Here is a 72,089-nt window from a genome sequence, read left to right on the forward strand (position 1 = left end):
AAGTGGACTTTTTAGACAGAATTGCATTTTAATAGTTTTTTACCAACTGCTTTAGATAGTGTGTTTAATAAATTGTTTGCAATATTTTTCCTGCATCCTGGAATATTTTATAGCAACAACACCCTGAAAGACCGCAAAGGAGGAGCAGTTTGGAGTCTGATTTCCACGTGTATTCACCTATTATACGTCTAGTCTGAGCCAGCTTTTATTAAGTGGCTCAAGACCATGTGAGTGTAACCTTTACTCAATTAAGTTACACTGCTAATTTGTACGTTATTACCCTATGTTGTGGTTTTCTATGTTTTAATCTACAGGATTTTAAAGCATTTGTATACCCAAGTGTACAAAAAGGGTAAAGTGTCATTTTCATTAAGAGTTCTCTCACCATTTAAGTTTTCTCATTGTATGGTATATGAGTTAATTACATGAAGTCATGGGCTTTTGATGCTGGTAATCATACAGTTTTTGACAAATTGTTTCCAACTTTTTGAATAAAAGCCAAAAGGATTGTACCCACAGAGTCTGTATCTTGACTTCTACAAACAAAACCGTAGCTTTAAGGCTATAGTATCCCTTGGTACTCTAAGCACCATAACAACTACAGTTAGTTAAGGGGGCCAGGGAGAATCCAAGTGTTTGTCAAACTTCTCTAAATCAATAAAAAAAAATAAAAAATGAGATAGAGCCCATAGCTTCAATTTAGTAGGTATGGTGCTTAAGAAACATTTTTCTTTAATGAAAATCCAAATACCACAGGTGTTATTCAAGAGTATCTTTAAATGAATAATCTGTATTTTAAAGAGTTATTCTGTGGTGGAATCTCGGTAAAAATAAATTTAGTAGGCCGAGATTACCACGTGGCATGTGTACGTGCATATGCTGACGTATCGATCAGTTGGTTGCACGAGGCAAGATACGATCAGTAGTGTACGGAGCATGTGCAAGAATACAGGATATAGTATTCCCCCTCCTCCATTGTGCTGGACAAGCCATGCGGTCAAACAGGAAGTTAATTCTTATTTGTGTTGATTGGTTAAGAGAATGTGCGGGTGGAGCTTAATATGGGAGGAGTTATGTGCCTATATAAGGAGCCTGCACTATTGTCCTGGGCTCAGAACTTGCTGTATTTTGGTGACGTTAGTCCCTCTGAGTCCCGATCGGTGATCCAATAAAGAATCTCTTCCTTCCTGAAGAAACCTGTGTCCATCTCTCTGTGCTTGGCTTCCGTCAGTTTCTCCGGTATCATTTGGTGCATTGGCCGGGAAGCTCATCGTTCAACGGTAGCTGAGAGGCAGAGGCGTGAGACGGTCTATCTTTGCCCACGTTCTCTACGGCTGCACCCCTGAACTTCTGCGTGGACCTCCCTTCGTCTCGGCGCCACTGGTCTGTTGTCCAGGAGATCATCGGCCTCTACGTGAGAAGTGCTGGGGTGTCCCCGTCGATGAGTGTGAACTCAGGTTCAGGAACGAGGAGGTAAGACAACTGCTGTTTTAGACAGCAGGACCCACTAGGGGTATACCGATTGTGCGGTAGGCCCAAAGGGGTTTTGAATCTGTGTATCTGCCCCCTCTGTCGGAGGGAAGGAGCGAAGGCGCACCGCTCGATCGAACGCTCTTTAGTCAGACCGTTTGATTCTGTTAGTCAGGCGGGGCTCTGGTGTAAATAGCCCTAGCCGGACACCGGTGTCTTGTCTAGACTAGCGTTCTAGGGTGTACATTTTGTTCGCTAGGTCGGAGGGACCGGGAGACTAAGCGGCGTCTGTGTAAATTCGGTTCGCTAGTTCTCATCCTATCTGGGCTAAGTGGGAAGGCGTGTAAATTTGGAACCCACTAGACTTTTGATAGTGCGACTAAGAGGCGTCTGTGTAAATTCGGTCCTCTAGCTCGCTATATATGTGGTGATTGGGCAGTGTGGCTAACCAAAACGTATGTAGATTGTTTTTAGGTAGTCCATTCAAGGTACTGGCCAATAGTTTAGTTGGGAATTGTAAATGTGTTAACGATTGTTTAGTAAAGTGTATATCTTGTTAGATAGCGCGAGCTCAGCCGTCTAGCGAGAGTGTTCATAGTGTGTTGCTGTATTATAGTGCACGGTACCATAATCCTGTATATTTACTGACACTGTATTTAAGTACTAATCATTGTCGTCCAGTGCATGTTTAACACCATAACCACTAATAATTGTATTGTGACCTTAACTTGTGCTTTGACCTATGCTAACCGTACTGTAACCGCTATTTGTAAAAGACGATGTTATTGGGGTGTGTTATAGACGGGTAATTCATATATAGAGAATTATAGCGTGGGTGACTGTATAGTTACGCCAAAGGGCATAATATTGATTATATAGTGACTGGTGTAGCAGCTGTGTGTGTACGGGAATTCCCTGAGTGTTTATTGTTATTGTGTACGTTTCACTTGGTAACCGTACCACGTGGTGCTGTTGCCAGAGGAAACGGGTGTGACTGTTGAATAGTACGCGTGTATAGTATTCGTTGTCGACGACGTTCCATTGTTAAGTATGGGTGCGTCGCAGTCAACGATCCCGGATCCCTTAGGTTGTATGGTGAAGAATTTTAAAAAGGGATTCAAAACTTGTGATTTTGGGGTTAAAATGTCTCCTGTACGTTTGGTCACTTTGTGTACTAGGGAGTGGCCTACTTTGGTTGCGGCATGGCCGCCACGTGGCAGTTTGGATCCAACTCTGGTACAGCGCTTACACGTGGCTGTATCAGGTAGGCCTGAACTTTACGGCCAGTTTCCTTATGTTGATTGTTGGAGACAGGCCGTAAATGACTCGCCAAAATGGCTCCGGACATGCCACGAGGAGCAATGTCGCCTCATGGTAGCTAGGACTTGTTCGTCCACTAGGACTGGTGTTAGGCCCATTTTGGACACGCCCCCTGAGTCCGAGATCCCTTTGCCGCCCCCTTACTTTCCGTTAAGAGGAAGTGACGCAAACGCAGGAAGTCCTGCAACCCTCCCCTCATTACCCCCATCCACTTCCGCTTCCTCCTCCAGTACAGGATCCACCCCCCCTCGTACTAAATCTCCCCTTCCGGAATCAGAACCAACCCCCATTAAAAACGAATATCCTGATTTGGCGCCACTTCAGACTTCCGGTCAAGCTTCATCTAGCTCGACTCGAAGTGTTTTATTTACCACCTTTTCCCAAAACCAAGCTCCCACATCCCCATACCCTATTTCTCCCCGACTGGAACCTATGACTGACGCCCCTCCACGTAGCCCCATACAGACCCGACAGTTGACCGGTGCCCAACAATTAAGACACTATCAGATGCCTCTTCGTCTGAATCCTGGGCCAGCCTATCTCGATGCCGCAGGCCAAATGGCACATGCTGACCCAGTCTTTGTATACGTCCCATTCACAACAACCGACCTTTTAAACTGGAAGACCCACAATTCCTCGTATACTGAGAAACCACAAGCTATGACTGATCTGTTCACCTCAATAGTACAGACACATAACCCGACATGGGCTGATTGCCAGCAGTTATTAATGACTTTATTTAACAATGAGGAAAGGACAAGAATAAATCAAGCAGCCATTAAAGCACTAGAGGATAAAGCCCGTACTTTAAACCAAGCCAATCCATCAGCATGGGCCGCAACACATTATCCCAACACTGATCCCGATTGGAACGTAAATGGTGCTGATATGGTTCAACTTAGAGCCTATAGAGACGCTATAATTGCTGGCATGAAAGCCGGAGGAAAGAAAGCTATTAACATGTCGAAGACAGTTGAGGTGATTCAGAAAAGCGATGAAGCGCCCAGTGTCTTTTATGACCGATTATTGGAGGCATACCGCTTGTATACCCCCTTTAATCCGGAAGACGCAGACAATTCCCGAATGGTGAACTCCGCCTTTGTCAGCCAAGCTTACGGAGATATTAAGCGCAAGCTACAAAAGTTAGAAGGGTTTGCAGGTATGTCAATCACCCAACTAATGGAGGTAGCGAACAAAGTTTATATGAATAGGGAAACAGAAAGCAAGAAAGAGGAAGAGCGCAAGATGCGTAAAAAGGCTGATATGCTAGCGGTAGCGATCGCAGGCGTAGATAGACGGGGCCCAGATAGAGGCGATAGTAGATGGAATGAGGAACCTCTAAGTAGAAATCAGTGCGCTTACTGTAAGGAAGAAGGGCATTGGAGAAATGAGTGTCCGCGAAGAGAACAGTCTGAGAGAGACAGACCTAGGACAGGTTATGTAAACTTTAGAGGCAGAGCGAGAGGTAGAGGAGGCCCCGGAGGGAGTAATGGTTATAGAGGGAGTAATGGGAACAGAGGAAGTGTTAGGGAAGACAGGTATATTCCAGCAGCGCAAAGGTCCCGCGATAGAGAAGGTAGGGACTTTGTAGGATTGGCTGACACGGTCATGGAGGACTATTGATACCGACCGGGCTCCATCCCCCTTGGTCGAGCGGAGCCTATGGTCGATGTATCAATAGGGGGGAAAAGGAGTGCGTTCATGATCGACACTGGTGCTGAACATTCAGTGGTGACTAATCTAGTTGCTCCTCCATCTGGAAGGACTATTACTGTGATAGGAGCAACTGGAAGAAGTGCTGAAAAACCGGTTCTTAAAAGTCGACTCTGTACATTGGGAGGCCACGTAATAAAACATCAATTCCTTTATATGCCTGAATGTCCAGTCCAATTGCTGGGACGTGATATGCTATCAAAATTACAAGCGCAGATTACGTTCCTACCAAATGGAACAACATCTTTAAAGTTTAATGGACCTTCAGGTATCATGACATTATCTGTACCAAAGGAAGAAGAGTGGCGACTTTATACAGCGTTGACTAGCCAAAACCCTAGGAGTGATGAGACATTATTTAACATACCAGGAGTTTGGGCAGAGAACAACCCACCAGGACTGGCCCGCAATATTCCACCTATAAAAATTGAACTGAAACTTGGGGTTTATCCAGTGAGCCTAAGACAATACCACATCCCGCAGAAGGCTAAGAAGAACATCCAATCCTATCTGGATAAGTTCATACGGTATGGTATCCTAAAATTCTGTACTTCCCCCTGGAACACCCCATTGCTGCCTGTTCAAAAGCCCGGTACAGATGAGTATCGACCTGTGCAGGACTTGAGAGCAGTCAATGATGCGGTTGTTAGTATACATCCAGTTGTACCCAATCCATATAACCTGCTTGCTTTAATTCCGGGCGGGGCTACTTACTTCACAGTCTTAGATCTCAAAGATGCCTTCTTTTGCCTCCGAATTGCCGCAGAAAGTCAATGTATTTTCGCTTTCCAATGGGAGAACGCTGTAACGGGCTCAAAACGCCAAATGACTTGGACAAGACTGCCCCAAGGGTTTAAAAATTCACCTACCCTATTTGGTTCAGCCCTAAGTCAAGATCTACTGGATTTTGAGTCCATCCCAGGAGAGTGTGTCTTGTTACAATATGTAGATGACTTGTTGATAGCAGCAGTTACAAAAGAGATCTGTCAGCAAGCAACGCACGATCTACTGCACATTCTCTGGAAGGCAGGATACAAGGTGTCTAGAAAGAAGGCTCAGTTGTGTTTGCCAACTGTCAAGTATCTGGGATTCCATATCTCTGAAGGTCAAAGAATTATGGGGCCAGAGAGAAAAGAGGCTGTCTGCCAAATACCAATACCCAAGAATAGAAGACAAGTGCGAGAATTCTTGGGGGCAGCAGGCTTCTGTAGGATATGGATTCCCAGCTATGCGATACTAGCAAAACCTCTGTACGCAGCTATCAAAGGTACAGAGCACGACCCCTTCTTATGGACCCAAGAACAGCAAACGGCATTTGAAGATGTGAAGAAGGCTTTGATGAGTGCCCCAGCATTAGGTCTACCTGATCACACACGACCATTCTACTTATATGTACACGAGCAAAGAAGAATGGCTGTGGGAGTATTGACACAGTACTTGGGATCATGGCAAAGACCTGTTGCCTACATGTCTAAGCAATTGGATGCAGTGGCCAGCGGACTTCCACCTTGTCTAAGAGCCGTAGCTGCAGCCGCCCTGCTAGTAGCTGAAGCCGATAAACTCACTCTGGGTCAAGAACTTTATGTACGAGTCCCACATGCAGTACAGACGTTGTTGGATTACAAAGGAAATCATTGGTTTAGTAACAGCCGTATGACCAAGTATCAAGCAATGTTGTGTGAAAACCCAAGAGTGCATTTAGAGACTGTAAACACCTTAAATCCAGCTACCCTTTTGCCACAACCTACTGAAAGTCAACATGATTGTTTGGAAGTAATGGATGAAGTATTCTCAAGTAGACCAGATCTTCGTGATTTTCCCATCCAGAACCCCGATGTTCAATATTATACCGACGGCAGTAGTTATGTGAAAGAAGGGATCCGCTATGCAGGATATGCAGTAACGACAATAGACAAGGTGATAGAAGCTCGGCCACTGGCGAAAGGAACATCAGCACAAAAGGCAGAATTAATAGCACTAACACGAGCGTTACAATTGGCTGAAGGTTTAAGAGTGAACATCTACACGGACTCCAAATATGCGTTTTTAACCACTCATGCCCACGGAGCTTTGTATAAAGAAAGAGGACTACTGAATTCAGAAGGAAAAGAAATCAAGTACGCAGCTGAAATCCTACAACTATTGGAAGCAGTGTGGGAGCCGAAAGAAGTCGGTATCATACATTGTCGAGCACATCTGAGAGGAGATGGTGATGTAACCAAGGGAAATCGGATGGCAGATAGTGCAGCTAAGCGTGCTGCTGAATCAGGAAGACAGGAGTATGTGGGGCATATAGCTGCTCTTATACCAACTCCACTGTCCCAATGGACTCCAGTTTATACAGCTCAAGAAGAGGAGTGGTTAAAGACTGAACCAGGAAAGTATTTGGAGAACAAGTGGTATCAGCTAGAAGATGGAAGAATAGTCATACCAGCATCACTAGCGGTAGAAATTGTCCAAAATTATCACAACGGGACACATTCTGGGAGAGACAGTACTGAAGAATCTCTCAGAAAACATTTCTACATACCAAGATTGTCCAACTTGACTCAGGCCATTGTACGCAGATGTGTAACGTGTGCTAAAAATAATGCAAGACAAGGACCAGTAAAGCCACCAGGAGTCCAGTTTATGGGGGGACTCCCCATGTCCGATCTACAAATAGACTTTACAGTGATGCCTAAATCGGGTGGACATCGTTACCTGCTGGTAATTGTGTGCACCTATTCAGGCTGGGTAGAAGCATGTCCTACTCGTACAGAGAAAGCAGGAGAAGTTGTAAGATTCCTGCTACGAGAAATAATACCCCGATATGGACTACCCTGTTCTATAGGATCGGACAATGGTCCAGCTTTTGTTCATCAGTGCCTACAACAACTGACTCATGTGCTTGGTATAAAGTGGAGGCTTCATACTGCATATAGACCCCAGAGTTCTGGTAAGGTAGAGAGAATGAATAGAACTATTAAGAACCAGTTGGCTAAAATGTGTCAGGAAACCCAACTTAAGTGGAACGTTCTCTTACCCATAGCTCTATTGCGAATCCGCAGTACCCCTACCAGAAGAATGGGCCTCTCTCCTTTTGAAATTATGTATGGGCGACCACCTCCCGTACTTGGTAACTTAAGGGGGGATTTGAGTCAGTTGGGAGAAGGAATTACCCGGCAGCAGGTTGTAGAGTTGGGTAAGACTATGGAGGAGGTACAGAAATGGGTACAAGATAGATTACCTGTGAATATTTATCCCCCTGTTCATAGTTATCATCCAGGAGATCAAGTGTGGATTAAAGAGTGGAATAATGTACCGTTAGGGCCCAAGTGGAGAGGTCCTTATGTTGTTCTTTTGTCTACCCCTACAGCGATAAAAGTAGCCGAAGTGACTCCGTGGATACATCACTCCAGGGTTAAGCCAGCAGCAGTCGATTCTTGGCAAGTTACAGCAGATCCAGAGAATCCCTGCAAGATCCGGTTAAAACGCACTACTCAGTCGGAGTAACGAGGAATCGTGTGGATTACAAATTTTATTGTTACAGGGATTTGGTGCGTGAGTGAGAAGGCCATAATAAAGCCTGTCCGCTTACCAACACATAGTATATAAGCCAGGAAAGTCTCGAAGGGACACCTGTGAAGACGAGCAGAACTCCATTCCCTGCAGCCCTCACATCCTGGAAGCTGAGGCGCCTTCGCACGGACGAAGACTGAGGATGACGGCGAAAGATGTGCTTTTGATAGTGTTTATTTATATGTGTTTTTATATTCAGGAAGGTAGAGGTACCGACACTCCTAGCTGTGAGGTATGCATTAAGACTACGAGAACAGGTAACCATATTTCCCAAACCCTAATTTGGCATTCACAATACGAGTGTAAAGGAGATGTATCGAGATGTAGATACTTAAATATAGACTATAGTGTGTGCCATTTAGGAGTAGGAGAACCTAAGTGCTTCAGTCCAGAGTATCAACCTCGTACAATTTGGTTGACTCTCAGGAATGGAGATCCTCAGGGGACCCTAATTAATAAGACGGTGTTAGAATCCGTACATTCTTCGGGTGTTCTGCTATTTGATGCGTGTAAAGCGATATCGAGTGGTAGAAAGCCGTGGAATGTATGTGGGGATCTTAGATGGGAGAGGACGTATGGGTCTAATGATAAATATATTTGTCCCAGTAGTAAAAATAAATATGTAAGTCCTAGATGCCCAAATAAAGACTATAACTTTTGCCCATATTGGTCTTGTGTGGGGTGGGCGACTTGGGGACAGACAGTAGACAAAGACATGATAGTGACTAAGTTGCCGACTAGCCCATATTGTAAGTCTATGGAATGTAATCCCATCCATATACTTATAAATAACCCCGATAAGTTCTTAGACAAATATGGCAATTTATTTGGGTTTCAGATATACGGGACGGGTTTAGATCCTGGGACATTATTGTTTATAGGGATAGAGACTGATACGGTATCCTCCCAAACTCATCAAGTATACCATTCCTTTTATGAAGAGATGAGTATAGATAATAAGATCCCCCATAATGCTAAAAACCTGTTCATCGATTTAGCTGAAAGTATTGCCGGTAGTCTTAATGTTACCAACTGCTATGTGTGTGGAGGTACTAACATGGGAGACCAATGGCCTTGGGAAGCAAAGGAGGTAATGTCCGGTTCTGAGGCAGTTGACCAATTGATATCTACACAAGCCGATTATCATATGAGTGTTAGAGGTAAATCTGAGTGGAGATTAAAGACCTCCATCATAGGTTATGTTTGCATAGCAAGGAAAGGAATAATGTATAATACTTCTGTAGGAGAATTAACTTGTCTAGGGCAAAAAGCTTATGATGATGATACAAAGAATACAACTTGGTGGTCGGCTTCAAATGTCTCAGAACCATCTAACCCGTTTGCTAGATACGCCAATTTAAAGGATGTGTGGTTTGATTCATCCATCACATCTACCTGGAGAGCCCCAGCAAATTTGTACTGGATCTGTGGTAAGAAAGCCTATTCGGAGCTGCCACAGGACTGGGAAGGGGCATGTGTGTTGGGTATGCTCAAACCATCCTTCTTCTTGTTACCGATTGAAACAGGTGAGACTTTAGGTGTTAAAGTGTATGATGTGAATCATAGGAAGAAAAGGGGACCCATAGAGATAGGCACCTGGGAAGATAATGAATGGCCTCCCCAGCGTATCATAGATTATTATGGGCCAGCCACGTGGGCTGAGGATGGTACCTTTGGTTACAGAACCCCTATTTATATGCTCAACCGTATTATAAGATTACAGGCGGTAGTTGAGATTATCACTAATGAGACATCACAAGCGCTCAATCTTCTAGCGAAGCATAACACCAGGATGAGGACAGCAGTCTACCAAAATAGATTAGCCTTGGATTACCTTTTGGCAGTAGAGGGAGGTGTATGTGGGAAGTTTAACCTGAGCAATTGCTGTCTTCAAATAGATGACGAAGGGCAAGCAATAGCTGAGCTTACTAGCCATATGGTTAAACTAGCGCATGTGCCTACTCAGGTATGGAAAGGGTATAATCCAAGTAGTTGGTTTGGTAGCTGGTATGAGTGGTTTGGAGGGCTTAAGGCAGTGGTAGGTGGAGTCCTACTGATTTTAATGTTGTGTCTAGTCCTGCCGTGTCTTATACCCCTAGTAGTTAGGTCTGTGCAAAGCCTAATAGAAAATATAGCAGAGAGGAAGGCTGCTGCACAGATCATGGCGATTTATAAGTATAAGGCTTTAGATCAGGGAGAACCAATGCAGGAAGATGAGTGTTAAAAGATTCACATCATAAGATAAGTCTGGTCTGGTTCAAGGTAACTTGCGGTGTATGCAAACCAAGGTTAAGTGATGCCTCAAGTAATTGTAAAATATCAAGAGGCATCAAAGGGGGGAATGTGGTGGAATCTCGGTAAAAATAAATTTAGTAGGCCGAGATTACCACGTGGCATGTGTACGTGCATATGCTGACGTATCGATCAGTTGGTTGCACGAGGCAAGATACGATCAGTAGTGTACGGAGCATGTGCAAGAATACAGGATATAGTATTCCCCCTCCTCCATTGTGCTGGACAAGCCATGCGGTCAAACAGGAAGTTAATTCTTATTTGTGTTGATTGGTTAAGAGAATGTGCGGGTGGAGCTTAATATGGGAGGAGTTATGTGCCTATATAAGGAGCCTGCACTATTGTCCTGGGCTCAGAACTTGCTGTATTTTGGTGACGTTAGTCCCTCTGAGTCCCGATCGGTGATCCAATAAAGAATCTCTTCCTTCCTGAAGAAACCTGTGTCCATCTCTCTGTGCTTGGCTTCCGTCAGTTTCTCCGGTATCAATTCCAAGTACCTTGACAATGTGTGTGTCAATCTTTCTTTATTGAGGCAGTTGAATCAGGTATTACAGAAAAAAGAAAATGAGTGATATCAGTTAAACACAAATCAAGCATAGTGTGGTTAACTCCGAGATATGGCAGCCCCCTTTTTTATGTTAACAACAAAACAGAGAAATACATGATAGGTAAACATGTCTTTATCAGAAGAATATTCAAACATTTAGATTAAGAACAGAGACAAGACATGACAAGCATTGCATATGGGAAATCATGCTGCGTTAATGCGTACAGGAGTGTGCTCAATGGATAAGATGAACAAGGACACCAGTGTAGTAAATAGATGGCAGGTATATGTAGGACCCATAGCTGTATACAAATTAGCACAGAACGAGAGAACCTGATCGTATAATAACTATTAACTGTGTTATGCCTGTGGATCTGCTGCTGTAATGTAGTGTAACGAACAGATCAGGATGTAGGCAAATTAAAATTAAACAAAACTGAAATTATAATGATATCACAATGGTGTTCCTATCAACATATGACTAGGGTAGGCATGCAACAAATGGAAACCAAGGTTATTAGTATGGTGTGAAGGAGGAGGCTTAGTGTGGACCACAACCCCCGTGTGTGCTGTTACGAATGCATTAATCCGGCACCCGTGCTTGCCTTCCAGGCCCCAGCCAGATAGTCCCAGTGAGCCAGAACCGACCTCTCCGCAAGCCCAGGGAGTAAGAAGGGCCCATGTGCGATCCCCACTGATCTAGTGGCTCTCAGCACTGCGAACAATGTCCTGAAAGAGAGGAGCAGATTGTAGCGTGGCATTGTGTTCGTTTCCTCGGGACATGTGGGTTAAGCATTGGGTTTGCACCAAGAGGTGAGTTATGCAATGGGTGAGGACGTGAGGTCTAATTCGTTCGTTTCCTCATGCCCGGTTATTCTGCTCTCCAGTCTCAGCTAGAAAGCTGCAAAGATCCGATCCAACGTCACTTCAAGTGATTGCAGCGGATCACGCAAGGCAGGGGTATTTGGTGTGTCCGCCATCTTGTTCAAAGCTGTATGACAGTCCTTATGCAGGACTCCGTTTTCGTTCGGAGCTCACACTATATGCGACCACTCAGCATTGCGTTCAGGCCCTGCCACCCCGCCTTGACAATTTCAAAGATTGTAAGTGGTCATGGTGCTTGAAGCCTGTATGGAGATGTGTCATTGGCTTAATGTAAGTTCTGTACAAAAAGCATAACTGTCGTCAGCAAGCATAACATGCTAGCAACAGACGACCAATGGCTGCATGCCCTTCTTCATCCATGCCACACAAATCCTCCTTTCAGGCCATCCTCTGAGAATTATCTCCCTCTGTAGTGATTAGAACTGAAGCCACTAGAAGAGGACTGAGCTGCAGGGACAACTTGGCCTTGGTATGGGATTGCAGATAAGTTTTTTGTTTTGAAATATATTATTAATCCTTTCAATAGGGGTTTGACCTACTATGTTTATTGTAAAGTGCTTCGGAATAAGCTGGCGCTATATAAATACCAATAATAATATTATACAGTAATACAATCACAGATTCTTCCATGATTGGGAATACATACATAATATAAACATTTACAGAGTGTGCATTTTTGCATGTTTCAAGTGCTATTGAATATACTTCGAATCTATGTAGCTAATGCAGTGCAACAAACTGTTTAGCTATCATTGATCCTGGTTTCATTTAATGATAATTTGGATGAAATAATATTTAACACAAATAAAATATTTTAAACACGAGGCCATGTATTAGACGTGTTAAATAAAGATCAAACCAATATATGAATAACGTTCAGCATGGGTAAACATTATTACAGGAAATGTCAGCATGCAGCTGATCGTCTGTCAGGAGAAAGGTTTTCCCCTTTTGTCAAATAAGGATTTAACTTCCGGATCAGGTTTGCCTCTCTCCCAGAGCTGCCCACACCCCCTGCCTTGCTCTGTTACATATTCAGCAAAGCATGTTCCACTGATACACTCAGGTTCTGTTACATGAAGGCAGTCAGGTGAGCTGGGGGAAATCCTAGGAAATACATTGATCAGCGAATTCTGCAGTGATATGCCACCTGGGAATACGAACCATTAGGAGTTTTTTTTTACTGATGTAAGTACTCTGTATGCAGTGTCATTGAAAGGAATATTGCTCTTTACGTGATCTCTTTTACTCACTCATTTGTTCTCATTGTAATCGAATTAAAGACTGATTGCTGCATTGTGCCTTTTACAATGTCATTGTCACAGTGCTGCAGCTAGATTTAAACCAGTGTGGTATTTAAATGGTTAATACTGCTGTTTGCAGGGACAAAGGCAAGCCCCTCCATCATACTGTGTATTAGAATTTAGAATTCCACGTTGTGTTTTATTTTGAAGGTCAGATGCACATGCTACCATTGTCTATTGTTGATTTTGGTCTCAGTCTATAAATATGCTGAATCATTCACTTTCATGCCCCCAAACCCTATACTCTGCTATCAACTTTCTCTCATTCTAAAGGATTACATTTGTAATCCACTGGGCTTTCTCAAACTCTTAACTGCACGGAGAGGTCGTTTTAATTTATACTAGTGTTTTTTTGTTTTGTTTTTTAAATTTGCAAATAAGTGTTTCTTTACATTGTGGGTCACTGGCTAACATATAATTAAAACTAACTTTATTAACAAAATTTTCGAGAACAGAATTGGCAGTAGATTTCCACATTAGTGGAACTCTACGCACCATAGCCACTACAGATAAGTGCAGTGATTATGGTGACAAAAGGAAGAGTGGGTGCCCTTCACCCTGGTTGGTGTCAAACTGTTCATAGCAATTTGACAAAGGTGAAGAACCTACAGAACAACTTCTTACCTGCTAAATATCCACAATAGGAAATCCAGCATTGTGGGGCGCAACACCATAACCACTACAACCTGGCAGACCATTTAAGAACGGTTTGACGTCTTACTTGGGTCTTCCGGGTACTAGTCACCGACTACTAAAGCTTTCTTTACTGTGCTAATCCTGGCAGTGCAGGGCTTAAATTTGGATGGTAGATCCCCAGGTGTTATAGAGCTGCAACTTACATGATGCTTTGCCTTTTTAGATTGTTGGTAAAGCTTCATGGCAGTTGATGGTAGATTCACAGACATTCTAGAACAGGGGTGCCCAAACGGTAGCTCCTCAGATGTTGTAGAACGAATGATGAGTTGCATGATGATTTCCATGCCTGTCTTTAGAATCACAAAGCATCATGGAAGTTGTCATTTTAAAACATCTGGGGATCTACCTTTTTTGGGCACCCCTGTTCTAGACCATTTGTCTAGCCCTGGCTTAGATTGTTGGTCGGAAACAATCAACTGATGCTCTCTGGCAATGAGATGACCCTGCATGACCATGCATATTCTGCTATATTTTTTTTGTGTTTTTATATATTTAATTCCCCATACATTGCATTTTTGTGGTAAAATTTCACTTGCTTACCTGGTCCTACTACGATTTGTATTTTCCTGTATACATTGTGCTACACATTAGATATAACTCTTGTTCTACTGATGACCTGCCCCTTGGCTGCCTCACAGTGTTGCTATTTGACGAAGTTACACTATTTGTGTCACCATAATGACCACCATTAAACTTTGACAAATGCATTATGGCCTCAGCAGAAGAAAAGGGAAAAAACTGCATTATCAATTACAGGAACCCGACCCCACCTACCAAATTCTCAAAACCACAAACAAACTAAACAAATGCAAATCTGATTCTTAGCCTAAATGTCACTTCAACCCGAAACCTAATTCTACAACCGTTACCCTGTTTCTAACCCTTACCCTAGATCAGGAATTTAGGGTGTGATCTCTGTGAGTGACACTCGTACCATTTGTATAGCTTTACCTGCCATTTAAGGGGGCACTCTAAGCACAATTACTACTATATCCCTCTGTAGTGGTTATGGTGCCAGGAGTCCCAGGCTCCAGCAGTACCTCGACACATGCCACAATTGCATAGTATGCCTCCAATGATACCTTATAGCAAAAAGCCTTCAACAGCTGTACCATGTGCTTTAGTGGCTTAAAGGAGTTCAGCAAACAGCTATCGCTCATTGAATCTAGCACCATCAGTATATGTCAAATGCTTACCCTTTGTTTAAACTTGGAAGTGGGCTTAAAGGGTTACTCCATCCAAAAAAAAAGGTTCCACTTTTAAAACACTGGTTTTGGTTAGAGTACTGCTTTCGGGGGGGGGTCTGCACTGCTGTACATGCTGGCATTAGTTGCCAATTTTGCGCAGGATTAACATTAGCCAGCCTGGAATTTTGTTCTGGGTCAGCTAATGAATCTGCTGGAGATGAAATTACACTTCCTGCAGCAAAGGGGTTAATCTCTGCATGTGCGGCACTTTAAGAGGCCATCGTGCTTGGAGTAACCCTTTAAGCATGCCTCCAAACATTTCAATCTGACAATGAGGGACACTTTAATTTTAGGGATGTGTGTGGGGATAAGGCAGTTCTGAGAAATGTTAGGTGACTTGCTAATAACAGTTTATGCAACTAAAATGTAATTTAGAACAAAAACAATATATCCTATTTACACAGACTGTTTTTTTTGTTTTTTTTATGAACACGTTTATTGCAGTTTAAAGACAAATTACTTTGAGTATTATTTCATTACTTTGAGTATTATTTCTGTATAGCTTTATTATACACTCCGTTACACAATCAGATGGGCATTGGGTTAGAAAAGGACAGAGGGATTAGTGCCCAAAATAAGGACTGTTTCTCCTAAATAGGCACTTGGTAGGCATACTTTAAGGATGGAGCAAATGAATTGCCATACAGGGTGACCACCGTTCGAATTAGACATGCCCAGCATGCTATCTAGTAAACAGACACCTATAGTATATTTGTTGGGTAACATTGTACATAGACTGAACACATCACAAAATGGTATATTTGAATATGGTATGTCAATAAAAACAATTATGAAGTCTAACATAGAACCCGAACTTTCTACAAAGTAAGCATGACATGAATACTCTCCATGGTATATTTATTAAAATAAATTTAAAAATGCATAAATAGAGTGTTCTAAAATAATAAATGCCAGAAACGCACTATACTAATCATAAAAATTGTGGTTCCAATTACAGTTTGCAGTTCTGTACTCCTGTCACTGTACACCAAGGTGTGTGATTCACTTCGAACTACTCCATACAGTGTCTGCTCTGATTGTCAAGAATGTCTTTTTATGTATTGTTAAAGGAACACTAAATCGTTAGGAATACAAACGTGTCTCCCTGCTGTGATGGCTTACAAGGTGAATTGTACTTACCTTTACTCCCTTGTAAAGGTAAGTACAGCTTACTTCCTTTTGGACTGAGGAGCCGCACGCATGCGCGCTGCCTCCAATGACGCGGGATCAGCTGAGCCACTGACATGAAGGGTGTACCGCGCATGCACATGGCACATCCATTAGATATAGAATGGTTGTTGGGGGGATAATGTTGTGACACACAGGGATGGGGGGAGGTTAATGTGGGTTATACACTGGGGATGGTGGGGTTAATGGTGTGACACACAGGGATGGGGGGGTTAATGATGGTGATCCCCTGACTGTTACTCCACCAGGACTCTGCAAATCATATATCACATGTTACCTAAAGAAACATCCCTTATTAATGGGATATACAGGTACACAGTGAAGACTACCTGTCTCTTCCAGCTAGGTATACTGTAAAGAGGCCAGGAGTGCCCTGCTACTGACCCTTTCCCATTTTAAGTAGGCAACCGTATGAAAACTTACCTGGGGTGCACCAGTGAAATCCTTCATTTAGAGCCAAAAGCTCTCTGCTTGTCAGGATACCTGTTTAGACAGCGTAGTTCTTTTATGTTAAACAAAACTGGGAACCATTTCTGCAGCAACATTGATGCAGGCACCCCAACATTCTAACAATGTTGCGCATCAATATTGACGCAGGATTTCTTGATCAATGATACGTTAAACGTGTGTGTACATATATACAAAATGTTCTTCTAGGAATCCAAATGATGATTTTTAGTCCATTGATTTAAAAATGACGTGGAGTGCTACACTTTGAACAAAACTTGTACTAAGAATGACCCAAGAATGTAATTTTAGCGCCACCATTTTGTTGCCATGGTGACTCATTCTAGAGGTCAGCGCCCTGTAGTTACCAGAGCATGTGTATTGATGATTTATCTGGTTTTAACCCTGGCTTGTATTTTGTACTTCATTGATCTTTCCTGGCCTTATCTACTTTGTACTTCTGTGACCTCCGCTTTGATACTGACTATTCTGTATCTATTCTATAGTTATGACTGGGCACCTTAAAGGGATACATAGTGCCAGCAATACAAAGTCGTATTTCTGGCACTATCGCTCCCACTGCCACGCCCCTCCCCTTTATTCCTGAACCCAGCTCTGTTGTCTCTCGGCGCTGGGTCGAAGCTGCTCCTCCTCTGTTTCGCTACGAGCGCTCGCTAATGCATCCCTCGCATTAGACCTACCCATAAGAAAGCATTGAATCAATGCTTTCCTTTGACGAAAAATCTGATGCAGGACATCCTCATGCAGAGCGAGAGGACGTCCAGCGTCCGATACTGGACCTAAGGTCCGTTTCAAACCAGAAAGCTCTCTAGTGGCTGTCTGGCATACCCCAGGTAAGCTTTCAAACCTGTAGAAAATGGTTTGATAACTTACATGAGGTGGAGCCAGGCCACTCCTGACACCATAACCACTATGAAGCGCTGTATGGGTGATAGTGCTAGGAGTGTTATTTTAAAGGAACACTGTACTCCCTAACAACTGCATCTAAATTAATCTAATTTTTGATAAAATTATTTTACTAAATAGAATGCTTGAAAACGTGGATTTAAAGTTAACCCTTAAAGTCCTCTGGGTATGAGAGCCGGGACTGTTACTTCTTGGCTTTCATACCCTAACATGTGCATGCGCAGTGCCATCAAAGTCTGCCATAGAGGATCATTGTATTCAGGGATACCCTATAACAGAATCATAGGCACATAGCAGCGAGCGCTACACATGCACCAACAATGCCCAATAAGATTGACTGTGACATGCCTACAGGATGACTTAATTCAAAGAGGAGGTTGTGGCAGCGCCAAAAGGGACTCCGCACTCAGGGAAAAAAAGTTGTTGTTTTTTTGGTTTTTTTTTTCTTCTCTATTAAGTCACTGGAGAGGGGGCTAAAACTAAGCAAGGGCATTAAGACTGTAGCAATAAGAATTCTGATATCTATTTTATAACGCTACAGTGTCACTTTTATTTGGGGATAGGACTGCTTCTTTCAAATATGTCTTGCACACAAGAAACTGTTTTTTAGATCAGTGTAAAACATTATTTATTTTTTTCCAGTGCTCCAACAAGAAAAACTGATTTATTTGCAAGTCTACTTTGACCTGGATTCCAGCAGCAGTCTGCCCTTGGGTGTAAAATCCCAGTGAAATATGTTTGGCAATCTGCCAGTCTATTTAAATGTTGTATTATTGTCACACCCTTATTTTAATTTATTTATCTGTCTGCAGAACAAATGCACATTATAACTCAGAAATCGTGTCATTTATTTTGTTCATTTACAAATCAGATTGTGACATGCTTGTCCTAACCCAGCTTCCATTGTAGTGTTGCAAACATGGCTTTTGTACTGGGATTTTTAAGATCATTACATAACTACATTACTTTTTTCCTCTGGGGTGTGTGAAATGTGTGCAACTGAACAAGGAAAATGTAACCCTTTAAAGACCAAGGCACTTTTGAGATCAGACGTGACCAATACCTTTCTGGCCCTTTTGCCATATTTTCATTCTACCACAATTTCTCCCTTTTCTGTTTACATGCACAAACACACATAAAGAGGATAAGTGGTGTGTGTTTATTTATTTTTGTCTGATACCCTATTTGTATACATCAGACAATATTAACGATGACTAAATAAAAGCAGAAGAGGTGTAAAGGTAGTAAAACGTCAGTGTGTTATACCAAAAAGTAAGGTACGGATAGCACAATGTACATATGAAGGTATGTGTCTTATGTCAAAACAGGGTGGATAGATAGAGGTGGAGAGTTTGCCAAACTAAGGCAGTCCAAAAATATACAGAGCAAGGTTAACATTTTTGATCAAAAGTATAAAGGAGTGCTGCTAAAGTGCATTATGGAAGGAGTCTCACCGTCGTAGACGTACCAGGTGCTGGCACAAAAGGCATTATAGTGCCAACATTCCAGTGGTGGTGCTCAGTCAGTGGCAGTAAGTCTGCAGGAAGACCTATTGTTTGCAGAAAAGTGGGAGCATTATAGATGAGATGATGTAGGTCTTGCCATTCCTGCTGGGGTCCATAGAACCGTTTGCCTGAAAAATCTCTGAAGATGGTAAGGTGTGACCCCTCAAACAAGGTGGGGGAGTTTCCTCCAGCCCCCATAAGCATTGCCTTGTCCATTTCCTATAGGAACTTAGCCAGCACATCTATGGGAGCCTCTTGTGGTGCCCTTGGTGTCTTGGGCATCCTGAAACCGCTGTCAAGGGTGAGCAACTTGGCTTGCTTGGGCAGTAACAGTGTAGAGAAGAGGTAGTCTGAGAGCTCCCCATTATTGATACTCTCTGGCACCCCCATGACGTGGATATTTCGCATTCTGGCCCTAACCTCCAGTACAGTGACTCAGGCAATCAGTGCAGCTTGAGTTTTCTGCATTGTAGAGAGAGCGGAATCTGTGGCCGTTTGAGACACTGGTAGCCCCGGTGTTTTCATCAACATCAGCTATGTGGACTGTAAGGGTTGTCGCCTCCTCCTTGATCACTGCTATTTCTTGATTAGAACATCGCTTATATGTCCTTTTAAGAGAGCCTTCATTTCAGCTTTTAGTGGAGGGTTCTTCATCACTTGGGGTGAGAAACTGTGGTGGGCTGACCTGTTTGCTAGAGAGAGCTGGCAGGCCCTCATCAGGACTGAAATCCTCAGAGGACTGACGAATATGTCATATCGGGCACCATCTTGATCGGGGTAGGCCTTTGAGTTTGGCTGAGCAGCGCTTCTATTTTGGGGGGCTGGGATCTGGTCAATGCATTTGTTTTTTCACCCCATGTTCTGTAGGTGAGGATTGCCCGCCTAATATGCCAAGAAACACACGATGCGGAACTTGAGGCAAACCTGTCCATCTCCGTCAGGCACTGGCTCCATCCCCTCTGCATTTGATTTCTCTACAACAAGTACAACTAAAGAGAACCTAGCTCCAAATAAATTTACTAATAAACCAATTATTCCGGATAAAGGACACATATTTCCCCCTTAATTTGCGGGTAAAAAAATGCCTGTGTCCTATATGCCCAATGCAACCTTTATTATATGTGTGACTCTGTCAACCTATCTCGGGTGGGGGAGGGGGGGGTTGATATACAGCCTCAATTAGACATGGTGAAGGAGATCAAAGATCTTTTTATCCCGTGCCATTTTAAGCTATTCCAGATGTAGAAGGATCCCAGCAGACTCTATCTGCGCTTGTGCCTGGTCCTCTCCCTCGCACAAGCATTGCTGCAGGTTACCAAGCCCGTGATAAAGTTTGCACCCATAGAGAAAAGAAAATGTGAAACTGCAGTCAGACCCTTTGTCTAGGGCAGGCCTGTCCAACCTGCGGCCCCCCAGATGTTGCTGAACTACAACTCCCATGATTCTTTCAATGAAACAGCCAGGGAATCATGGGAGTTGTAGTTCAGCAACATCTGGGGGCCCGCAGGTTGGACAGCCCTGGTCTAGGGTATCCTTGGGTGCTAACCGGATCATAGGTCCAAGCTGGATCTACAAAGTAGCACCGGACCACCAAGGCAGTTGATAGCAGGAACTTCTACCACCAGACCACCAGGAAATTTATAGTAGCAGCTTTTACAACCAGCAAGAATAATTATTTATGTTTAAATTAAAATCATGATTTTAATCATCCCACTGACTAGTAGTTTAAATCGACTTACTTTAAATCAAACCCACACTGGCACATCTCTTATGTTATTGCTAATCTTGGCTGTACATTATATCAAATATTGGAGTTTCCAGATTTTTCCACTGCCTATGCAGTTTGGGGGGGGGGAAAAAGTACACCACCCTAACAAAGCTCTTCAAATGTGATGTTCTAGGTGGGTTTTTTAAGACGTGATTACATGTTCAGAAAGGGTTTTTCAAAATCTTTTGCATAGTTAATAGAATAATGCTTTATTGGCCTGCTTCCAGTGATGATGCAGAGTATCTAGTGCCAAGTCCAGGGCATACAACAAGAAAATAGATGATATAGCACTCACATTTAATAGAGCTATAAAACGAGCTCTGAGGAAAACTGCATTCAGCGGTACAATCTGGATATGTAGCCTTAGAAGTCTGCCTCTCTGCATATAGATGAGTATAGAAAATCTAAAAGGCAGACAATAGAGCTCTCTCTAAAATATACAATGCTGAGTAAAAAAAAAAAATCTACTCCCATTTAGTGGAGCAGTAGACACTGCTCAGGTATTATCGCTTGAGTGGTATAATCCCCACCAGTGATATAATGTTGAGAAGATCCTTCCCAGGATGTTGGTAACAGTTGAGTACTTTGACAGTATTAGGATGCCTGGAGCAAATGCAATATTAAAAGGTACTAAACTTAAAGGAACACTATAGGCACCTAAATTACTTTAGCTAAATAAAGCAGTTTCAGTGTATAGATCATTCCCCTGCAATTTCAGTGCTCAATTCACTGTCATTTAGGAGTTAAATCACTTTGTTTCTGTTTATGCAGCCCTAGCCACACCTCCCCTGGCTATGATTGACAGAGCCTGCATGAAAAAAAAAAATGGTTTCACTTTCAAACAGATGTAATTTACCTTAAATAATTGTATCTCAATCTCTAAATTGAACTTTAATCACATACAGGAGGCTCTTGTAGGGTCTAGCAAGCTATTAACATAGCAGGGGATAAGAAAATCTTAATTAAACAGAACTTGCAATAAAGAAAGCCTAAATAGGGCTCTCTTTACAGGAAGTGTTTATGGAAGGCTGTGCAAGTCACATGCAGGGAGGTGTGACTAGGGTTCATAAACAAAGGGATTTAACTCCTAAATGGCAGAGGATTGAGCAGTGAGGCTGCAGGGGCATGTTCTATACACCAAAACTGCTTCATTAAGCTAAAGTTGTTCAGGTGACTATAGTGTCCCTTTAAGCATAAAAAGTGTAATAAATAAATGGTCAGACACATAGAGTGAGTGAATGCCAAATATACTTTAATACTTAAAATAATTATTAAAACACAACACATTTTGCCAGCTTGGGGGCTTTTTAAAGTGTAAAATTATTATTATTTTCTTTGTTAAAACTAGTTTTTTTTTTGTTTTTTTTTTTAAATTAGAAGTCATAAAGATTGGGTATCAAGACAGGACCACCAAATCTGTAATATATCTAGGTAGGTTGACCACATCTCCAACCAGAAGAGGACATACCCATATGGTTCATAGCAAATCTCATGGGGTCCCAATGCCCTCTGTTTAATTTATACAGTGTCTCTACTAAATTTAAGACATTGTATTGCTCTATTTCTATATTTCAAGGCTTTACATCTTTCTGAATCTGAGATCTTTATTTTTTTAAAACCCTTTTCCATTTGTCAATTGTTCTCAAATGAGTTGATAACAATTTACACTGAGTTTATAATCCTTTTCTTGTTTAAATCATTATCTTGGTTAACTATTAAACTTGTCTTTGTAAGGAGGATGATTTCTGTATTTAAAACAGAAGAAATTCTCCTAAAATTGAAATACAGTATATAAAACTTATTTTGCAGAACTTGAAAAGTTTTTTGCAATTATTACCTTCTATGAGATCAGACTTTAAAAAAAAATAAATTATACCACTGTCGATCCACGTTTCCCGCTTCGCATCCTCTAATTGTTTTTCTAGACATTGTAAAAGGGAGACAGACCTCTTCTTAGTCCCAATCTATACTTAAAGGACCACTATAGTGCCAGGAAAACATACTCGTTTTTCTGGCTCTATAGGGTCCTTGGGTCCCCCTTACCCTCTGGGTCCCCCTCCTGCCGGGCTCTAGGGTGAGGAAGGGGTTAATCCCTTACCTTTTTCCAGCGCCGGGCTCCCTCAGCGCTGGGGATTCTCCTCCTTCTTCTGCCGTCATCGGCTACGCGCCCTTCTCTTGCCGCGCATGCATTCAGCCAGTCTCATAGGAAAGCATTATCAATGCTTTCTTATGGACGGCAGCGTCTTCTCACTGTGAAAATCACAGTGAGAAGCGCCTCTAGCGTCTGTCAATGAGACAGCCACTAGAGGCTTGGTTAACAAATTTGTAAACATAGCAGTTTCTCTGAAACTGCTATGTTTACAGCAGGCAGGGTTAGTCCTAGATGGACCTGGCACCCAGCCCACTTCATTAAGCTAAAGTGGTTTGGGTGCCTATAGTGGTCCTTTAAATCAGTACCAACTTTAAAAATATATGTCCCAAATGTCCATTAACGGTCTTAATCCTTTTATAATATTTCACCCATTTAAAGTCATATTTATTTTCTTGGTTATCATTTCTAAATCCCTTAATTTTAGAGTTGTGAATTTCTCTTGGTAGGATTTCCATAGAGAGACTATATAGTATGAGTGAGAGCAGACCTCCCTGCTTTGTCCTATTCTCTATATTAAACCATCCTGATTTTAAAGGACCACTCTAGGCACCCAGACCACTTCAGCTTAATGAAGTGGTCTGGGTGCCAGGTCCCTCTAGGATTAACCCCTTTTTTTTTTTTTTATAAACATAGCAGTTTCAGAGAAACTGCTATGTTTATATTTGGGTTAATCCAGCCTCTAGTGGCTGTCTCATTGACGGCCGCTAGAGGCGCTTCCGCGCTTCTCACTGTGAAAATCACAGTGAGAGCATGCAAGCGTCCATGCGACCGGCTGAATGCGAGCGCGGCTCCTGTCGCGCATGCGCATTCAGCCGATGACGTCGCAAGGAAGAAGGAGAGGAGGAGGAAAGCTCCCCACCCGGCGCTGGAGAAAGAAGTAAGTTTAACCCCTTCCTCCCTCCAGAGCCCGGCGGGAGTGGGTCCCTGAGGGTGGGGGCACCCTCAGGGCACTAGAGTGGTCCTTTAATGACCACTCCCCGTTTTTTGTTTCTCTTTAACGGGTTATAATGACATCTTGAATTATACATCCAATTCCAAATTATACCAATGTTTCCTTCAGGAAACCCAAGCTTACCCTGCTAAATTCCATAAAACATTCCCTTACAGGGTTAAGATGGGAGTCCCATCAACTCTAACGTGTGTGTGTGTGTGTATAATGTATAATGTATTATATATATATATTATATGACATAAAATTTCCCATTTGGCTTATAGGTCAGCTGTTTGTAATAAAACCAGTCTGATTTATAGTTATCAAATGATAGTCAGGTAATCCTGTCTGCGATCATACGCGCATAAAGTTTAGAATCCACATTTAGCAGCAACATAGGTCTTTAACTACCGTAATTTTCTTTGGATTCCTGGTTTTAGGATTGGAATTGTATTACCTCTGAGCATCTTCTGTGAGATTTTGGAAACTATTTGATGTTCTCTATTAAGTGTGGAGCCAACTCAGATCTAAAGGTTAATTCTCTCTTACCAATATATCTTTTGGAAGCTATATACTTCTTTTATCTTTAGGGTGTGGGCTTTTTAATTTAATGTGTGTGTGTGTGTGTGGTTTTATTTATTTTTCCGATTGCCTTATTTTGGTAAGTTCTATAGAGAATAGTAATTATTAATGGGCCTTGCCATTTTTTTTTTTCAGGTGATAAACATTTATTATATACGATCTTTAAAATATTACTTTAGTTATTTATTTTTTTTGCCTTGTTACTTTTATAATGCCAATTACGTTTTAAAATCTCTGGCACCCCACTTATTAGTATTTTATTTATCTTCTGTTCTGTCTTTTATTTTGTTTTGATTTTATTTTTCTGATGTTACTTGTAATTTATTTTGATTTAACTCATACAATTTAATATAAAGCTCTGGCAAATTACATTCTGTTTTGTTTTTAATTATTTATTAACTTTGTTTCATGAATTGTCCTAACTTTGTTTTTGTAAAAAAAAATGTTTTTCTAATAATCTGATCCAACATAGATTATTTTTTGAGTCAGGCAAAAGGGATAGGTCTCGTGTAAAAAAAAAATTAAAAAAAAAATAAAAATATATATAATAGTTTTTTTTTTTCTTTACGAGACCTATCCCTTTTGCCTGACTCAAAAAATAATCTATTTTGGAGTAGGTTTCCTGTGATCTGGAATAACAGGTATAGTCTCTCTAATCTGTGTGTAATTACCCTGATATGAATCTTCTGGCTAGATATAATTACATTCTTATCTGATTGTTACCACTTTAAAAAATAAATATTATCTACAAATAATTTAAATCACATACCGTACCTATATTATTAGTTCATTTACATCTTTCAATCTTCTTAATTAATGTTGCCATTAAGCAATCCTGTGAGCAAATGAGTTGGTGCAAGACATTGTCAGTTGTGCATACCAGAATTATAACTCTGCTTTCTGGATCTTGCTCAATATATTTTTAATAACCAAGTCTTTAGAAATTAGGATCGACACTTTTTTATTTATTTGTTTTCCTTCTTCTTCATATTATCTAATAATGCCCCATAAATCTTAGTATATTTATTATGTAGATAAACATTATCAGAAGATCTCCAATGGTTTTCTTGAATGTTACAATTGTCTACTTGTTGATTTTCTTGATAATTATAACATCAGGGCTTGACAAATTTGTTTGGAATATAAGGGCCAGCTAAAAAAGTTAGGAGCCAGTCATTTTCAACAAAAAAATGCAATTCTTAAAGGGACACTATATAGTCACCAGAACCACTACAGCTTGATGTAGTTGTTCTGGTGTTTTATAGCCTGTCCTTGCAGGCTTTTCAGTGTAAACACTGCATTTTCTTCAAAAAGGTGGTGTTTACATTACTGCTTAGTAACGCCTCTGGTGACAGTCACTCAGCACCCACGTTCAGTGTCTCCAAGCTCTGCATGGAGGCGCTGAATATTCTTTATCGAGATTCGTTAATTTAATGCATCTCTATGAGGAGATGCGGATTGGTACTGCTGTGCATGCACAAAATCCTCCCAATGCTTTTCCATGGGAAAGCATTGGCTTGGCTAAGATCTGCCACGGAGGTAGTACCAGCCATGCCGAAACTGGCACAGCGTAGGTGAGTGGGGGGGGAAGGTGAGTAAAAACATCTTCTTCATGCGCTCTCACATGACGCGCGCTCTCACACACACTAACATGCTCACATACTTTCATTTTTGTTTTAATTGAACCCCATTCAGCTTCCCTACCTTTTTGCCAGAGCTGAGTGGGTCTTTCCCTGGGGTCCCGTGGGGCTGCTCTCTTCCGAAGTGCAAGGGAGCAGTACTCTGCCTGTAGCTGCTCTCTGTATTGATGCTGGGGCCGGAGTGACGTCATGCTTCCGGCATCATTACTCATTACTACAGGCAGAGTACTGCTCCCTCGCACACCGCCTACAATGCTCCCGCGTGCGGCCGTCTCCATCCTCCTCAGAGTGACCAGCCGCCCGCCTCAAATATTCTCCTGACTGCTGCCAACAAAGCTCCCTCGGCGGCCACACGAACTAGAGAGCTGGCAAATCCCAGGCGCCAGGGTGAAATTTCTAGTCGCCATGGCGACCTGGTGCCTGGGATTTGTCGAGCCCTGCTGACATGATAAACCTTTTTATGCTGCGAATTCAAACCTCTTGCGTTTATTGTGGCAAATGTTAACGGTTTGGTTATTATGTACAAATGTACTCATATTTATTTCTTTTGAATTCCGGATTTGAGGTGTATTAACAAACAACAACAATAAAATATCACATACAATTCCCTCAGCCATGAAACGTCAACATGATTCCGTGTTTGTACTCTTACGCCTTACCATCAACGATAGAATCTGATTATTAATCCTTCAGCTGGAAAATGTTGTGTCTTTGTTCACCTTGTGATTAGCCAAGGCTTTTAAAGGGGGGGAAAAAGGGGGTGGGGGATCTGCAAATAAAGCTCAACGAAGTGCTATTGTGTTGGTAATTTCCATAATATTCTTTCTCTTTACTTCATATCCCTTCTTTCTTCATTCCTTACCTTTTACCTAAACAACATTCAAAACCCATTATTCAATCAATATAATTAATTATAATAAGTGTTCTATCCTCTGGCAAATTGCTATAATCCATGACTCCATTTTACCCTAATTCAACCCCATTTAATATATGTGGCTTGAGGGTTCCTTCTTTCAAAATGCATGACTCCAAATCCCTCTGTAGAGAAATTGTATAATGTTTGGAATGTAGTATTCATTGAATTGATCAGTGAGATTTCAGGGGCATGATCTATACACTAAAACTACTTCATATAGCTAAAGTTGTTTTGGTGACTATAGGGTCCCTTTTAAAGGCAGTATGTGAGTGCACGTGTAAGGATGGGTGTGTCCAAACTTGCATGTATGTTTAGGGTAGTGTGTATATTGGCATATCCGTGCATTTTTAATAATGAAATGCCAGACGCACTAGAGTGAGAGAAAACCATTGCGAGATACACCTACTGTTATGCCTTTATCGACAGTTTATAAATGTCACATTTTGTACAGTAGAAACCCTTAAATTCTATGCAAATCCATGTGTTTATAATACATATATAATCATACACAAAAATGCTCTTGCACTCACGCTTTAGTGTCCCTTTGTAACCGGGTGCTAGCAAGCCAAGGCTGTATTATCCATTCTTCCAAATAGGTAGCTGCACTCACGGATTTTAATTGTATTTGATCCTGATGAAAGTCCTCTGTGCAGGACTGAAACGTTGATCGCCTTTTAAATATTTATTAATACATTTTGGACTTTTAAAATCCGTGAGTGCAGCTACCCATTTGGAAGAATATATATTTATATATTGTGTTTGCATTGTAGAGGATATCTTTCAGTTGTGTGCCTAGTCATCTAATTTCTCAATGTACTTGGCAGAGAATTCCCTCTTTGCATTGTATTACCGTATCTAGTTATGTGTCATGTGCAAACAATCACTTATGACTTTTGATACCAATTACAAGATTGTGAATAAACCAATTGATGGTGGAGCATAGCAAAGAAATTCCTGAGAATCTTCACTTATCACTATTACCTAACCTGAAAACAAGAAATGTATTTTCATCTAAATCAATTGTGCAGTAACCGTTTGTACGGCACTGCATCAAATAGCTTGGGAAAATTCAATTGATCACATCCACTGTGACACCCTGATCTGTGCTTCTACTGACTGCTTCATGGAACACAATTTAAAGGGATACTCCAAGCACCATAACCACTACAGTCCACTGAAGAGGTTATGTCAAAAGTGCCCTGGCACCTACCCATGGTAATTAGTCAAATAGCCTGGGGGGAGACACCCAGTGGGGCGGGGACACACAAAGAGACAACGAGGGGCTGGGCAAGGGGCAAAAGAGACAGCAAGGTTTTAACTAAACTCATTAGATTTTAGTCATGTCGACTGAAATCTACTGGAGATTTAATCGACTGAAGCATTACAGATGACTAAAATACGACTAAAACTTAAATGGCTTTTTAGTCAAAAGACTATGACTAAACCTAAATTAAATTTGCCATCAAAATTAAAAACCTCTCTTTACATGTAGTATATGATACCATCTGCCCATCTGCCTTAAATGCTTTTTCAGATTTTTCATTTAACTGACTTTCCGGCGAAGCCAGTTTACATTGTTTTTAGTTGGTTTCTCTTTCTCTATTTGTTTAATAGCATTGTGTTACTGGTATAATTTATTTTTACATGAGTAAGGAACTATTAATCTTGAACGATTGCAAGAAGGGAACATAATTTGACATTGGAAGAACCAATGTAAATCATTCTTGAGTTGGGATAAAGGTTCTTTCTATTTGTTTTGTTACTTGTCTGCATGTTGAGTTACACTACAATTGTTCGTCCCTTTCTTTGTTTACTATCCTTGAGTATCAATGCCACAGTACTCGCACAAAAAGAAGGGAAAGGTTGGCACCAAGGCCTGCACTTTGATCAGAATCATAAATCACTAATTTGTTTTTATTTTGTTAGTAGCACAACCTCTGAGACCAGAGGGCTTACTATGATTTTTTATTTTTTTTCTTCCTGTCATTTCCCTGCAAACAAATAAATGCACTTTTATTTGTAGTGGTTGTGGTGCTTGGAGTGTTCATAGAATGTGACAGCAGATAAGAACCATTCGTCCCATCTAGTCTGCACAGTTTTCTAACTACTTTCATTAGTCACTGGCCTTATCTTATAGTTAGGATAGCCTTATGCCTATCCCACGCATGCTTGACCCCTTAAGGACCAAACCTATTTTCTCTTCTGTCACATCTGCAGAGTACCACAGTGGTTTCTTAAATAAGTTTAAAACTCTCTCTTAAGGTGGCTTTGTCAATTAAAAAAGATAATTTCATAAAGATATATTTATGAAATGTTCATAAAGACCGTTTTGGAATGCCAGGCCCCTCCTACTTTGTGTTTCCCGTTTACAGTCCAAGGTCCAATCAAATGTTTCCAATTTAAAGGAACACTATAGTGTGAAGAATACAAATGTGTATTCCTGACACTATTGTTCTAAAAGTGCCATTCATGTCCCTGGCCCCCCTTATCACTGTTAAAATTGTATTTTACTCACCATTATTCCAGCGCGGTGCTGGTCTTTTCGCGACGCTGGAATAAAGATTGGCTGAGATCTTCACACTTGACTATATTAGCCGTTCCCATGTTTTCCCATAGGAAAGCATTGGGAGGCTATTGTGCATGTGCAGCAATACGCAGCTCTGCACCAATCTGCATCTCTTCCTATTAATGCATTGAATCCGTGCATCTCTATGAGAAACATTCAGCGCATCCATGCAGAGCGTAGAGACGCTGAACGTCCGTGCTGCACATTATGCATTTTATTCACATGTGCCTGAGATGTAGCTACACCTCGACACAAACATGCTAATTTCTTTATAGAGGCAGCGTTTCAAGCAGTAACTCTGCGCCTGCAGATTGCTTGCACCACGACTACTTCTAACGGCAGAACTGGTTATTATAACGGAAGTAAGATATTTAAGGCACGATTTACAGTGTACAATGTTCATGCCTATCTACTGCCAATATATTCACTGGTCCATGATCAATATCTTTAATATATGTATAATAAAGTTTTCAACAAATTATTTAAAGTGTCTCAAGTCTGCAACTACATACAATTTTTGTTCATGTTGAACCTGTAATCTGAGTAATGAGTAAGTATAGTGTTCATTGTTTTTTCTGACAAAGGCAAATTGGATTCCTGATATGAAACCAAATGCCTGATTATGACCACATATTAGTCTGCAGTAGTAGGAGCTGCAAGGGTAGTCCGTGACCTCTTCTTCTAATCTCCTTACCAGTCTATAAATTGAATGACACGTGAAAGCTTCCAAACATTTTAACTAAACCTGGAGTCATAGTTTCCCACACATGTTAGTTCAGTTATTTGCTGATGATCTTAGCAGAGCTTAAGAAATCCCAGGAGTCACTGCTCCTGAAAATGAGCGTAACTCTTTAAAGAGGCACTCCGAACACTAAGATCCTATATCTATGTCGCTGAAAGAGGGGCCATATTTGTCCAGTGATGTAGATTGATTAACATATTTATATTTGGCATAAAAAAATTATATTGAAAAATGTTTTATTTCATTTTTTATAAGCATTGAAACTTTCCTATTCTACTAAAGAGGGATCCACACACATTAAAGCAGGAAGATCCTGACCCCCTCATCTCAGAAATACTAACACATGTACAGATTTTAATTTAAGGCCTTTTATTTTTTTGGTCCCTCCCCTACCTGTCAATCAATTGTCAGCATTAGACCTGTATGGTGGCTGTGTGAGCAAAAGAACCCTCTCAAAAATGTTGCAACTCCAATGTGCTAGCAGTGAAGCCAAGGTGTCGGCATCAAGAGTGAAGATTGTCCTGCTTGGTGAAGTGTTCCCAAACAAGGTTACTAACAGTAGAAATGGGGTGAAAGTAGAGGGTACGTGTTGCATAGTGTATCACCCACAAACCCTTGGGGAACTGCAACTCTTGAGTGCGAGCAGCACGTAAAAAAACTAGCTCCCAAAGTTTGATAAATTCATATATGGAGCTGCTGTATGTTAAGGCTAACGTGTCATGACAATATATTTTTTAATCCATTCTGTGATTTGTAATTCATTAGGTGAGTGAAAAAAGATATCAATATTTTTTAGATATTCTGACTGGTACAAAAACTAATAGCTCATGTCGTTTGTTTTTCTTTTCTTTGTTTTCAGAGATGTCTCTCTTGCCTGATTTTGAATTCATCACTATGGGATTTTGGTCCTTCGGCATCGGAGCAGCGGTGGTCGGAATATTAATAGCCAACACAGACTATTTTCTTTCAAAAACAGACAAGGCAACACTAGAATATTTAGAGCAGATAGAGCTGAAAACTATTGGAGATGGTAAGCACTGTCTGAGTGGGAAGGCGTCTGGGATTTTCAGTAATCTGAATAAAATGTGGTTCACCTGGTAGAAGGTACTGTAGAAACTAACCCAAATGTATATAGTTAGAACCATGTTCTCTATTGGTTTCTCCCACTCACTTCTACTTCTTTAACTCCTTCTCTCCTCTCTCCCTTCTCCCCTTCTCTCCCCCATCTCTCCTCTCCCCCATCTCTCCTCTCCCCCATCTCTCCTCTCCCCCATCTCTCCTCTCCCCCATCTCTCCTCTCCCCCATCTCTCCTCTCCCCCATCTCTCCTCTCCCCCATCTCTCCTCTCCCCCATCTCTCCTCTCCCCCATCTCTCCTCTCCCCCATCTCTCCTCTCCCCCATCTCTCCTCTCCCCCATCTCTCCTCTCCCCCATCTCTCCTCTCCCCCATCTCTCCTCTCCCCCATCTCTCCTCTCCCCCATCTCTCCTCTCCCCCATCTCTCCTCTCCCCCATCTCTCCTCTCCCCCATCTCTCCTCTCCCCCATCTCTCCTCTCCCCCATCTCTCCTCTCCCCCATCTCTCCTCTCCCCCATCTCTCCTCTCCCCTCCCCCATCTCTCCTCTCCTCTCCCCTCCCCCATCTCTCCTCTCCTCTCCCCCATCTCTCCTCTCATCTCTCCTCTCCCCCATCTCTCCTCTCCTCTCCCCCATCTCTCCTCTCCTCTCCCCCATCTCTCCTCTCCTCTCCTCTCCCCCATCTCTCCTCTCCCCCATCTCTCCTCTCCTCTCATCTCTCCTCTCCTCTCATCTCTCCTCTCCCCCATCTCTCCTCTCCTCTCATCTCTCCTCTCCCCCATCTCTCCTCTCCTCTCATCTCTCCTCTCCTCTCATCTCTCCTCTCCTCTCCTCTCCCCCATCTCTCCTCTCCTCTCCCCCATCTCTCCTCTCCTCTCCCCCATCTCTCCTCTCCTCTCCTCTCCCCCATCTCTCCTCTCCTCTCCTCTCCCCCATCTCTCCTCTCCTCTCCCCCATCTCTCCTCTCCTCTCCTCTCCCCCATCTCTCCTCTCCTCTCCCCCATCTCTCCTCTCCTCTCCTCTCCCCCATCTCTCCTCTCCCCCATCTCTCCTCTCCTCTCCCCCATCTCTCCTCTCCCCTCCCCCATCTCTCCTCTCCTCTCCCCCATCTCTCCTCTCCTCTCCCCCATCTCTCCTCTCATCTCTCCTCTCCCCCATCTCTCCTCTCCTCTCATCTCTCCTCTCCCCCATCTCTCCTCTCCTCTCATCTCTCCTCTCCTCTCATCTCTCCTCTCATCTCTCCTCTCCTCTCCTCTCCCCCATCTCTCCTCTCCTCTCCCCCATCTCTCCTCTCCTCTCCTCTCCTCTCCCCCATCTCTCCTCTCCTCTCCTCTCCTCTCCCCCATCTCTCCTCTCCTCTCCTCTCCTCTCCCCCATCTCTCCTCTCTCCTCTCCTCTCCCCCATCTCTCCTCTCTCCTCTCCTCTCCCCCATCTCTCCTCTCTCCTCTCCTCTCCCCCATCTCTCCTCTCTCCCCTCTCCCCCATCTCTCCTCTCTCCCCTCTCCCCCATCTCTCCTCTCTCCCCTCTCCCCCATCTCTCCTCTCCCCCATCTCCCCCATCTCTCCTCTCTCCCCTCTCCCCCATCTCTCCTCTCTCCCCTCTCCCCCATCTCTCCTCTCCCCCATCTCTCCTCTCCCCCATCTCTCTCTCTCCCCCATCTCTCTCTCTCCCCCTTCTCATAATACTGACGATACCTACAAAGGTAAGGTACATGGGTGTGGGATGCCCTACCGAGCACTGGAACTTAGGCCGGTAATGGTGAACTCACTTTAAGTCTTCATATCCTGATATAGATGACCTCATGACTCTAAGGGAACACCTGACTTACATGACAAACAACGTTAATTTAATAGAAGAGCATATAACCCTAAACAGATTTAGCCTTCCAAGGTGCATACGTTATAGAACTATTTTGATGGTATTGAAGATTGTTCCCTGTAACAAATCCTTGCAACAAACCAAAGTAACAAATGCCTTCGGATGATGTCTTTGTGATGTCCCCAAGCTATGTATCTGCTCCACAATAAAAACATCACATAGTTACATAGCAGAAAAGAGACTTGCATCCATAAAGTGCAGCCTTCATCACATATATTAAAAACCAAAGGAAAAAAGTTACCTGCGCTCTTTCCCAAATCCATATGTATATTTATTTAAACAAATGGAGGTTTTTAGTTACCTCCAATGGCCATGAGAGGGTATGCCCACCTGCCACATTAAGGAAGACCGCTTAAGTGGGTCCTAACTCTAACCATTCACCTTGCTTCCTTGTAACTAAAAACCTCCATTTGTTTACTTGTGTACGGCACATTCCGAGGACGTAAGGAAAACAGGGTTTAAAATAAGTAGTTCCTTAATAGCAAGTCAGTTGAGGTGTGCCGAAACTGACGTAAGGTTAGGCCTGTAAAAGAGGGCCCACCTAGGAAAATGATAAAATTGAGGGTGCGGTGGGAGGGGCACTTCCGAGATCGTCGAAGACAGGTAAGCAGGGGCTTACTGGGTTTAAATAGGGAAATTAAGTGCCTCCCACAATTACAGGCCAAGCCTTCTATTTGTGTACGGCACATTCCGAGGACGTAAGGAAAACAGGGTTTAAAATAAGTAGTTCCTTAATAGCAAGTCAGTTGAGGTGTGCCGAAACTGACGTAAGGTTAGGCCTGTAAAAGAGGGCAAAAATAATAACCATTTAAAACAAAATGCGTTTATTAAGCGGTACATCATTTAGTCATATCACAGAAAGCCATCCTTATCTCTTTCTCTGGATTGGGAATGTATCTGTTGTATGCGGATGATTTCCACCTCCCCATGTTTTTAATTATGTGTGTCGGTACATGATTACCTGAGGCAGCTGTGGCTGCTCCAATGCGAAAAGAATGGCCCGAGAATGACCGTGGGTTTTGTCCCAAACGGAGTAAAAGGGTGCGTATGTAAAGCATGAAAATTTTTGTGGTCAGGGGTTTCCCTAGAATATCTAGAAGTGGGCTATCGGGAGCGGAATTAGCTTGGGCTGCTACTAGCTTATCCAATACACGAACGGGACACCATTTGGTTGAAGTGGGATAAAAGTTAATTTCCACTGGTGGGCCTGATTGGCTTGTTTTGGTGCGGGTAACGGACAGAGTGTAGTGATCTAGATTTTTAACTAAGTGTTTCTTTTGGAGGCACGAGCTGAAATCAGAGGCTCTCTCTACGGTGAACTCTTTGGGTCTCAAGAAACCGTAAAAGGCTAGATAAGCCGCTGATTTGACAACGAGGTTTGTGATATGTTCGAAAGGGGACGTGTCGAGTACATCGGACAAATTCTTAAACAGCTTACTATCTATGGGAAGGCGTTTAGTGGGTATGTGTACTGACAAGTTATGAACGCCTTTGAGGACACTTTTAAGAGGGTAGGAAGATAGGAAAGGAGACTTGTTGGGAAAGGAGGTTAACATGTAGTGTTGGATTCCCGTTAAGTAGAGTTTGATTGTGTTGTAAGATAGATTAAGAGAAAAGTGGCAAAAAGTTGTGAAAGCAACCATGGTTTCAACAGAAAAAACATTTATTACACAGTAATTACGAATGAAACACATAAACAGTTCATATGCTCTGTAATAGGCTTTCCTCGTGTTGAGGGATAAACCCGCCTGAGCAAGCGTGCCGCTCAGATGTAGGAGAGAGCTTAATGCATTACCAGGTCTTCGAACTTTGGAGGTACCCTGGGTTGCTGGGAAGCTGTAGGATGTAGCCTGAAGAACTCCTGCAAATTGAAGCGTGACAGAGCATCAGCGGCAGTATTTTGTATACCTGGGACGTGAACACAGGATATGCAGAACTGGAGATTAGCTGCTAGCCAAGTGAGTCTCCTGACTAGGTTCATGATCGTGAGGGACTGAGAGCGGCCCTTGTTGATGATGTTACAGGTAGCTAAGTTGTCACAAAAACACCTGACTGACTGCCCCCTCCACTCTACCCCCCACGTGTAAGCTGCTGCTACGATAGGGTAGATCTCAAAAAGAGAGGAGGTGGTACTGAATCTCTCGAGTGACGTGGTTTCGACCGGCCAGGAGTCGTATAGCCACTCGTCTCCAAAAATGGCCGCATATCCTAAGGCACCTGAAGCGTCAGTCCAGAGTACTGGGGAATCGTCGGAAACGGGGGGAACAAACAGCGACCTGCCGTTCCACGAGGAAAGGAACAGCTGCCACATTCTCAGGTCAGCTGTAGCTGACTCGTCTAGGGTTGTAGTGGAGTCATCGTCAGGGAGACCGTGCAAAAGTGAAAGGATCCTGGAAATGAAAGACCTACCCTGTGGAATTATTCTCATGGCAAAATTAAGTGAGCCTAAAAGTGACTGTAGCTGTTTCCTGGTGCAAGTGCCTAGTGACATGCAGGTGCTAATGTAAGATAGAATACGGTCTACTTTCTCCTGGGGCAGGCTGGCGTGCATGGTGACAGAATTGAGTGTAATCCCCAGAAAAGTAATTTCGGTTTTGGGACCTTCAGTTTTGTCCTGGGCTACGGGGACACCTAAATCTTTGAAGAGCGTGAGCAAGAGATGAAGGCTGCGTGGAGGGCAGTGGTGAGGTTCTATGGCGAGGAAGTCATCTAAATAATGTATAACAACTGGGCATCTGCAGAAGTTAAGGAGAAGCCATGTCAAGGTTTCGGCGAATAGGTCGAATAACTTGGGGCTACTTTTGGAGCCGAAAGTAAGCCTGGTAGCGAAATAGTAGTTGTCTAGCCACTTAACTCCGTGCAGATGCCAGAGTGATTGATGGATGGGAAGTAACTTAAAGGCGTTGGTAATATCTGACTTACTTAACCAGGCTGCCTTCCCGGAGTTAATAATCGCCTGAATGGCATCATCGATTCTAGCGTACTGAAGAGAAAAATCTTCTGACGGGATTAGTGCATTCAGGCTAGGTGTGGGAGAGGCGTGTGGTGCAGAAAAATCAATAATAAGCCTCTTTTTGTTGTTAAACTTCCCAGTGGCGATACCTAGAGGGTTAGTCCTCCATGAGGAGAAAGGAGGAGTAGTGAAAGGGCCTATCATGAAGCCGTTATCCACTTCTTTCTGTAAGAGTACTTGTAGGGTATCGGGGTCTGTGAGAGCTGACTGAAGGTTGGGGCACTCCAGGATGCCTGAGGGGAGAGAGACAAAGCCTGTGTGAAACCCGTGAGTGAACCCTGACGTGAGAAATTCCACCAGATGTAAAGAAGGATGATTAGCCAGGTAACGTTGCAAACTCGGTATGTTTATTGGAGTAGAAGCCTTTTTAGGGTACAATTTGTTAGGGCACATCGTCTTGGCATGTGCCCTGAAACAAAGCGAGCACACATGCAGCAGCCTACAAGCACTGTAACTACAACCCCCAGCATTAAAATTATTGCAGACCTGAGCTTTTCCCAAGAACACTATTGGCCTGCCTAATTTATCTCTAATCTCCTTCTGGTTGGAAGTTGACTGAAAATCGGAGTTGGCGTTGCTGGTAGAGGGGATAGCTACATTCTCAGGACAGAAATTAATAGAGTGAGCTGCAGACGAGCAAATGGCACAGGAAGGGGTTTTGAGACCTGCAAAATGCATAAGAAACAATTCTGTATCTAACTGACCCCAGTCCGTGACTGTATTATACTGGGACAACGAAGCGGCTGACCTAGCGGAGAACGACTTGTGATAGTCGTAAAAGGCAAAGCCCCCGTACTTATAAGCCAGCTCTATCACCTTGTGAAGGTACAAATCTAGCTCCTCTCTGCGGAGGGGAAAAGCAGTACAGATAACGTCTCTGTATAGGCCAAATGCCAAGACAAACTCAGGGATGTTAAGTTTCCTATTCAACCTAGGGTCCCTGGCCCTCATCACTACTGATAGGTCCTCAAACGTGTATGCCCTGTTTTCAACCACGTCTTGAGCCGCTATCAGTAGCGAGGCCAAGTTAACATCCTTTCCCTCTATGATGTCACGTCTGAGAGACTGCGGTATCAGGTGAATAGGATTAATAAGGTTGGAAACTTTCCTAGCCGGTGGAGGGTCACTGTTACCTCCTAGAGCGGGCGTGGGTTGGACAACCGGCCCGGGAATCTCGGGGACTGAAGGAACGTTATTAGCTTCCAGGTTATCCAATCTGTTATTGATGGTGGCAACTGAGGACACTAGGGAGGCCATCATGGCGTGTAATTCAGCCAGGCTATTAAGTACGTTAACCTGTGAACTAGGGCCAGGCCTTTCGTTATCCTCAGTAGAGTTCAATAAACGAAACAGTTCATTCTTCCTAGCTGAAGCCGGATAAGGGATATTTCTCTTTTTAAGTTCAGCGGTAATCTTAGGGATAGTCCAGGAGCGATAGCTGGAAGCTGGACTTGGAGGGGTTGGTTGCGTTCTCTGCGTGCCCGACCTGAGCGGGGTGCTGGTAACCGACAGATTGTCTTCTAACACCGAAGCGTTGGACATTCTAAGGGGCAGAGAGGGCGAGTTTAGTGCTGAAAAATAAAAAGCTGGAGGGACCCCACTTACTAGGCTAGTGCCCATAGGCGAAATTGTATTAGCTTAGCTTTCGTTGGTGGCAGATGAGGCCCTAACTACTTGCCAAGTGGCTATGAGAGGCACTAACTATGATTTGGCGCGTGGGGCCTTGGTGCCACTGAGGTGGGTGGCGGGGAGTTGGCCTCTCGGTGACATGAAAAAGAAGCAATACGATTGGCCGTGACTGGTGAGGCCCTAACTAATTTTGAAGCAAGGCTATAGCTATGCGTTGGGACGATTGGCCTGAACCTCCGAACGTAAGGGCTGACCTATGCCTTGCGGGACCTCTAACCTTATAGGCAAAGAGCCCACGGGAACATACCTAAGTTGGCGGGAGAATTACAACTAGTCCTCGAACCCCCCCCCCCCCCGCCAGGACACACCAATAACATACCTGCTGAGGAAGGAAACTTTATTTGACCTAATAAAGTATAATCCTGCAGGGAACCAATGGAACTAAAGGAAAAGAAACGTGACCTATTTATGAAATGTACTATTTAACTACAACATACACACAAGAACTGGGTGACACCGAGGCCTACCTCTTTAACAAAGCTGCGAATACGTACACCCGCGAAGGGCCACTTGCGAGAAGTGTCAGTACTAGTAAGAACTACAACAAAAACAGGACAGGAACAGCCATTTAACACAATGGAACAACATACCCCCTATTTACACTATTTAGCTATTTATGACATTAAGGGGACCATATAACTACTTTAAACACAGAAGTTAAGAATACTGGGCACTACTAAAACCGCTTAAACCCCTTTCATATAAAACGTAACTACTAAGACATAGCTTAAAACGTGAACAAAACCCCAGAATACGGAACAGAATGAAGATATAGTACCCCCTGAACGAAAATGTATGGCAACCCGGTGTGGCTGAACGAGACTACGAGGTGTAAGTGTAACTGAACGTGTTACACTGACCGAGAAAAAGCAGGAGCGGATTGAATCCGAGCCCGTGAGCGACAGGGCTAAACTTACGATTCTGATGCCGTCCGTGTGAGGCAAAAGCGGAATACTCACGAATACAGCCGCAGGGCGTTTGAACCGGGCTGCCGGCGGGCGGGAATACTGACGTCACGGATCTGTAAACCGGAAGTACACTGAAGCACTTCCGAGATCGTCGAAGACAGGTAAGCAGGGGCTTACTGGGTTTAAATAGGGAAATTAAGTGCCTCCCACAATTACAGGCCAAGCCTTCTATATATACATAGAGATTTGGGAAAGAGCGCAGGTAACTTATTTCCTTTGGTTTTTACTGAATGTATTGGGGCTGATGTGTACTATGGTTGTTTCTGCCGCCCAGGAGTAATGGGAGTTTGAGTGCAGGACTTTTTTTTTTGGCATGTCATCACATGTTTTTGTTGATCCAAAAGATCATTGACAAAACATTGTAGGATGTATGTTTGTGTATCACCAAATGTACATTTCCCCCTACTGTACTCCCCCCTTTTTTTTTTTTTTTATCTCACTAAAGATTACATTATGTATTTATTTATTGGGGGGGGGGGGGGGGGGGAGAAACAAAAAACAAACCCAAAATAAAAACTTTCAAATTTGGAAGAAAATAAAAAAATATTTGCATACCCAAACGTAAAGTTTCTTCAAATTACATGACTACACGAGGATGGGTAACATTTTGGAGTTGTGTGGGACAGAGCACTTGGACCGTCACTACTATAAGCTGAAATGGTTACAGAGCTTGGAGTGTCCATTTAAGAACAATGAATTGTTTGTGTTTTCAAACTCTGTACTGCATGGAGGTTGATGCCAATCTTGCATTTTTCTCCATAATAAGTTTCCTTGAAATCTACAAGACCTACTTCCATGCTTGTCTGAAATTTGTGGGATTTGCACTCCTGGGCAGCAACTGCTTAATACAGCTGCCGCTATTTTAATTCCGCCCTTTCCCACTAATGATATACCAGCTAACAGCTGAAGAGACACCAACATCATGACCAGAAAAGGGCTGAATTAATGGCAACAACAGCTACAGTTCATGTAACTCCTACTAACCCAAGACAGACTGTTACATGTCCTGGTGCTGCAGTAAGAGTAAAGTAACTTTTGTGCAATTTTTTTTTAATTCCGCTATTTTATAATATGTTTAACACTGAAGTTTGTTAGAACCTTCAGATGTCTGGTTTGTTTGTGTTTTTTTTTTTTTTTGTTTTTTTAGCTTTTTTTGTTGTTGTTTTTCTGTATTGGGAAGTGCTAGATGGTATTATTTTCTAATAATGTATTGTTTACCATTATATACCCTATAATATAATACACTCCTCCTCTAAAGCTTATCTGTAATATAGAATATACACAACTGCTCCGAATTCTAGTTGACATTGGCGTTCTTGGTGCAATATGTAATCCATTCCAACAAGAGCCGTTTGTATCTTTAGATTTCTTGTTGGTACTTTGCTACAGTTCCAGGAAATCACAGTATAACAAAATACATAAATGTCAGACAACTCTTGCTTTGTCGTCCGCAGAGCCAAGGACTTTCAAAGCCAAGGAATTGTGGGAGAAGAATGGAGCTGTCATAATGGCTGTACGTAGGCCGGGATGTTTTCTCTGCAGAGAGGTAAAAATATCTGATCTAAGAAATCCAAGTGTACTTGAAATACCTTCCACCTTTTTTTTGTTTGTTTGTTTAAGCTATTTTAGTGATTTTTAGAGATTATGATGCAATTGCATAGATTTAAAAATGTACTTTGTACTATCGAGCTTATGTAAACAATAGTATTCAATTTGAGGATGAAAGAGATTTCAGGATTATTTTGTGAAAATGGCTCTTACAAGGATTTATCACCTGTGTTAAGATAAATTGCAGTTGTGAAATCACGGTTTTCACCTTTTAGTTTTCTCTTAAAGGGAACATGTCACTGGAAATTACAACATTAAACACTGGATATAACCTTATCCTCACGTTAACTTGTTTTTGTAATGTGATGGTCCATTTGCCTTTGAAATGTATATTAAATTAGCACCGCTCTAGTGTTTGTGGTTCCAGCATAGCCCTGTTACCATCTGGTTTAGAGGGGTGTGACACAAACCAAGGGCCCCTTGTGCACTCATGGCCCGGTCATTCACTAGGCATATTGCTATTGCAAAGCTTACACTTAACACATTAGCAATATCAATTCTGCCCAAATTTGGACAATATTGATATTGCTAATGTGGACCTGTAGCACCTTGGTACAACCGCAATGCACATTGTATTGGAGGAGACAAAGAAACATTTGGGGAGAATTAGCAATGTGTTGTCTAAAATATTAAGTGGGGCAGTCACCATGGGAACCAGTAGGCGCATTCCATTTTAATAAAACTCTGTTTTTGGTTAGAGTAACTTTTACTTGCATATTCTCCCCCCTTACGAGTTAAAAATTTGAATAATTAAAGAAAATTGACTTACAGAGGTTTCTCCCACTCCCTTCTACTTCCCATGATAAACTGTCCTCTGACTGCAGATGCCATATATGCACAGAATTGACATTAGCCAGCCTCTCGTTCTGGGCTATAGTTAAACCTCCGGCAAGAAAGGTCTTTAACTCTGTATGTGCACTGTTTACAACCGCTGAAGTGGTTAGGGTGTTTGCAGTAGTCCTTTACAGAATGAAAATTACCCAGGGAGAGCATAGGCTTTCCTGAAGACATGCATTATGAGGGATTTGTTAAAGGATTGACGCCTAAGGGAAACTCTGATGTGGGGAGGTAGGCTGTTACTTGATGAAGCTGCCCTTGATAAATTGTGTAGACAAAAATTAAAAGTATGGTGCGATGAAGGGATAGAAGAAATCACTGACCTAGTAGTCCATGGAGGGGTGTACCTGCGAATAAATGAAGAAATGCAGTGCGGGATATTGTTATTGGGAACTTTATATGAGGGCAATAGTATCTGAATTGAATCCTAAAGGGTAAAGAAAGCCAAATTAGTGATTAGCTAGGGGTTATGTTATGGGAGGAGTGAATAGAAAACACTACAATCAAGAAACTGGGCAGAAATTGGAGAGGCAGAACATTTTTGCACAATTTAAACAATTTTGAACTTTGAACAGGCATCATTTAATTTTAACATCTCCAGGCAAATTGCATCGTCCAAGTGGGAATTGAGTCTTAAACCTCAGTCCCTGTCTGATACCAGAAGAAATAAGGCAAAAATTATTATGCTCTGAGGTGCTTTAGGACTTTGGAATGTTCTTTTAATAAACTGCAGCTAAAATACATTCTCATACATCTAAAATGACAGGCCTTACAGTGGATCATTTTCTTTCCGAAGTCTTTTCTGTTCTGTCATTCTCCGTTTCCAAATTATGTGGTTTGAGGGGCAGGGGCGGGCCGCCGAGCTGAGAGGCAGCAGAACACTATGCCTCCCGACCTGAGCCCAGAAAAACTGCTAAAACTCGGCACACAGACGGATCCAATACAGAAAAGACCGACACATATTTAACAAGCGGCACCCAAGCTCCATGGAGATCCCAAACAGGGACGGGTACCGAGTCGGGAACACCGCAAATACAAAAGCGGGCCTACTCGCCATCACAAGCATGGACTATGGCGACTCCCGACGACACACAGATAACTGACTGGCAGCCAGGAGACAGCGGTATGCCAGCAATGATAACTGCATGGAAGACTACACCGTTACGAGGGGCGGTCCGGCTCTGCTCCCCCTCCCCCACCCGGCCTGGGGGGGGACAGACCTGGCCACATGGAGGTGGCGCGCCCCAGGGCGGAAGATACCGTGTGGGGTCCGAGCCGACCGCCTGAACGGGCACAGGCTACCGGAATGGAGCCCGCCCGAAGATTTAACTTAGACAGGGAGGCACCGGGGAGGATTGACATGGGCGGCTCACACGGGCGGGCTCCATTCCGGTACGCTAGACGGATCCCCCATGCTGTTTCCCTTACCGCCGGAGAAGTTGGTACCCAGGCCTCTGGGTCTGGGAGGTCCCCGGAGAGCCCTGTCTCCGATGCCGTAAGCTCGGACTGTGCCACCCTCTCGACGGACCGGTGGTCGTGGGGGTGGGGCACCGGCTCCAAACATGTGGCCGGCAACGGGCGAGACACAGGAGTGCACACTTCAGGAGACCCACGTGGAGCTGGGGAGGTACAGGGAGCGGACGACCAGAGGACTTTTGTGGTGGGGTCCAACGGACAGCTCATGCTCCTGAGTGCCCACAGCACTGCGGGGGCCCGGCCGGTGAGCGGAGATCGGCATGGGGAAGATGGAAGGAAGCCTGGCAACCCAGGGACAGTGTGGTAGCAGTGCCATGGGAGACTCCCCCCAGACAGCTAAGCGGTCTGACAAGGCCACCCTGCTGTTTTATAGTCCACATTTTTTTTTTTTTCATGCTTGCATTTACTTTTTAAGCAGTTAGCATAAATATGCATGGCCTTCAAGAATTCAGGGAACGTTGGATTGCCCAGTTAAGCATGTACACTGCTTCCGTAATTCCACAAATGATTACACACTCATTTCATGGCATGCCTATTTTGTAATTAACTAGCTGCTGCTATAATGTTAATAGATAGGATATATTGAAGCCTCAAGATGCCAGACTAATATAATACTTCTGTTATATACGATTACCGTATCGCACGTTTAAGTGGTTATTTGAGCTTCTACAAAGAGCATATAGTTGATATTTGCTATAAAAAAACAACTTTCAGATGCGTATTAAGGCTTACTTTTATTTAATTTCCTTCCTATTTTATTTTTATTTAATGAGTGTGATGAGACTTAGCCAGGGCAGAACCAAACAGGTGATCTGTTACTGACCTACATGCCCGGGCCTTATTAGGTGCTGTTAAAAGGCCAATAGCTCAGATTTATTGCTGACTTACACTGCCTGATTACTATATCCCATTCTTACCGCATGCGCTTATCTCGCAAAGCTTCTATACACTTAATTTACTCAATTGCAAGTTTATTTGACTACATATAAGGCTACCCTTGCTGAAAGCGCCATCGCGCGCGTAGTTAGACATAGATATTGCTCAGATGACTAAAAATCCTGCATAAATCGCTAATATACCTGCCGAAAGCCCTTGATATGTCGAATCTCGCAAAGCCTATGTGCATCCAATTTACCATATTGCTTGTTTACTCTGACTTACATGCCTCTGCGCAGGCAACCATAGGTTATTTTTACCAATGTCTGCCAATTTTTACCAATGTCTGCCTACGCTTTTTTACGACTCCAATAAACATATTCAAAACAAATGATGTGGTCTTCTTGATCCTGAGTTGTTTTTTTTTTTAAATCTGTCAACCTCCGTTTTTAAATACAAAAACGGACGACAACAACATTATATTAGTTAATCGGCAGCTTTCCAAAGTGACCATTCCCAATGGGTCACTAATTTGATAGATATATAGAATGTAGAAAAAATGGGATACAGCTGCAATCCTAAAAAAATAATACAAACAAAATAACATAGTGTAGTATCCTCTAAAACCGTATATGACACGCCAATATAGTACACTCACAAGATATTAGGATAATAATCGCCTGTAGGGTGCCTCCCCCGATGGCAGTGGGGGGTGATCTTTCTCTTGTTTACTTGTAGCGTTATTCAATGTATATAAATGGAGCAGGAATCAGGAAGGTGGTAAAAAAACAAAACATTTTGTTAGTTAAAAGGTATAAAATACCAAAATAAGTCCTATGCATTTCATTCACATACAGGGACTTAGTAAAAAAATGTATATATTCAAATAAAATCACAAGGTTACAGAATGCAGTTTAACAATGTTATCCGCCTAAAATACCTCCCCCCCCCCCTCCCCCAACATACACCTTCTATTGGTGTACTCTCTGGCTATTTGTCTCCTCCAAACTGTTAGCAGCCAGAGAGTACACCTATATAAGGTGTATGTTGGGGGAGGTATTTTAGGTGAAGACCTTCCTGATTCCTGCTCCGTTTTTAAATGTCTGTTAACTTTTATCCCTGCCTTTACATTATCCCAGTATTTACTCCATTTCAGTACAACTTTTTTTTTCCCCCTTGTACGTTTTTATGGTTGGTGATACCCTATGTTACTAGTCTCCTGTTTCATTGGTGGCTGTTGCTTAGCTGACCATGGAATAAATATAGTGCCATCAACATATATTTAACCCAAGCATTGGTAAAGGTGGTGACTCATTGATGATGATGATGATGATGATGATGATAATTGGGTGCATTAAATTTTTTAATATAGATTAAATAAAGCGTGTGACCGCACACGCATGTGGAATGTGTCTGTGTCTGTGTGAGTGTCGGGGTAGGGTGTATGTAACTAGGTGAGTGTAGACATGTGGAATGGTTGGGTGGGGGACTATGACCAGGTGAGTCACTGTGTATTCGAGTTTTTGCAGAGCTGCCGTTCAGATGAGTTATTGTGGGTGAGAAGGTCTCCAAGCGAGGGCAGGCCTACTATAGATGCAGGGATTAAACAAGAAGCTAAAATAACTGTGCAAACATTAGGGAGGTCATTGGGACATGCAGCAAAGCAGCTGTATGCCTGAGATCCAGTCATGCAGACATAGGCATCTGGAAGAGGTGTGCCAGGTTCCCAGGCACACCCTAATACAATCATCACTGTCTCGTATAGGTCTCTATGGACACGTAGTCAGATATATCTATTTAGAAAGGGGGAGGGGGGGTGGAAATCATGACTACCTATGTACTATTTCTTTATGCATCTACTAGAATTTAACAATTTAATATTTTTCAGTAAAATGTAGGTGTTCATTTTCTCTGGGTGCTGCTTGAAATTTACTAGTTGTGTAATTAACATTAAGATCCATTATTCCTTCCCAAGTTTTTTCCTGATTTCCTATGTAACACAAGTGATACTGTAGCAATACGTTCTTGAGAATAATCAGCACTTACTGGATTCATTCCTTATTAGCCAAAATTACATCCGCAATGCTCAAAGCTGGTAAAAAATCTTCATTCATAATGGCAGCATTAAAAGGCAAGGGTGCGCGATGAATAGCAAAACTGCATATTACTAAAGGAAAAAACACAAGTTGTTTATCATCTGTAAATGTGTGTAGCTGCAAGCACACTCACCTCTGCTGTCTCACTCTATTCCTTATCTGTGTGTGTCATGCTGTCAGAAGCACTTCATCAAGGAGGACCAAGCTCATAAAGAACGTCCCACCTATATAAAGCTGAGTAATGTTATAGACCAGCTGTGGAAGGAATCCAGACTGCCTGATTCACAAATCATGTATATGGTGCTTCAGTTCAGCTGAAGTCTTTCTACCAAACCCCTCACGGTTCCTGTATATATGATCTCACTGCAGTGGCTCGAATTTCCTTCATATTTCACATTACATTGTTCAGAAATAAGCCTCTTGCCACCCACTACACATTTCCCTACATTAAATTGTCCCTCTCTACCATACCATTACGCCACGATTGGCCGTCGTTTTTTTTTTTTTATTAATTGCAGTCTCCTCATTTAAGATTTAGGTAAACCTTTTCAAGACTGTTGGTTCTACTAATGTTTATTGATGTTCTTCTCCTATAATATTTAAATTTTTACTATGTTTAGGTCTTTTTTTTAGATTTAATTTTTTTTTTTTTTCCATAAAAAAAACTTCCTGGGATCTATAGAATGTAAGGGTTTGTTTAGCTGTATTGAGCTTCTTCTGCCTAGAGCTGGCATCAAGGTTACAACATCGAGGTCTATGGAGGATCCCATAAGACTGGTAACGGCTGGGGAAAATGACAAAATGAGGAGTTACCTTTTGCCAAGCCAGTCAAGTTATGTTAAGCGGAGTAAAAAAAACTGTTACACGCACCACCTACTTAGAGATTTGTTTCCGTAACATCCACAAGGTCATCATGGGTACCCTTACAATGACAGCCCTTGCATCGGATATGAGCAGTTCACCTTCTGACTATTTCTGATTATTTACAGATCGGTAGATTTGCATTCCACCCCAGATATTGTAAGAGATTGCCTTTTTTTTTTTTTTTTTAAATATATATATATAATCTCTCTCTTTTTATAATTTTTTTTATATAAATAAAGAGTATAAATATAATGGGGATGATGCTTCTAAAGAGGTCATTTAGTGAGGGTTGAGGTAAATCAGAAAGCCCTTTGATTTATGTCAATTTATTGTTAGACCAGATAAGCTGAAGCAGTGATTTATTAATTGTAAGACAAATATCATCTGTGTATTCAGAGACCAAATATCCGTTACCTCTGACTGCTAAACCATGTACATTTGGGTGGAGTATTTCAATATCTTTGATTTGATTCACCTTCTTTTGTTTACATCAATTTTTTTTTTTATTTTTTTTTTTGTGCTGTGCTTTAAAATGTTAAATGCTTCCTTAGCTGTTAATAAAGATATATCTTGGATAAGTGGGACAACAGTGGTAGAAAATATAGCAGGTGAATGATTTACAAATGATAAACTTAAAGAGACCTTACACTTTGGAATTAGCCTTTATTTATTTATTTATTTATTTATAATACATTTTAAAGTGAACGTGTCCTTTTTTTTTTTTTTTTTATTTAAGCCTTCTGTGGTTTAATGATTGTACTCCCCTTTGCCACTTTCCTTTGTTCATTTATTATATTTTCCTCCTTTGTTTGTTCCTTTGTTTATTTATTATCTTTTCCTCCTTCTGCTGGATATCAATACTTGGGTGCAGCCATTTTGTTCGTGATACCTGCAGTTTCCTTTCTGTGGGATTGATTGTGCTGATGCATTGTGGGTACATTTGATTGGTAACTGAGACAGATACTTGCTTTAAGCTAAGCCCCTTGTCAAGTTTTGTCAACCTGACTGCTATACATGATGAAAAGTAGTGAATACTTTTAGTTATGTATTTAATGTTTTACAGAAACAGATTAAAGAAGTAAATTTTTTTTGTGAGCAAGCCGCTTTGAACTTACAAATATGCAGAAAATAAATCCTGATAATAAAATATCAATATACTTGGTGAATCCACCAAATGAGAACATTCTGCTGTGAATCCTCCTCTAACCAGAATGTGGCTGGCTCAAACCTGATATTCCTGTATGGGACTTTATACTTCATATGGAAGTGGTGAAGAGGCCTTTAAAGTTAGACCTCTTTTTAAAGACATCAGGAACTAAATCTATGCTTTAATTTCATTTCAGGAGGCCTCAGGATTGTCTGCTATTAAACCACAATTGGACCAACTTGGTGTTCCATTATATGGAGTGGTGAAAGAAAAGATTGGCACTGAAATTGATGACTTTCAACCCTTCTTCAAAGGAGAGCTCTTTCATGATGAAAAGGTACCATCCAGCTGCCATGCTAACATTTTTGCTTGCTTGTGAAAGATAATGTACACATTGGGTTCACTGACTGCCATATGTTGGTATATGTCTACTGTCCTTTATGTGCATTAGGTATGTTGTAATTATAGAACACAAATGATTGACTACGAAGCTAGTAACTCATTCGTTACAGTGTAACCATGCTTTCTCCAACTGAATTTTCTAACCATGCTGTTATTGGCCTTTAAGAAGATTCATCTTCAGTAGTATTATACACTTTTTCAGGCAAATGATAAGCGGTTTGTAATACTTGAATATTTGCCTCACGAAATCAATGTATTCAGCCAATTTGTTGAAATATTATCCGCATTTTATAATGAACCTTTATAAACGCCTAATATCTGCTTCACAATTTTAGGAAATAAGATTGAAAGTGAAATAGGATTGTGAGTTCCTAATTTGTAAGTATATAAATTGCGTTGTAGGTTAAATGGACACTGTTTGCACCATAACCACTTCAACTCATTTTACAGGGATAATGCTCGCAGTCCATGCCCCAGTGGCTTTTCAGTGAACACTAGGAGTAGCTCCACTTTACACCATACCAGGTAGCGATTAGGCTGAGTGTCAGTTGCCGCTCTTAGCCTATCTAGTGTAACTCGTGGCATTTTTTATTTTATTTTTAAAAGCATTATGCTATTGCAAATTATTTTTATACAGATTCTAAGAACTTTTTTGGGTTAGAATTGTATGTAACTTTTAATGTACTCTAGGAGTAGGCACGAAGCAGACCGGTACACATCATGCAATAGTGATCTATAAACATAAACATAATTTTGGTCTTAATAAATGCCCTGTCAAGCATTTTAAGTAAAGTACTGGACAACTCAACATTTGTTTGATCTGGTCGCTTCCATTCAAATTGGTCATGAATTTTGTTCCAATAAGTGTTTATTTTTTCCTTGACTGAGCATGCATAAGACCACAAAACCGGATCCCCCATAGAAGGAAGAGTCATTCATACTACCTACCGAATGCTCACTGTTTAGATTATCACATTTATTCAGGGGTATTTAAGTCTCTAAAATCCTGTCATTCTTCTCAAGATTTATTAATGTCTGGATTTTTCCATACAATTTGGCTCAGCCAGATATCCACAACTCATGTTATATTTCATATAATCTTATACATTTTGTTGTTGTAACCATTTACCCTCTGACTGTTTCTCTGCCAGTGGTCAAATACTTCATATTTCTGTAGGTTCTCCTGCAAATTTTTTTTTTTTTTTTTTAAGAGAATTTTCTGTTCTGGGATATTTTTTTTATTATTTTCTTTTTAATTAATCTAATTAAGAAATGAGCATTTAATATGTGTGACAATCTTCTGTTGAAATGGGATTTGCACATAAGAATTACTAACATAAAAATGGCCAATAAATGTTATATGCTCATTTGCTTGAATTTTAAACCCATTTTAACAATATATTGCTAATGAATGTTAATTCTTTCACTTTGCTTTTGTGTATTTTACAGAAACTCTTCTACGGTCCTCAGACACGGAAGATGATGCTGATTGCTTTAATACGTTTGGGCGTGTGGCAGAACTTTCGCAGAGCCTGGAAAGATGGCTTTCAGGGAAATTTGGAGGGTGAAGGACTGATCCTTGGAGGCATGTTTGTTGTTGGTGCTGGCAATCAGGTAAAAAAAAATATCAACACACATTCTATGATTGGATATTCAGTGCTTCTGAAGTAGCTGTAATATTTATGTAAATCTTCTTATGGTTTCACACTATCCTGTATCCCCCGCAGTACATTCTTCTTCTCTGACTTTGCTAAAGTGATGTATATGTGTAGTTCTTATTGAGACTTGAAGGGACACTCTAAGCACCATAAACACTACAATGCATTGTAGTGGTTCTATTGCCTGCTGTTCCCTTGCACTGTCTCAAAGTAAACCAGGTGCAAAAGGATCAGCGCTAATTAACAGAGAACGAAGGGGCAGCAACCCAAAAAAAGGGGATCCCTCTCAAACCTTTTAATATATATATAAAAAAAGGGCTGCGCCAAAAATTTAAACACATAATATAAACCTCTATTTCTAGGCATAAAAAGGGGTCTATTTATAGATATAAGAACAATTGTCTTGTGTAAAAGGTACCCTTTTAGGTAGTAGTACATGTAGGTGGGATTCTGAATCAAACTGAAAGTTCTTGTATAGAAGGGTATGTAGGTTTCAGAATTCCTTGGTGTAGTCCATACATAACATACCAAGGCAAAAACAAACAAACTGAAAACTCCCAATAGTGCAATATATCAATTCAACCAGAGTAGGTGTATTAAAAGAACAATTGGTTACTCACCTCTAGTGGAGCTATAGCCATTTCTAGCGTGTAGAGCACACAGGAATATAGGGATTACTTAGATTTATTTGAGACTTACAGTCTCAAACTAAGTAGCCAAACCGTTGACACTGGACGCCACTATAGATATACTTTAAGTAAAAGATCCACTTTCTCATTCGATATTATTTGTTGGACGATCGCGACAAATTTTCAAAAACTGGTTGATCACATAAAATGGTGCTTAAACAGCCCTTTTAAACTTTTTTTTTTTATATATATTCCTTTATTTTTGTCGTTACATAGTTAAACATTCAAGCTTGTTATTACATATGAAATGGAAGTAAACGCAATATGAACAATCGCATATTTGCTACATGACATGTCAAAAGACTTGCACATTTTATGGTTTAAGGCATTCATGTCTGAATATTGCAGGCTTGATATTCATTTGTGAGCAAAAACACATGAGGTCGTCCACCAGGTTGTTAAAATTCGTATGGTGGCCTCTTTGACTCAACAGGCAAAAAAGAGAATAAACAACATTAGAACTCTTGGCTTGTATGGATCAAATGCAGCTTATGTGCTTATGGTAAGATCGCTCCATCAACTCCGCCAATGCCACAAGCAAGCTTCATCTGGTTCTCCAGTTGCTTGGTACTTCTGCTCCTGCATCCTCTCCGGGTCACAAAGATCAATCGAGCGTAAACTGTTAGTTTTATGTCAGTTATTTTTTCATGCGCACACAAAAAGCACAGGTTTGCTGTAAAATGTTTGCTCAATTCAATGCCAACACAAGGAAAAACTAGGAAGTGATCTAAAATGATCAACCCAAAGTATAGGCCTTTTAAAAAATCTTATATGATTTGAAGAACTGGTCTAAGGACAGAACTAAGAAATCAATTTTAAAGATACAAATAGAAACTTTTATGTTGTGTTTGTTATATTTGCAAAGACCCATGACAGTTGCAGTGGAGTGGCCAAGGACAGCAGGAGAAGGTGAGTTATACTTACCTGGAACTGTCCGCCAACTTCTTCCTACTGATTTCTTCATTTAGTGGCGCTTCAGCTGTCAGTAGCTGATGTCGGTGTTCTACTCTCACGCATGTGCAAGAATACAATACTGAGGTCTATGGAGGATCCCATGAGACCTCGGTATCCTCCGACAACAAACGGTTTTCCTTCAGCCGTGACCGCTGAGGGCTTGACTAAAGGTAGCTCTGTCTTTTCTCAAGCATAGGAAAAAGACTAAGACAACATAGTCCCTACTTTGTATCAATATATCTTTTTAGTTTCAGTAAATTCCAACACCGTCAATGTGAGTATTTCATGAATGTTCTGTCTTCATTAAATACATATTTTGGATGGGGGTTGACAGTTCTGCTTTAAAGTGAGTTATAATTATATTCCATGGAACTTTTTACATCATCAAGGCTTTTTCATCATGATTTTGTGTCAATATGACTAATTACTAAGAACAAAAACAAACAAGGTATTGGATGGTAACAGTTGTCAAAATAGATTGAGGATAACGGATAGACTGGACCCTCGGGCCTGCTTTATAGCTGATCACCCACTTTGAAAGGTAATGAACCCGCTTTGTGTAGTAATAGATCATTTTTTTATTTTTTTTTTCTAATTTTGCCCAAGGCATAGTGATTTTCAAAGGTGTTGTTAGAACAGATATGAGCAAAGAGAATGTAGCGTGTTTGCGCTCACTTAATTTTTGGCTTACATTTTCTGTCTACTATTCAGGTTTTTACGTAGTCTATTTTTTGACATCGCTCAGCAGTTTTTTTAAACGTGTGACCCATAGCCTGGTCAGGGAGTGCCAGTTAGATAAGTAGAAGGCTGCATGCAAGAGATAATACTGTGGAAAGTAACTAGGTTTTATAGTCAATTCTACAGTGACCTATGCATTATATTTTATATATATATATATATATATATATATTTTCTCATAATTGGTTTCTGAACTATATACTGAACAGTTAAGGAAAATAATGGCTGGCTAAAGATCTGCTGGTATAAATATAGTGGTTGCATATGTTATATGGTATGGACTAATTTCTTGATAGTCACATTTTCTGGAAGCTGAAATAAAAAGTCCTACCAGGGAGTCTACAGTCCTATGTCCTTCTGGTGATATTACAGCTGGTAAAGGACAATGGCAGTGTTTAGAGATGCTGCCAAATGGTAAAAACCTCCTGTTTGACTTTAACTTTTTTCTTTTTTTTTTTTGTCCCCAAATACTTTACAATTTCATGAAAATTTTGTACTTTCCATGTTAGAATGAAGATTTCCCACAAGATTGTTTGTTTAACCCTTTCCCAACCGCGGACGTACAAGACGTACGTACAGACGTACGTCTGACAAAGACTGTCCTTAAGGTCCTCGGACGTACCTAGTACGTCCGTGGTATTCCTATTCACTTACCCGATCGCCACCATTCCCCCGCCAGCGATCGGTGTTCCTCTCCGTCTGGGGGGACTATCTCACAGCCCAGACAGCCCCCTTGGCAAATTAGGCCCCCATGGGGCATGTGACCGCTCTGAAAGAGCGGTCACATGGCCGCAATAGGCGTCCATAGTGCTGCCTGCAGGGGGACTGCCTGAACTGACATTGGCATTTACTCTTTACTTACACAGGCATTATGTCTACTACTACACAGTAGAGACCACAAAAATATTATTTTTTTTGTCTCCCTTTGAAAATTGAAACAAGAAGGTCACACCTCGCATGTTATAACATTTTATACCCCAACTCCAAAAAATGCAAACCGGTTGAATGTGGAATTCTTTACATTCTTAATTATGCGCAGAAGTGTTACTATGTTCAGTGTGAACAACATGAATTAAAAAGGAGGAAATCTGCATTTTTTTTTTTTTTTTAAAGATATAATTGTTTTGGTTGCTAGGCATGTAGTAGAGTTCGGATCACATTGGTCCTAGCAATTCATTTATCTGTGCTTGAAATTTTAGTTTTCAATAAAATTCCATTTATGTAATACAAATGTTACTTTCTGTTACTGTTTGCAGGGAGTTCTGTATGAACATCGTGAGAAGGAATTTGGAGATAAGGCGAATTTGACAGCAATCCTTGAAGCAGCTAGAAAGATAAACAAACACAATGCAGATGAAGACAAATAAATCGCATGATCTTGCTCAATTATGATTGTGAATAATTTTCCCATCAAGTTCAAGTTCCCCTGTATGACACTTCTATTAGAATTCATTCTAATTCTCAACCACTCAATTCATCTACATTAAACACTTTTGATATATTTTATGCTCTGTGTGTATTTGTCACGCATTCATCCGCACATAAAAATGTGGTTAATGGCATTACCGTCCTGACAGGAAAAGTTGTGCCGAGCCGCAATCATGCACATGAAAACCTGGTAATTGCTTCTGGGGCCAAAGGCCGGTTACAGCCAATCGGATATTTCCATAGGAGGGGTATTTAAACCCAATTCTCCTTTTGCTCATTGCCCTGTCGTGGTTTCATCCTGATGGTAAATCGAAAGAGCGTTCCTGATCTTGATTTTCTGGTATTTGACTTTTGCTTAGTTTTGACTTCCCTGAATTCTGGTATCCTTGACTTTTGGATTTCTCTCATCTTTGTGTCTGATACTGTGTCCCTCTGCTAGTATTTTGACTATTCTTGGAAACGCTAAGTCCGGCCATTCTAAGGTCCAGTTATACGTTCTCCTTAGTCCTAGGGGTGACACAGTTCTGTGTGCTGGATCAACTTGTAATCCTGACAATTTTATGCAAGTCCTTTTTATTTCTTTTTCCATAAAGATTACTAATTAACACACAAATGTGTGTATACAATAGCCATGTTTTTTTTTTTTTTTTTTTTTAAATCCTCATGAGAGCGATTAACCAAAACTAAAAATGTTAAAGCAGCATTGTCACTTTGATGGCAAATTTAAACCAAAATCTAGTAGCTTAAGAAAGCCTGAGAAGGAGAATCTACATACCTTGCAGACAGATTACATAAAATGGAGGTGCCCTTATGTTATCAGGCCCAAGGGAAAAAATAAATTATAAATAGTGGGGCGGTGGATGGGCACTATACTCCTTAAGATACAAGGGACATAAAGAAATAACAATTACATTTTAAATGTAATTATCTTGATGTTCCTGCTGTATTGATTTAAAAAAAATAAAAATAAAAAATCCTATATTATTACATTACAATAGATAAAGTCATTCACTATTAGAGAACGTTGTGCTTAGAGTATATCTGAATCTGACTGCAATGCAAGGATGTGACAAAAGGCTATGGCGATGACTTTGACTATCTGACCTGAATCTATGATAATTGCATATTAATATAGGCTGCAGATTCTTGAAGACTCTATAAATTTCAGCCTTTCTGCTGCTTATCCAAAAAAAAAAAAAAAAAGGTAAGAACAAATGACACGATTTCAATGTGAGCCATAAAATTACAAACAAAGAACAAAACAGTCTTTACTAGGAAAAAAACAGTCAGGTTACTCATTGGGACAACAAATTGTTCCCCCACATATTGAATAATATTATTAAGGAATAAATAGTGAGTTGATCACGTAAATATTATGTGTGTTTGTCTGTGTTATTTATCAGCCTGTGTGTTCTCATGACTGACAATTTCCACTATTTTGTACTATATTTAGCCTAGGTAACACATGCCTCAGGCATTGCAATTGTCTTCTTTGTTTACTTCAGTAGTGTAAATGGAAATGCCGCACATGTAATTCGGCTTAAAAGGCCAGTATCCAGGCAGCTGCTCCAGAAGGGAGAACCTTGCTCATACTTCTGACATACTTAAAATGGGAATCATTCTTCAAACACTGATTCATTGCTCGGGGCGGTTTACAGCATTGACTATATCTGGCATGCCCGGGCAATGAGGCTTTCTTAAAATCCCTTGCATAAATATTTACCTAACCTTTACATTTATCTTATCCTTTGATTTTTCATTTCTGTCAGCTGTTAGATGAATATAATTAAAGAGGGGTGAGTGAAATTTAGTGTTACATGTGGACTACTAGATTTCCTTTTGATGATGTAAAAAATATTAATTTAGCCAATATTTGAGGTCATTTATCCAAGTAAAAATTTTTTATACTTGTATAGAAAATATAGAGTATGAGTTTATTTAATGGAATATAAACTTTGCTGCTTTTAATTTTTAAAAATGTAAACGTTCGCTAAACATACCTAGAGCAAATCTGTTAAATGTAGTAAAGCGGCTAAATTTTTATGACACCCAATACAAAATGTAATTCTGACATGTAACGCTGACCATATAATCACTCTTCCATTGCTCTACATGGTCCTCTACCAACTCAACACACTCAGATGCTGATCACACCCCACGCACATGTCAAACCCTATGACAAAAACACGCTAACAAAGCCCTTGAATAACACTGCAACAAACACAACCCCACTCCAACACAACATGTTAAAAGCAACAGTCCCCAAGGTTGTTTGTTTTCTGTTATTGTTCTTCTTTGACTGTAAAAAAACTAAACTCTGACAGAGATCGACCATGTCAACCACAACAACGGGAAGAAAAACCTCAACAAAATAATTCTCGACTTTCTTTTCCTTTCTGTAATATATAATTGACATATGTACTAGCAAATGGCTTTTGCATAAGCCTAAAAATGTTACTTTACCATACGATCTGCCATTGCAAAAATAAAGATTTAAAAAAAAAATGTAAAAGTTTCTGATAACCTTAAATACTTTACTGTTTTGTATGTAGTCTGCTGTGACAAATTTGTGTAGCATGCAAAACATGGACATTTTTTACGTGATTGGTAGGTGTGACCAGATTGGGGGAGTTAATGTAAGTGTGGCAGGGTGAAGGGGGAGTGACGGTATGTGGGGGTTGACTGTGTGTGTGTGTCTTGGGGCTGCATACACTGACCCATACAGATACAAAGACACACATACAGATAAACAGACACACACACAGACATAAATGAAGATACACACATTAACACATATACAGATTCATACAGAAACATACTAACATTCAGATACACAATGACACTCATACAGATACAAACACTGACACACAGGGGCACACACTAACACACATGCAAATAAATATATATACACATACAGACAAACCGATACACAACTGCACACAGATACACATACAGACAAGTAGATAAATACACAGCTATACACACAGGCAAATGGATAAATCTACAAATGCACACACATACAAACACTAATACACATACATACAAACTGATTAATACAGACACACAGATACAGGCTAACTGATAAATCCATAAAGTCACAGATACACACATGCAAACTGTACGTTTTTAGCCACCCTACTGTTTTCTACTTTTTTTGTTTTTTTTATCAGTCCACCCAGGAGTAAAACACAGACAAGTAATCAATATTGTATACCGCAAACATCAGTGTTTTTACAACAAAATTTGCAATAAAAGAGTGATAGGGTCATGTCTTTGATGGGCAACTGCGAATAGTGAGGTGGAGTGAGGGTTTTTTTAATGAAAGAAACAAGAGGAGATACTATGGAGTGTAGAGCGGAAGAGGTTTTCCACAGAGTCTTACAAAACCATATATCACTGGATGCAGGACATGATCTCCGATCATTTTGTCAAGTCACAGCTCTAGAGGACGTGTTGGTCTGTGCTGCTCGAGGTATTAACTCCCGAATCCTCGCCGGGTCCATTCAGGATAAGCCGGTCTCCCCAATCTCAGCTGATGACAGGATTCCTTGGCCAGGAGTTTACGGCCCTGGCCTGTTTAGGCGAGAGGAAGGCCTCCGTAAACTGCTGGATGAAGGGAGGTTGATCTGTTATCCCCAGTGATTCAGGTACTCCCCTGATCTTAAGGTTGTACATCGTCTGGTGATCTTCTAAGGCATTAATTCTACCATCGACTTTCTATAGAGCATTTTGTAGTTCTGCCAGCCTCTTTTCCACAGCAGTCAGCCTGGTGTTATGAGTGCGATGTGAAGTTTCTAGCCGAGTGAGCTTTGTAGTGGACCATGTCCCCACTAAGTTCTTGCATAGCTCAGCAAGCATCACTGACACTTCCAGATACCTACTTAGACACACACATACATACACAGATACACACTGACACTTGCAGATATCTACACATACAGTCACACACATACCTACACCCAGATAAACACTGACGCATACACATACCCACAGATACACACTGACACATACACACTGACACATACCCACAGATACACACTGACACATACCCACAGATACACACTGACACATACCCACAGATACACACTGACACATACCCACAGATACACACTGACACATACCCACAGATACACACTGACACATACCCACAGATACACACTGACACATACCCACAGATACACACTGACACATACCCACAGATACACACTGACACATACCCACAGATACACACTGACACATACCCACAGATGCACACTGACACATACCCACAGATGCACACTGACACATACTCACAGATGCACACGGACACACAGATGCGCATACATACTGACACACACATACTCACAGATGCACATGGACACACAGATGCACATACATACTGACACACAGATACACACTGACACTCATAGATACACACACATACCTAAACATACACACTGGCAAACACAAAAATTGCAGCTTCCATAATATTAACCACCCCCTTCTTTTGGTTGCAGGGAGGTGACTTCCTGGGACTGGCTGATCCTGATGGGAGTCTGAAGCTGCAGAGCTCTCCCTCCACCAAGGAACAGTCATTTCTTCCCAATTTTTTTTTTTTTTTTTTTTTTTTTATAAAAGGATTTTTTTTTTTTATGGTTTCCATTCCTCTTTTTTAATTTTTTTAATTTTTATTAAATATAATTTGTTTTAATCATATTTGAATAGAGTAAGATAAGACTTTCTATATTTAATATGCTCTCTATGTTTTATGTTAATTGATTTCTATGTCACATGATCTTTGACATCACCTGATCTTTTTATTTGAATTTCAGAGCTATTTAAAATTTTAGTGACCGCGGACGTACAGGGTACGTCAGACAAAAAAACGGTCCTTAACGACTGCTGACATACCTTGTATGTCCGTGGCCAATATGAGCTCTGGAAGCGATTATGATCGCTTGCCTCAATGTTGAGGCATCCTGCCATACCCCCCCTGACTGCCGGGCCACCAAGTGATCGCTCCCCCAGAGCGATCACTTTCGGATTTCCACACATGGAGCCTGGCTGTGTAGTGCAGAGCATCGGAAGCCATCAGGCTGTAAATGTAAAAAAAATATATATATATTTCCTGGCCCTATCCATGGCAGCACAACAATTGGTAGCTCCTCCCCATCCCTAATTAGACAGGAACCAATTCAAATAAGGGTATAAGTATCCCCTCCTACCCTCAGTCTTTTTGTTCCTGTCCTATCCCTAGGACAGATTAGACTTTTCAGACTGAGAACTATTTTTTTTTTTAATGGCTTACTTTTTATTCGACATTATCAACTAGATGTCAGAGCGGGTCAATGGGACAAGTTTGGTAAATGTGTCCTTTCAGCATCCAACTAACATCTCTCTTTTTGTATGATTTCACTTCTAGATGTGCTAATACACTTGCATTACGAAATATTTTGAGTCTGTGTAATTTTTTTGGGGTTTTGCTTGGGTATTACCCATTGTTGTGCTGCCATGGATATGGCCAGGAAAGAGGACCCTTTATTCATACTTACCGTAATTTTCATTTCTTGGTGATAGGCCATGGCAGCACAAAGATCCCACCCAGGGATTTTGCTGGAATACAAGACTGAGGGTAGGGGGATCGGAGGGGGTACTTATACCCTTATTTTAATTAGTTCCTCTCTAATAAGAGATGGGGAGGAGCTACCCATTGTTGTGCTGCCATGGCCTATGACCAGGAAGAGAAAATTACGGTAAGTATGAATAAATTTTCCTCTATATGTATCAAAATACACTCAGAATGAAATTATATATATATATATATATATATATATATATATATATATAATACAAAATATACATGTCCATATACATAATGACATAAATAATTTCATAAATATACACAGACTTCAAATATATAAATATGTATATGTATTTCAATTCTGCATATTTATGTAATATTTTTACATAATTAAGTAATTTTATTGGTTGCAATTTGAATGACCTGCCTTACAACCCATGCCAAAAGTCCAGATAATTGAAATTGCTTGCACTTTATTTAACCCTGTAACTTTCCAAGACACCCTAAAACCTGTACATGGGGGGTACTGTTTTACTCGGTAGACTTCGCTGGACACAAATATAGAGTTTTAAAACAGTAAAACATATCACCGCGATGATATTGTCAGTGAAAGTGACGTTTTTTGCACCTTTCACACACAAATGGCACTTTCACTGATGATATCATTGTTGTGATACGTTTTACTGTTTTGAAACACTTATATTTGTGTTCAGCGAAGTCTCCCGAGTATAACAGAATCCCCCATGTACAGGTTTTATAGTGTTTTTGAAAGTTACAGGGTCAAATATAAGGTCGATTTTATTTTATTTTATTTTTTTTTCACATTGAAATTTGTCAGATTGGTTATGTTGCCTTTGAGAGCATATGGTAGCCCAGGAATGAGAATTACCCCTATGATGGTATACCATTTACAAAAGAAGACAACCCAAGGTATTGTAAATGGGGTATGTTCAGTCTTTTTAGTAGCCACTTAGTCACACACACTGGCTAAATTTAGCATTCACAATCGTTTTTTGAATTTTTATCACACAAACCAATATAAATGCTAACTCTGGCCAGTGTTTTTGACTAAGTGGCTACTAAAAAAAGACCAGGCCTACCCCATATTGAATATCCTTGGTTGTCTACGTTTCACAAATATATAGTTTGATGTGGTAAATTACATTGGCCGGCTTTAAAAAATTTCACAAATAGGACATGGGTACATGATGACCAGCTGTGAAAATTCCAAGTTGGAAATCTGGAATTTGCACCCTCTTAATAAGGTATTTTAGCCCCCAGAGAACCCAACACACCTATACATGAGTGGTATCACTGTAATCAGGAGATGTTGCTGAACACATATTTGGATGTTCTTTGTCAGTAACCCTGTGTGTCAAAAAATTAGCAATAATTTGTTTTAATTTGGCATAGATTGGTGGTAAAATGGTTGCATGAAAAGAGTCAAAATACCCCAAGTTTAATGCCTTAGGTTGTCTTATTTTAAATATATATACATGTGAAGGGTTATTCAGGGATTCGTGATAGATATCAGTGTTACAATGTAACTTTGGTTAATTTTTTGGGGAAAAAAAGGGTTTGGAAATGGCAAAGTGCTACTTGTACTTATAGACCTATAACTTGCAAAAAAAAAATGCTAAGAATATGTTAATATTGGGTATTTCTAAACTCAGGACAAAATTTAGAAACCATTTAGCACGGGTGTTTTTTGGGGGTCAAAGTTCAAAAAAGTTTTTTTTTTGTTTTGTTTTTTAAATGTCATCATATTTTATGATTTTTTTTATAGTAAATTGTATGATATAATAAAAAGAATGGTTTCTTTAGAAATACCATTTAATGGCGAGAATAACGCTATATAATATGTGTGGGTACAGTAAATGAGTAAGAGGAAAATTACAGCTAAACACAAATACTGCAGAAATGTAAAAACAGCCCTGGTCCCAAACGGTAAGAAAATTGTAAAAATAGTCTGGTCCCTAAGGGGTTAAACAGTGAAGGTCCTCAGCACTGAAACAATTTGAGAAAGCCTTTTTATACAGGTGAAACACGTTAATGTGTTATTAATATTTTAAGCTACTCTTCGATGTTATCACTTTGTTTCTTAAAAATACTAGTTTTTTTTTGTTTGTGTTTTTTTTATGAATTTTTGGACCTTCTTATCTGCATCCTTGAGGATTTTACGTGGAGGACTCAATATTCCTTGGTGGGGAACATGCCAACTATGCTGTTTAGGACTGAGCAATACTTATTTGCTCTTTTTTTGTGAGTATATCTCCTTTTATTTATTATTTTAACATTACAGAGAGCACTATTTTTTGTTTTCATATTTATTTCGTATGTTACTGGTGCACTCTACTGGCATACCAGAATACATCAAATGTGAGCACCACTACTACCGCTGCTGACCTTACAACGTTAACCACTGGCCTAAAGACACCTACTCATATAGGACCAGGACCATCTACATATCCACAGATGGGGATTATACCGTCCAGGCGCAGTGATCTGGAGCTGATCTTGAGCTCAGAAAAGTGTAAGTGCAATCTTTTTTTTATTTGCCATATTTGATACCTGTGGCGAAACTAACCTCGCCACTGGGCCCTGGAGAAGCCTGTTTGCTAGCCTCCTACCTACTGACTATGGCCCCTGGGTTATTTGGGGCATATTGTACTGTATATTGCTGCTACTGGCCCTTTTAACAGCATCTATGGACATATTGGGACTTTTGGGACTACTGTCCCTTTAAGACTGTGAAGCATATTCTAGTGTACTGCCTGTAATATTATATATGTTATACTGTGTTCAGTTAACCTGGGTTATATGTATGCAGCATTCAACTGATTGTTCGGTAGAATCACTCCATTCAGTATATTGAGTGACACTACCGAACAACCAGACCACCCAGGAATAAGTGTGCCTCCAATTACCGTTTGCAACAATGTTGCAAACGGGTAATTGGCAATCAGTGTAATGTCTTCTTTGTCCTCTGGGTGGCCGCCATTCGGGAAACGAACACGTGGCGGCGGCCATCTTAAAGTACCGGACAGCGGTGTTTTGCCGTCGAGTGTCTGGAACTAAAATCGGACACTCGACTAGGCAAACACCGCTGAGACCTCCATACTTCCAGAAATTCGTATAGAAACTACCGAATGACCCTCCGTTCGGTAGAAAGAACCCCACAAACAAGGGAATTCATTCAAACCCTCTCCAGGCTCTATAACACAGGCAATTCGCCTGTTTTCATTCCCTTGTTTGTGACCGACCGCAGGGCCACAATGCATGGAACTGTTTTCGGATACTTTACCCATGCGGTCGGTCAAATCTTTGGAACCCCATATCTCCCGAACCATTCATCCGAATGACTTGAATTTTGAATATGTTGTCCCTCTGAATAAGGGACAATAAGGGATTTAAAGGTGTACCCCCGGTTTTTGGGGTACATCCAGAACTTGGCTGAAAAGGTGTACCGGATAATTGGGTTTAATGTTATCTGAGGGGAGGGGATGTGTGGGCTGAACCATGTATGTGATTGGGTATTTTATGCCTCCCCCTGGGTGTGGACTGTATGTGTATTATTGTAATAAAAGCCAGGCTGGATGAGCCAGTCGAGAGTTCCTGTTTTACCCTCAGTGATGTGTCGTCTCATTATTGGGGGGAAGGATTTATTGCATGCTGTTCCAGTTGACTGCTAGGAGTACAAGCCTATTCGTATGGTTCCTATTCAATGGTCTACAGCATTCATATGCTTGGGAGAATTTAAAGGTTTTCTCGGATTCGGTGATTGTGGTGTCTGCCAGAGTGCTTGGAGTCCTCGGGAAGCACAAGGAGCATCCATTAACGGAGGTACTCAGTCGGGGTGCCAGGCGATCCGTTACAATACCCTAAAAAATCTAAACTATATTTGGGGTTTGTCCCTTCTATTTTTCATATTGCTCCATTGGAACTGAACATATTCAGGTCAGTCAGTAAAAAGCCAGTGTGCTGAGCTGCTGATATGACTACTCCTCAGCACAGCTTTGAAATATTGTACAGAAAGTAAGAGGACAGTAACTGTGAGGCGGAGTCAAGTCTGCAACTTAACTCTCGTTGTACCTTCCAATAAGACGTTTCGTGAAATTTGGAGGCATGACAAATAGGTAGTTATTCTGCGGAAAGCAAGAAAATGAGGAGAAAAATTACAGCATGAATATAAGGCCAAAACCACAAAAACTTGCCAAATTAGGCACTTGCGTTTAGGCCTGTAGGATGCCCCTGTTTTAAGAACGTATCATGTGCCATTTTCTTTTTTTGAGTGTAAGTGGAGTGATTGAGTGATAAGTTCCAAGAACCTTGACCAGTTTCCTCTGTAGTTCAGTCATTCATCTCAGCTTGATAGCAGAGCTGCACTAACTGTTATAGAGGGTGTAAAACTCAGTGTCCCAGCTCTTCCAGTGTCTGTTCCGATTCTGGAAAGGAAATCAAAGGGGTTACTTCCCATTTGCCCACTAACAAACTCTCACACAGGAAATGCATTGCAAGAGGAACAGGGACAAAACTAAGTGATGCACACTGTATAAGAGCTACTGCAGCAGTTCTGTTATCAATCTTTAGAGGCCGACTGGTGAGTACTTTCAAATAACCCTATAATCTTCAAATGCCATAAACACCCCCTTTCCCTAACTCTAAATTTAACACCTCCCAAAACCTAAACAAACCCTTTCCTTAGTCCCAGTTTTAAAGAAACACTAGCATTAGGAATATAAGCTATAAGCTGTAACATAATATTAAAGGAGTGTCTACACCATTCTGGGGACCCGGAACCTCAGGCTGGTGGTAAATAGGAGTAGGAGAGACCTAGGACCTTGTAAAATAAGGTGGCAGACACAGGGTGTTATAGCAGTACTCATGCCTGTCTTTTTAGGCATTCATTATTGGATAGATGAATAGGGTTGGGAAAGAACCAAAGAAAATGGGCAGATATCTTCACCTGCTGTTCCCGTAAGTTAGATGTGTTTTGTTAGGATTGTTTGTCTTGTTTTACCTGTTGTACAGAGCTGCGGAATATGTTGGTGCTATATAAATAATTGTAATTGTAATAGAGTAAAAAATTGGTCAAACTTTAAAGGGACACTATAGGCACCCACAGTACGCTCTGTATGAGGACATCCAGCGACCGTGAAATTGAGGCAATGTTTTTTTATGGAGAGGTCCTAATGTGCTTGCAGCACTTACCGCGCATGTGCATTAGGTCCCCCTGTCGGATGATGTCGGAGGTCGGTGGAGCACTGTGGGACTGGAATCTGGAAAGCGGGCACTGTAGTGTTAGGAATGTAGATTTGTATTCCTAACACTATAGAATCCCTTTAATTTAGCTCTAAAGAGATATTTCTGTGAAAATCTGAACAACATCTCAAACCCTAGAAACTTTTGGAAAGTCATAATAAAATTACAAACTCCCCCAATCCACTCCCAACCCTCCACTGTCAAAGGGGATAATCAAACCCTGCAACTTCCCTTAGATGTAGCAAATGCCTTTAAAGGGACACTCCAGGCACCCAGACCACTTCTGCCCATTGGAGTGGTCTGGGTGCCATCTCCCACTACCCTTAACCCTGCAAGTGTAATTATTGCAGTTTTTTATAAACTGCAATAATTACCTTGCAGGGTGAACTCCACCTCTAGAAGGCACTTCCTTGTCCACAGCACAGAAAACCTGTGCTAGAGCATCGCTGGACATCCTCACACTGTGTGAGGACCTCCAGCGTCGCTCATTTCCCCATAGGAAAGCATTGAAAAGCATTTCAATGCTTTCCTATGGGGAGCTCTAATGCGCATGCGCGGCATTGCATTGCATGCGCATTAGGTCTTCCCGGCCGGTGGGCAGGATCAGTCTCGCCCACCGGCTGACGCAATCACTGGGAAGAGCGGCGGCAGAGGAAGAAGCAGCGACGTGGAAGACTCTCGAGAGTAGTGCCTATCCATAAAAGTGCTGACACTACTTTGGTTTCTAACTATCGCCCAATATCATTGCTCCCAGTATTGTCAAAAATCTTAGAAAAATGTGTCCATACGCAACTGTGAGTGTTACCAACAATCGAACTATCTGACCCCTGATCAATCGGGTTTTCGCCCGAATTACTCCACTACAACTGCCCTCTTACAAGTTTGCAATGACATCCAAACTGGCATGGAACAAAGAGACCTAACTGGAGCTATTTTTCTTGATTTTGCAAAGGCCTTTGACACGGTAGACCACGACATTCTACTGCACAGACTCAAAAACTCAGGTATCTGTGATTGTCCGCTAACCTGGTTTCGATCGTATGTATCGGATCGCTTGCAATATGTGTCCATTTCTGACAACGACTCCCTCACTCTCTGTCACGTGTGGTGTTCCCCACGGTTCCATTCTCGGTCCCCTACTATTTACATTATTTATAAATGATCTGCCAAATGTTTGCAAATCCTCAAATGTACACATGTACGCAGACAACACAGTTATCTATGCGAGCAAATCCTATCTACCGCAACTTGAGGCTGTGCTTCAAGATCAGTTCATAGAGGTAGAAAAGTGTATTACAAAAAACAAAATCTTCCTAAACACTGACAAAACTGTCACAATGATATTTGGAACAGTACCTAAATTACACAAATTACACAATTCCCACCTATCCATCAAAACTAATTCAAAAAGCACGCTGACCGCAGTCCACTCTTTCAAATACTTGGGTATGTTGTTAGACCCCAATCTATCTTTTGGCCTCCACATAGTAAAACTTCCATCTAAACTTTATCCAAAACTAGGTGCCCTGTACAGAAACAAATCCTGCCTAAGCCCTACAGTGAAAGAAAAGATTGTACAGCAAATGCTGATGCCAATCATTGATTATGGGGATGTAGTATATGCACCTGCACCGCAATCCCACATTAATAAACTCAATACATTGTATAACTTTTTCTGCCAATTTGTGCTACAATGTAATCACAGGACCCACCATTGTGACATGCTAAAATAACTAAACTGGCTGTCGCTGGAATCCAGACGCACCCCTCATCTTTCCAGCCTTGTGTTTAAGAGCTTTTCTGGGAAGCTCCCACCCTACCTGAGCAGAATGCTCTCTCTGGCTGTTACCACCTCCTAGAACCTCCAATCCAGTACCAGCACTTTATTTAGTCTACCTCAGTACAGAGCGCCGCAATTATGGAACGACCTCCCGCACACTTTAAAATCTTCCCCAGGCCTGAAGTCCTTTAGGAGATCCCTCTCTACATACCTCAAAACAGAATGCACGTGTTATAGGTGATTATATATTTCCTACCTGTTCTATGTTACATTTTGTATATATTGTGTATTAATATTGTTGTTGTATTTTATTGTACCCTAATGTATCAATGCAATGTTTTGTAGACCCAGGACATACTTGAAAGCGAGAGAAATCTCAATGTATCTTTCCTGGTAAAATATTTTATAAATAATAACGAGAAGAAGGGGGAGGGGGTAAAGAGAGCTATTACTAAGTATCAAAAGCAAAACAGTAACAACATTAGAGACAAAGACATATATTTCTAACACACAGTTGAACTGCTCCCTCAGAAAAACAAATGTCATCCCTATATCAATAGATTCATTTTTTCTGTTTTTTTGTTACTTCATTTTTTATGCTGCTAAAACAGGTGGAGAATTGTACCTATGTATGAGCCCCTATGCCAAACCATCCTGCAAAATTAAAATTATCTGATCCACAAAGTGAAATGCTGAAGATTTTCAAGCAGTCATGACGGTGAGGGCTTCCCTCTGTCTTTTGCGAACCATAATGTTTTAAGTACACATACCAGAGCAGCTTCAGTACTATGCCTTTTACTGAAACCTGGAGTGAATGAGTCATAAATGCTGTTTTCTGATAGCCTTGAACAGGATTGGTTTAATATAGGATTGTTTTCTGTAATGATTTCTAGATGTAAACATTGTTTTTTTCTTGAGTACTTCTTGCTCTAGTGACGTCAGAAAAATGCCTGATTGTGAAGAGTATTTAGTGTACTTTGTTAAAAGATAAATGAATAACATGATTGATAAGCGCCTGTACATAGCAGCATAACAATACTTCCACTTCTAAGGTCAAGAAATAGCGTGGCATCCGAAAGACCCTAGTGAACAAGCCAAGCGTATTTTTCTGTCCCGCTTGAAATGGTCAGCGGTTTGGTACGATTCGGTAAGTCTGATGCTTATTTTTCAAGCAGCCGGTTACAATAGTACAACACGGGCCTATGGGGACATAAGGGTGACTTATTCCCCCTGCCGCCCTACCCTTACAGTGTCATACAGAATGGTTTGTTAAGCGTTTTTTGTTTTTTTAACTGGAGGGATACTATCACGCCCCCCATTGGTGACAGCCTATCATGTCGGGCAAAAAGTGAAGCTGCCACTGGCTGACCTGTATGCAGAGTGCAGGCATGTGGATATTTATTTATCCTATGTTCTGTGCCCTGTTCTACTATTCTGTTTTGGGGGGTGCATGTAGTGCTGCCATCTGGCCAGTATTACATAAATACGGGCAATGCAAACTGTATATTTCTCTAGTAGACTGATGAGAGAAATGTAGCCAGAATATCCATCTCTATTATACCTGGCAGGTACACACATTACTATATACACACAATGACATCTACACAGTAGACACAAGGTTGCACACACTGACACACACATACTCACAGTATACACACACATACTCAAACACAGTATCCACACACTGTTATACACACACTGTAAGGCAATGACACACTGCTATACATACTCATTCAGACACTATACACACACGCAATTTTACACATGCACAGAAACTGTTCACACATCGTAAATAGTTTTCTCTTATGTCACTCCTTGAGATGTTCCGTAACATCAGGTGATGTTGTGCCCTGTCATGTAATAACTAGCATATATAAACAATTATGATAATTATCATGGCTGGTATTTTTGTCAAAAAAATGTGGCAAGTTGCAACGGTAGCTTAGTTTTTCAATTCTTCTCCCCGTGTGCAACCATTGCACCGATAGGAAAATGCAAGTTATATTTCCTATTAACGAAAATATATATGGGTGGATTGGCGCTATTAATACTAATATAAAGGTGGTGAACAGCAACTACCCCCAAGTGCCAAGTAAATCACCAAAATGCACTATACAAATATAGTAGAGAAAAGAAATATGGAAGGGGGGTGCTATATAAACACAATATTATACTTATATCTGTACATCGATAAATTCTCCAGTAGTCTACCGAATCAATCTAGAAAAATATAAACACAATGCACATAGCATAATACTGTATGATAAAACTGATATGAACAATTTTGGTATTGGGTCACTCACGATCTGCAGAGCCTATTAAAGCAGGCTCTGACTGTATAGGCTCCTCAAGTATCCTTTATATTGTATGATTCAGCGAGATCAACTTCAGCCGTATCCAAGTATTCCCCCGGTCACACCACACCACAGCTCAAATCACCAAGTGGGTAAGTATAAAGGGATTTATTGGAAATACTATTTAAAACAAATGGTATATAAAAAATACAAAGCACAACGCGTTTCGACTTTCGTCTTCTTCCAAGGTGCATAAAATATAAGCAGATTCAATCTCTTTAAATACGTCCGGTCCTTTCGGTTTTCGCGGGTAAAAATCCAAATTACTTCCGTGTTGTGATGTCACTCCAGGGTCCGTCAACGTGACTTGCGTCAATGACATCATCACGGATTAGTTCGTATTATGTCCTTCAACCCGGATGTTGTTATGTTTGGACGCCATCTTTGAGACTGGCATCTTACTTACAGAGTTCACTTATGGATAAGGGAAATTAATCAATTTAAAACTCATCAGTTTACTTTTTTCTTAAAGTGAAATCAGATATAACTTATAGTGAGATATATTCTCAATAAATCTGATTGGTCGAACTTTTCCATAAATAATACATTCTACAACATAAGGAGAAAGACACTTATTGAATAGATTTAAGTAAATTTAAAATTACTAATAAGGGCAAAAAATATTTATTTATTTTTTTTATGAATTTTTTTTTTTTAGAGATGTGGAACCAAAAATCTGTTCCCCTGAGGAAATGTAAATAATATATGGAGGAGCAAAAGACTTGTACTCAGAAATCCCCTCCTCTCTGCCTGTGAGATAATTGAGTCAGCTAAATGATAACTCCATTATCTCCAGGCAGTAAAAACATATTTTCCCCAAAACTTAGAAAGTACCCTAGAACACATAGTATCCCCATAACAGACATATCCCCTGATAGCCCTGATCTGGGTGACCAACATATCCAAAAATCACCCAAATCAGTTCAGGGGTTATCGAATTCTATGGAAGGCCCATTTGACCAACCCCAATCGAGGCTCTTGCCCAAAACATGAGTTTAGGCTGTGCGGTGGGTGTATTTGAAAATGTAAAAAAACTAATAAATGCATGAACGGAGCCCCCCTGGCTCATAGGAGTGATTGTTCCCCTGGTTTGTGGGAACAACACTACTGAATGGCGCTCTCCTGGCTGTTCGGGAAATGGAAGCAGGCGTTCGTATGTTTTGACCGATGTTCGGGAAGTCGAGTGTCTGATTTTCATTCCAGACACTCAACGACCAAGTCCCGCTGCCTCCTTTCAGGCAAACAAGATGGCCGCCATTTTCTCTCGCACGTGGCATTCGGCTATACGAATGGCAGCCACCCAGAGAGCATGCTCAACCGACAGTACCCTTTGTACATAACGAGCCGGGGGGGTGGTTGGTGTTCGGTAGTTTCAGCTACCGAACCACTAAAACATAAAAAGTCATGAATGGCCATAAAAGTCTTGAACAAAAGGTTTTTTTCTTCACATTACTGCCCCTTAGTTCCGTGGGTCGGCATACCCGCCTAGACCCTGCCGGGTCAGCTTGGGGATGTCCTGGGAAGACAATTATAGTTCCAGTTCCGCATTGCCATTCTGCTTGCCTGGTCGATATTGTAGGGTGACGTTATAGGGCTGCAAAGCCAGCGTAACAAACGGGGATTGTCCCCAGAGACTCGGTTGAGCCAAATGAGGGGGTTGCGGTCAGTCAATAAGGTGAAAGAATGACCATACAGATAGGGTTGGAGCTTCTTTAATGCCATACTAGCGCCAGGCATTCTTTCTCCACGGTGGCATAGCTGACTTCTCTGGGTAGCAGTTTACGGCTGAGATATGCCACCGGACCACCCAGAGAGAGCGCTAAATCGACAGTTCCCTTTGTAGATAATGAGCCAGGGGGGTGGTCGGTGTTCGGTAGTTTCAGCTACCGAATTACTAAAACATAATAAGTCATGAATGGCCATAAAAGTCCCGAATAAAAGGCTCTTTTCTTCACATACCCATTCAAGTTAACTGCCCAGTCATGTGTCTCATCCCACCATGTTTCAGTCATGCCTATAATGTCATATTGGTTAGTGTATTCTATTGCCTCTAGTTCCCCCATTTTGTTATTTAGGCTCCTTGCATTAGTAAGCATACATTTAATATCATAAGTCACTTGTACTTTTTGTGATTATCAACATTACATACCGTCTCTGAGCTTGCCCCTCCCCCGTCTCCATCCCCCTTATACTGAGCTAAAGCCCATATCCTTTCTGTCCTATCTCCATTTTGTAGATTGCTATGACCCTCCGCCCCTACTACTAGTTTAAAATCAACTCCAAACATCTAACCATCCTATACCCCAGCACTGCAGACCCTCTCCCGTTTAGGTGCAACCATACTATAGAGGTTGTACCCAAGCACAAAGTCAGCCCAGTGCTCTAAAAACCCAAAACCCTCCTTCCTGCACCAAGACTTTAGCCACGCATTGACCTCTCCTCGGCGCTGGGGACTCTCCTCCCTCTTCCGACGTGATCCGCGCACGCATCCAGTCAGTCCATAGGAAGCATTTCTCAATGCTTTCCTATGGACGCTGGCGTCTTCTCACTGTGAACATCACAGTGAGAAGCGCGGAAGCGCCTCTAGCGGCTGTCAGTGAGACAGCCACTAGAGGCTGGATTAACCCATATGTAAACATAGCAGTTTTTCTGAAACTGCTATGTTTACAGCTGCAGGTTACCCTAGATGGACCTGTCACCCAGACCACTTCATTGAGCTGAAGTGGTCTGGGTGCCTATAGTGGTCCTTTAATGTAGTGGTTCAAATGTCTCTAGCATGTCCCTGCAGACTCTGCAATGTAACAGCTGTTTATTCAAAGAAAAGGCAGCATTTACGCATTTACATTATTGTCTAGTAACTAGATGCATTGATTCCATTTATCTGAATGAGGAGATGCTGATTGGCACAGTGCAATGCTTTGCTATGCATGCAAAATAGCCTAATGCTTTCCTATGAGAAAGCATTAGCTTGGGTGACAACTTTAAGATTAATGATCTCGGCCTTGCAGACAGCACCAGATGTGGCAAGGCCGACATGGCAATGGAGAAAAGATAAAAAAGGTAAATACCTTTTTAACTCCATTCTGAAGGGGGTGGACTTCTAAATAGGTAGTCTAGCACTATGGTGTTAGTATTTGCTGATCTAAATCCGCCCATGTGTCTGATGTCATGCGTTTTCCTTTGAAAAGGAAGCCACGAACTAATGAAGATTGGTCAATCAAATTGTGCCTCTAGGATACTCGTCATTCTGTTGAAGATTGCTGTCTGAGCTTTATTATTTTGTTTCTCTGTGTACCGAACCCTTTGGCTTACTCCTGACAACGCTGCCTTCTCTGT

General features: G+C 41.3%; 1 protein-coding gene across 1 annotated transcript; it reads left to right on the plus strand.

Annotated features, from left to right (window-relative positions):
• Positions 1 to 31,253: 31,253 nt before the first annotated feature.
• On the plus strand, positions 31,254 to 53,875 carry PRXL2A (peroxiredoxin like 2A). The gene is made up of 5 exons (XM_063434553.1): positions 31,254 to 31,429; positions 40,479 to 40,570; positions 48,125 to 48,265; positions 49,780 to 49,944; positions 53,626 to 53,875. The coding sequence occupies exons 1-5, from the start codon at positions 31,261 to 31,263 to the stop codon at positions 53,734 to 53,736; spliced, it is 678 nt and encodes a 225-aa protein (XP_063290623.1). The 5' UTR covers positions 31,254 to 31,260; the 3' UTR covers positions 53,737 to 53,875.
• Positions 53,876 to 72,089: the final 18,214 nt, after the last annotated feature.

Source organism: Pelobates fuscus, chromosome 10 (assembly GCF_036172605.1).
Source record: "Pelobates fuscus isolate aPelFus1 chromosome 10, aPelFus1.pri, whole genome shotgun sequence".
NCBI classification, from domain to species: Eukaryota; Metazoa; Chordata; class Amphibia; order Anura; family Pelobatidae; genus Pelobates; species Pelobates fuscus.

Bases quoted from the DNA above. Each gene is read 5' to 3' on its own strand.
- PRXL2A (XM_063434553.1), top strand. From the start codon at position 31,261: ATGTCTCTCTTGCCTGATTTTGAATTCATCACTATGGGATTTTGGTCC. The intron at 31,430-40,478 runs GTAAGCACTGTC...TGTCGTCCGCAG, and splicing joins GCTGAAAACTATTGGAGATG to AGCCAAGGACTTTCAAAGCC. The intron at 48,266-49,779 runs GTACCATCCAGC...TGTATTTTACAG, and splicing joins AGCTCTTTCATGATGAAAAG to AAACTCTTCTACGGTCCTCA.